The 72,089-nt window shown below is 33.2% G+C and overlaps 3 protein-coding genes across 7 annotated transcripts; all 3 read right to left on the bottom strand.

Moving 5' to 3' along the window:
- Positions 1-35,017: 35,017 nt before the first annotated feature.
- On the bottom strand, positions 35,018-40,761 carry LOC110615627. Of its 2 annotated transcripts, none has more exons than XM_043956842.1 (3): positions 40,605-40,761; positions 38,143-39,105; positions 35,018-35,299 (listed from the first exon to the last, which is right to left on the bottom strand). In XM_043956842.1, exons 2-3 carry the CDS (start codon positions 39,082-39,084, stop codon positions 35,294-35,296), a joined length of 948 nt encoding a protein of 315 aa, XP_043812777.1. In that variant the 5' UTR covers positions 39,085-39,105; positions 40,605-40,761; the 3' UTR covers positions 35,018-35,293. The 2 variants fall into 2 exon arrangements, with proteins under 2 accessions (XP_043812777.1, XP_021613303.1); XM_021757611.2 differs by having other exon boundaries at positions 38,143-39,086; positions 40,605-40,751.
- A 12,076-nt stretch (positions 40,762-52,837) lies between these two features.
- Positions 52,838-53,572, bottom strand: LOC110615463 (agamous-like MADS-box protein AGL62). Its single transcript, XM_021757304.1, has one exon. It carries the CDS (start codon positions 53,570-53,572, stop codon positions 52,838-52,840), a length of 735 nt encoding a protein of 244 aa, XP_021612996.1.
- Positions 53,573-62,074: 8,502 nt separating this feature from the next.
- LOC110616200 (inactive glucose-1-phosphate adenylyltransferase small subunit 2, chloroplastic) lies at positions 62,075-65,964 on the bottom strand. Of its 4 annotated transcripts, none has more exons than XM_043956612.1 (9): positions 65,640-65,964; positions 65,245-65,535; positions 64,872-65,141; positions 64,629-64,796; positions 64,266-64,369; positions 64,019-64,133; positions 63,379-63,474; positions 63,156-63,302; positions 62,075-62,232 (listed from the first exon to the last, which is right to left on the bottom strand). In XM_043956612.1, the coding sequence occupies exons 1-9, from the start codon at positions 65,823-65,825 to the stop codon at positions 62,116-62,118; spliced, it is 1,494 nt and encodes a 497-aa protein (XP_043812547.1). In that variant the 5' UTR covers positions 65,826-65,964; the 3' UTR covers positions 62,075-62,115. The 4 variants fall into 4 exon arrangements, with proteins under 4 accessions (XP_043812547.1, XP_021614238.1, XP_043812548.1 ...); XM_021758546.2 differs by having other exon boundaries at positions 64,019-64,130; XM_043956613.1 differs by having other exon boundaries at positions 64,266-64,363.
- Positions 65,965-72,089: the final 6,125 nt, after the last annotated feature.

Here is a 72,089-nt window from a genome sequence, read left to right as displayed (position 1 = left end):
TAATTTTCCTTTTATTTTAGTATATCAACCCCGTCTTTACGCATTTAACTGTTGAATCATTTTATATATATTATCTTGTATTATTAATTGCTATCACAAGTGACGTCATAAGAAAAATATTTGATGACCGCTGGATTTCCCTACCCCCAATTCTGGGCCTAGATTACGGCCACGGCCCATGAAAGGAAGGCCCGCACGCCCTCTCAAGTAAAACAAGCCCGGATTATTAGACCCCTGAGGCCGGACTCCACCAGATTCTTCCCATTGAGATCGGCCCAGCCCGTATAACCTCCCCACGGATTCCTTCTCCTCCTGGGTTCAGCGTCCAGCCCAGCTCTCGGCCCAGCCCAGAACGAGACTCGTCATACAGCCTGGCAGATCCGCTCGAGTGTACGCACGGGGGAGAATCAGAGGCCGTTACGCATGGAGCAGGCGCCTGATATCCTCGTACGCCCATATCTGTATGGCAGAGACGCGTGGTCCAATCATGGGAAAGCCGTTATACGTCACCAGCTAGCAAGAAGAAAAGGATAAAAGGGATACCCCTCTAGAGAGATGGACCAAGTTTTATTCTTCAATACAAAAACCCTTGTAAAACCCTATTCTATTGGATCTCAGATCATCAATTGGCGCCGTCTGTGGGAAACGACGGAGATCTTTTCATCACCGGAGTTTTCACTCTTAAAGAAACCCACTGAGATCCACGATGGCAAATCACCAAGAAAGTAACCTTAACGTCCCAAATGACCTAAGCTCTGCCCAAGAGGGGCAACAATTCTCCTTTTCTAGTCCTACGACATTCAACAACCAAACGCCTGTTCCCCTTAATCCCTCGCCAAGTTTGGCAGGGAATACTCCCACTGTTACCCTGTCTAACCAGGATCTTCAAAACATGGCTTTCCAGTTACAAAATACCGCCCACTGGTTGGGGCAGATAATGCAACAGAGAGGCCTCAGCACCCCAGTAAATACACTCCCGGTTGTAGAGGAACCTCATACCAATGACCCCCGACCTGCGCCTGATCGTCTTCAAACCAGCAGCCGCGATATTGGAGAAAGAGGGAGAAGAGCCGGGGAAGAGGAAGAACCGGAGGCCCGAATCCATGCGAGGAGAGCGAGAGAGATGATAGAAAATGAGGAGGTGGATAACTATTCAGCCGAAACAACCGGGTGGACGGGAACTGAAGCAGAGGAGGAGGAGTACCACCTGGAGAAAAAACCCAGCCTGGAGGACGAGAAGGTGGACCAAAAGTTGAAGAGATTGAGAGAACAGCTCTTAGCCGAGCTAGGTAAGAAAGACCAAAGCCAAACCTCTTTGCCTACTTCTTCCCCTTTCTCAAAGTGGGTGCAGCAAGAGACTGTCCCTAAGAAGTTCATGATGCCATCAATGGCGGCCTACGACGGAGCTGGTAACCCGAGGGAGCACGTCATGAACTATAAGACCTTCATGGAGTTGCAAACTCTGTCAGATGCCTTAATGTGTAAAGTGTTTCCAACGACGCTCTCGGGACCAGCGCGGGCGTGGTTCAACAGCCTTGAGGCCGGAAGTATCAGAAGCTTCGGAGACCTAGCCATTCGCTTCATCAGTCGATTCATAGCCGGGGTGCCAGCAGAGAGGAAGACGAGCTACTTGGAGACAGTAAGACAGAGAGAGGGCGAATCACTCAGAGAGTATGTCGTTCGTTTCAATACGGAGGCCCTGCAGATTCCCGAACTCGATGAAGGAAGGGCGGTAGAGGCCATGCAAAAGGGAACGACCTCTGCCGAGTTCTTTGGTTCCTTAAGCAGGAAGCCTCCGACCTCCCTGGCCGAGCTGATGAAGAGAGCAGAGAAGTATATAAGGCAGGATGACGCCTTAGTAACCAGCCGATTTGCCAAAGGGATGATAGGAAAAGAAAAAGCCTCAGAAGAAAGGAGGCCGGAGAAACATGAAAAGAAACATGGCAAGAGGCCCGAGCCGTACAAGCAGGCCTGGGAGCGAAGGGATCAAAGGCCTCCCCCTCCACGGGTCCATGAGCCAAGATTGCCTCCCCCTTGGGTCCCTGAGAAGCCGACTCCACTAAATGCTTCCAGAGCCGAGGTGCTCATGGCTGTCCAGGATAAGGAGTTCCTCCAGTGGCCCAAACCTATGAAGTCGGAAGCAGACCAACGGAATCCTGACAAATATTATCAATATCATCGGACGCATAGCCACGATACCAACAACTGCTTCCAGTTGATAGCAGAGATCGAGAGGTTGATAAAAAGGGGGCACCTCAAGAACTTTGTGAAGAAATCAGAGGGACAAAGGTCTCAATCCAGTCCGGCGGTTCAGATGCCGAGGAGAACAGGAACTGGACCAGTGAACGATGGATCCAGTGGGACCATCAACATGATTGTTGGAGGAACGGGAGGTCGGATGGGCCGCCGAGGGAAGAAGAGAAATCGAGAGGGAGAGACCAGCAGTACCGAGGTCATGCAAATCGTTGACCACTCTCCCATGACCATCACCTTCTCTTCAGAAGATGCTCAGGGTATTCAGATGCCCCATGATGACGCACTCGTCATTGAAGCCGTCATTCACAATTATCGGGTAAAGAAGGTCTTAGTGGATGATGGGAGAAAAGTCAACTTGCTACCATACCGGGTCTTTCAGCAGATGGGAATTCCGGAAGAACAGTTGGTCCGAGACCAGGCACCAATCAAGGGGATCGGAGGAGTACCGGTGCTCGTAGAAGGGAAGGTGAAATTGGCTCTCACCTTAGGTGAAACACCCAGGACTCGCACTCACCACGAGGTATTTTTAGTGGTCAAACTTCCGTTGAGCTATAATGTGATACTGGGGAGGCCTGCGCTGTTCAACTTCGAAGTTGTCACCAGTATCAGGTATTTGGCGCTTAAATTTCCAACAGAAGAAGGAGTGGGAATAGTCTGGGGCAGCCAGGAAGAGGCAAGAGCAGTATACTTAGCCACAGTAGCAGAACCGAGCTCCACTGAAAAGGCTCTTGACTCGGAAGTTCTAGAGGTTCGGGATGAGAAAACAGAGGCCAGGACAGAACCAGTGGGGGAGCTGGAGATCTTCCCTTTATCAGAAGCAGAGGCAGACAAGGTCTTCAGTCTCAACGCCGGCCTCAGTGAAGAACAAAAAGCTGAAGTCATGACCCTGATCCGAGGTCATGCGTCTAGTTTCGCCTGGAAGCCCTCCGACATGCCTGGAATTGACCCTAAGGTAATGACACACAAACTAAATGTACTCCCCGAAGCCAAGCCAGTAAAGCAGAAGAAGAGAGTAGTAGGAAGAGAGAAGCAGCAGGCCACCAGGGAGAAGGTGCAGAAACTCGAAGAGGCAGGCTTTATTAGGGAAGTTATGTACCCGCAGTGGTTAGCAAATCCTGTATTAGTCAAAAAAGCCAATGGCAAATATAGGATGTGCATAGATTTTACTGACCTAAATAAGGCCTGCCCTAAAGATTGTTATCCACTTCCTGATATTAATAAAATGGTCGATTCTACGGCCGGTTTTGATTATATGTCTTCTTTGGATGCTATGTCTGGTTATCATCAAATCCCAATGGAAAGGTCGGATGAGGAAAAGACCTCGTTTATAACTGAAGATGGAACTTATTGCTACAGAGCTATGCCATTCGGATTGAGGAATGCCGGGGCAACTTACCAAAGATTGATGAATAAAATCTTCAAAAACCAGATTGGCAGAAATGTAGAAGTTTATGTAGATGATATGGTGGTCAAAAGCCCAAATTTCCAGCAGCACATAACAGACTTGAGGGAGGTATTCGGGGTATTAAACCAGTACAGAATGAAGTTGAACCCATCAAAATGTGCTTTCTTTATTAGAGGAGGAAAATTCTTGGGATTCATGGTGAGCGGAAAAGGCATCGAGCCTAACCCGGAGAAGGTAGAAGCCATATTGAAAATGCCAGAGCCGACCTGTGTAAGGGACGTCCAAAGACTAACCGGAAGAGTAGTAGCACTCAACCGATTCATGTCAAGGTCAGCAGATAAATGCTTACCATTTTTCAAAAAATTGAGGAAGGTGCCAAACTTTGAATGGACAGAAGACTGCCAAAAAGCCTTCACAGAGCTTAAGAGATATCTCAGCTCGCCCCACGTGCTCAGTAGTCCTACGAAAGGAGAAGAACTCCTGATATACTTGGCAGCCTCAGAATAAGCAGTTAGCGCAGTGTTAGTAAGGGTGGAAGAAGGAGAGCAGAAACCCGTTTTTTACGTCAGCAAGGTACTCAGAGATACCGAGGTCAGATATTCGAACATTGAAAAAATGGCTCACGCCCTATTGCTAGCAGTCCGGAAATTCAAAGTTTATTTGGAAGGCCACCAAGGAGTTGTGATGACAGACCAACCCTTAAAGAAGATTCTACGCTGGCCGGAAACTTCAGGTCGGATGTTGGCTTGGTCCGTAGAGATCAGCCCTTACTGTCTAGAGTATCGACCTAGGACAGCTATAAAATCTCAAGCCTTGGCTAACTTCATAGCAGATTGCACATTCAACGAGGAGCAGAGAGGATCATCTTCAGGGATAGCAGGAAAAGAACGTAAGGGGGAGCCTCATCCAGAATTTAACTGGAAGTTGTATGTAGACGGAGCATCAGGCACTGAGGGCAATGGTGCCGGCATAATGCTTAAGGGGCCAGAGGATTTTAAGGTATGTTACGCCTTACGTCTAGAGTTCAAAGCCTCGAATAATGTGGCAGAATATGAAGCCCTAATAAACGGGATGTTGGTGGCACTGGAAGTGGGAGTAACCGATCTCGAGATAAACAACGACTCTCAGCTGGTGATCAACCAAGTAACAGGGATGTATCAGGCTTGAGACCCCATTATGCAGAATTACCTGGCCAAAGTAAAAACTTTAGAAGCCGAGCTCACAAGTCGAGGAGTAACCATCAGATTTCAAAGAATACCCCGAGAGGAAAATGAGGAAGCAGATCTGCTTAGCCGATTATCCAAAGAAGAATTGGAATAGCTTCCCGATGAAGTGTACATACAACATGTCCATATACCTGCTTTTAATAAAACTAACACGATATTGCAGGTGGAACAGAACCCGACTTGGATGACCCCTTACTTAGAATACCTGGAGAAAGGTAAACTCCCCGAGGATAAAGATGAAGCCAGAAAGATAGCAGCTCGTGCTGCTAACTACCAAGCGATAAGGGGGACCTTATACAGAAAAGGAAAGTCCAGTCCATGGCTCCGATGCGTGAGCCAGAAAGAGGCTACGAAGGTGATGGAAGAAATACATAGAGGCATGTGTGGAGCCCACGAGGGAGGAAGGACATTAACTAATAAAATATTCAGGCAAGGGTATTATTGGCCCACTGTTAAAAAAGAAGCAGAAGAGTTCGTCCGAAGATGCGACGTATGTCAGAGATTTGCTAATGCCATCAAAACTCCAGCCACTCCTCAAGCAAGCATATCCAGTCCATGGCCTTTCTCGCAATGGGGAATTGACATCCTGGGACCTTTCCCCAAAACCACGGGGCAAAGGAAATTTGTAGTGGTGGCTGTAGAGTACTTTTCAAAGTGGCCAGAGGCGGAAGCAATAGCCACAATCACAGCTCGAAAGATGATAGATTTTGTGTGGGGACATATCATCTGCAGATTTGGTGTACCCAGAGTGCTTATTTCAGATAATGGCAGACAGTTTGATTGCAGCACCTTCAGAGCTTTCACAACGAACATGGATATCTGGCATAAATTCTCCTCTGTGGCTCATCCTCAAACTAACGGCCAAACAGAGGTCACCAACAGAGCCATCCTACAAGGATTAAAAAAGCGACTAGATGGGGCAAAGAAAAATTGGGCAGAAGAACTCAACAGCATCCTGTGGGCACTCCGAACCACCCCTAGAGCACCCACTAAAGAAACGCCCTTTGCACTTGCCTATGGTACAGAGGCCGTAGTCCCAGTTGAGTTGCAGATTCCTACTCATCGAGTCCAATTTGCTAGTGAAAGCACTAACGATGACAAGCTAAGAAGCAACCTGGATGCCCTTGAGGAAATCAGGGAAGAAACTCAAATCCGAACTGCCGCCTATCAACAACGGGCAGCACGATACTACAACCAAAAGGTCAGAGAAAGAAGCTTGAAAGTGGGAGACCTGGCCTTAAGAAACCTGGAAGCCACAGGAAAAAGGGCGGCAGCTGGTAAGCTAGCACCGACCTGGGAGGGCCCGTTCAAGGTAACAAAAGTAGTCCAGCCAGGAGTATATCGGATTGAAGATATGCAAGGGAATCATGAGCCCCACGCTTGGAATATTCAACACCTAAAGAGGTATTTCCCCTGATATAGTTGTAAAGAAAAATATTGTATTCTGATAAATATGAAGGAAACAAGTTATTTACACAATGAGATTATCTTTATTATCATGAATAATATTCCTCCATGAAAAGAAAGGTAGGTGTATAGGATCCCCTAGATTTCCTGACACCACAAACCAAATTGAGAGCATAAACAGCCGGCGGGGCCCCGAGGTCACCCCGGAACAAAAATGGTCAGGATCCCGTAAGATCTCCTGAAGCAAAAACAGCCGGCGAGGCCCCGAGGTCGTCCCGAAAATACAAAGAAGACCGGGATCCCCTAAGAACTCCCAAAAAAACAAAGCAAAAAAACAATCGGCGAGGCCCCGAGGTCATCCCGGAAACACAAAAATGACCAGGATCCCGTAAGATCTCCTGGAGCAAAAACAATCGGCGAGGCCCCGAGGTCATCTCGGAAATACAAAAATGACCAGGATCCCGTAAGATCTCCTGGAGCAAAAAACAGCCGGCGAGGCCCCGAGGTCATCCCGGAAATACAAAAATGACCAGGATCCCATAAGATCTCCTGGAGCAAAAACAACCGGCGAGGCCCCGAGGTCATCCCGGAAACACAAAAATGACTAGGATCCCGTAAGATCTCCTGGAGCAAAAACAGCCGGCGAGGCCCCGAGGTCGTCCCGGAAATACAAAGAAGACCGGGATCCCTTAAGAACTCCCGGGAAAACAAAGTAAAAAACAGTTGGAGAAGGCTGTAACGACCCGAAAATCGGACCGCTACCGGCGCTAGGATCCAGATCGGCTTAAGGCCGCCGGGACCCGTAGCAAGCCTGACATGCAACCTGTAAACCTGTTTAATCCCATACATGATCAACAATTATACATAAAAATTTAAAACTTTTCTTTCATACATTCTATCATACACCAAACTCAACCTGTGCATGCACTGAACACATACATAATCATAAACTTGACCCCTCTGTGGGGTCCCATCAATGCCCCCAATGGGTGGCATAACAAGAGTTGAGTTGGCTAAACATGGACATCAAAAACATTAAGATCATGTTTCAAAAGGGATTACATTAAACTATGGTCAAGCACACTTCTAACCTCAATATCATTACATTACATATCTATACATCATTATACAATCTGTCATGCCCACTTTCCAACTATTACATACATAAGACTTCATTACTCTTCTTGACTTCTCTGTCTAACCCGTACCTGCAAACCTGGAGAATTTGGGAGAGGTGTAACAGCCCGGAAACCGGTACACCTCTTGTAACGGCCCCAAACTGCTCGGCACTAGGATCCAGATCGGCTTAAGGCCGCCGGGACCCGTAGTAAGCCTCTAGACATCCTGAACTCTAGGTATAATCCCATACATGATCAGCATTTTCATAAAAACTTAAGCTTTTTCAGAAAGCCTTTAAACTTTTTCTTTATTTCAGCTTGACCTATGTATAGAAACATAGAACTTCATACTAGATGAGTCATCAAGCTAGCTGTAAAAACATATCCGCTTTGGGTCAAGGGATTGAGACCCTTTCTTCCCTCACGGCCATACATACTTCAAACCATAAAACATTTCATATAACTTGAAAACATTCTTAAAACATTTCTTTAACTTTCATATTGATCATGCAAACCAAGGGATTTACCAACACTAGGCAAAACACAACTCTATACTATACATCTCACATACTTTTCTTAGTTTGGCTCTATCTCTTATAACATACTCATTACTCTTTCCATTCATCATATTCTTTATATACATAAGGACCATACATCAAGTCCATCTATCATGTCCATTACTAAGCTAAACAAGCATACAAAACATACATAGCATTACATAACATATCATCTCTTTAACAACTTCCTTACATAACATCCACTATAACCATAAACATACACATCAAGCCTTACTCAAACATAAACAAAACACAGCTAAGCTATTACAACCAAACATGGCAACCCATGCTTGAACCTCTTCTTTCCCATAGCTCTATCTGACTTACTCTGGCTTACTTACTCTGGCCCTGCAAAACTGGGGTTAAGGGAATGGGGTGAGCTACAAGAGCCCAGTGAGTAGAAACAGAGAAAACAGTTCATTAATTATGATTTCATTTTTATTATTCATTATTTATTTTATTTTATTTCATTTTATTTTATTTCATTCTTTCTTTTATTTCATGCTTTCATGAAATGCGTCATATCACAACGAATACACATCAAACATTTCTTCCCCGCTTGAGTTCACGCTAGCAATCTCTTCCTCTTGCGGGTGATTTTAGAGGGTTCTCGAAACGTCCTTCCCCTCAGGGTTAGACATGACCCCAACATTCCCTCTGTCAAAACTTGGCCCCGAAGGAGCTCTCATAGGGCTTTCCTACATGTACTTGCCCGACTGACAAAAACTCATTGACAGAATTGTGGGCTATTGAGGTCGCCTTGGTCCACCCATCACATCATATACACAGCAATTTATGCAATGCGTCATATTCGTGAAACTAGTGCAATCATCCTATTACATATAAACATGATGCATGCATATGCTTTAGGCATTTGAATTCCTTAAAATAAAGATGCATTAGACATTTGATTTCTTAAAAATAAAAGATTAGGTTTAGTTCTACTCACCTCCTGGCAGACGCTGACTGACTCTGCAACTGCTAGCACTACTGGCCTCCTCGGTCCCTCGGGTCCGATCCTACACAGGTGGACTCGAATGAGGTGCCAAACATACTCTAAACAACTCATAAACATACCCCCAAAAACCCCTCTAAACATCACTAAAACATGCATAGGAAACACCCAAGAAACGGCTGGACAGGGCACTTTCGGCGGCACCTTCGGCGGCCGAAAGTCCCTTCCAGAGACGAAACTCGGGTAAGTTCGGCGGCAGGTTTGGCGGCCGAAACTCCTGGACAGAAACGAAAGTCCCTCCTTCGGGGGCACGTTCGGCAGCCTAAAGACTGCCTCCCATGCAGGTTCGGCGGCCGAAACTCCTTTCGGCGGCCGAACCTGGTCCCCTCTGGACGACAGGTCCGATTCTGCCAAGCCAAAAACCAAACTCAAATATACCCAAATCCTCACATACTCTCTCCCAATCATGCATACTCACTCCCACAAGCATAAAGGAGCATAAACTAACATAAACTCCTCAACACAAACATCACATAACATACATTGGGTATAAAACCCACATAAACCTTAAACATGCATTTCTACCCAAACTCAACCATCAAACTCTATAAAACTTACTTAAAACTTCATTAAACATAAGGAAAAGCAAGGATCTACACTAACCTCTTGGAGATCGAGGGTTGGTGTGACCCGAACCTTGGAGATGTGGAGGAAACTAGCTCCGGGGTCTCCAAGCTCCAAATCCTTGATCCAAGCTTAAAACTCTTCAAAACCAAGAATGAAACTCATAAAAACCATAGAAGATTGAAGGAAAACGTGAAATCGACCAAGGGAGGACATGAACTCACCTGGGCACGAGAATGGGGAGAAAAACTCGCCCATTTTCGGTCTGAGGCCTTTTATAGGCGACCGGCTGAGCCACATTCGGCGGCCAAACCAGCACCCTAAAGTCCCCCATGTTCGGCGGCCGAACTTGAGGTTCGGCAGCCGAACCTGGTTTCTGCCCAACTCAACTTTCGGAAGCCAAAAGTCCATCCGAAACCATCTCATGTTCGGCGGCCGAACATCACCTTCGGCGGCCGAACCTGGGTTCTTCCTCCTTGGCCTTTTCTCTTCAAAACTCAATTCATTTTCATTTAAAACCATGAAATCATGTGAAAACATTTTAGAAAACACATTCTACCCTTCTAGGGAGATCCAACACCCTAGATTCCGCCGGAAGGCAGGAATCCCGATGCCGGATTCTAGCCGGGTATTACAAGAGGGGTGAGCTACTAGAGCCCAGTGAGCAGAATAGTAAAGCATTTAAAACATATGATAACATGAAATGCATCACATCACAACTAATCATATCAAGGATGAACTTGTCACCATTTAGCCCTCTACAATTTCCAATCATGCCAGGGGCGTAGTGCAGGCCACACCTGGTCTTTCTCTTATACATAACATAACATAACATAATCTATGATGCCGGGGGCGTAGTGCAGGCCACTTCCGGTCTTTCTCTTACATAGTGCCAGGGGCGTAGTGCAGGCCACACCTGGACTTCCATATCATATCATCATGTCATAACATATGAGGGCTAATGGATCATTCAACATTCATCCACATAAACAACATATTATGCAATGCAACATATTCGTGATTTCTAATGCAAGCATCCTAAAATATCACATGGCATCTGTGATGCATGAACATGCTCAAAACTGATTTATTTATTTATTTAAAAGCATAAGAGTCATTCCACTCACCTCTGGCTAGCTCTGACACTGACTGAAGCAGCTGACTCACTGCTGAGGTCCTCGGTTCCTCGGGTCCGAACCTACACAGGTGGACTCAAATGAGGGACCAACATACTAGAACATAACTCTAAAAACATCCCCAAAAACCCCCAAAAACACCTCAAAACAATCATGTAAAAACATGCAAAGGAAGGCAGAACAGGGCAGGTTCGGCGGCACCTTCGGCGGCCGAAAGTCCCTCCAAAGCCGAAACCCAGGCAGGTTCGGCGGCACCTTCGGCGGCCGAAAGTCCCAGACAGAGACGAAAGTCTCTTTTCGGGGGCAACTTCGGCAGCCGAAAGGCCTGCCTCCCCAGCCATGTTCGGCGGCCAAAAGTTCCTTCGGCTGCCGAACCTGGTTTCTGCCAAAGGGCAGAAACTTGGCTCCTTCAAGCACATTTGCCTCCAAAACCTCCAATCATGCATTTAGCTCAACCAAAACATGCAAATATACATACATTGGCTCCTAGGGGCTTCAAACTAACTTAAACCCCAACTACAACACACAACAACAACACAAATCCAACATACATTGTTCAAAACATAACATTAACTCAAAAACCTAACTATGAGCTAAACATGCATTCTACCCCATAGATCTTGCATAAAACTTACTTTAAACATGAAATGGGCTTAAGATCGGCTCTTACCTCTTGAAGATCGAGGGAGAGACGTCCTAAACTCGGAGGTGGGAGATTTTGAGTTCTTGAACCTCAAAGCTCCAAAACTTGCTTTAAACTCGAATATCTTCACAACAACGTAAAAATCTGTGAGAATCTTGAAAGATTTGAAGGAAAGAACTCAAGAATGGTGAGGAATGGCGGAAGGGCTCACCTTGGCCGAAAATGGGGAGAAAGCTCGCCCATTTCGGCTAAGGGGCTCTTTTATAGTGGCTGGCCAGGCCACATTCGGGAGCCGAACGTGCCCCCGCATGTATGCCATGTTCGGCGGCCGAACTTGAGGTTCGGCGGCCGAACCTGGGCTTCCCTCACTTATGCCTTCGGGGGCCTAAGGCTCACCCGAAAAGCATGCATGTTCGGCGGCCGAACCTGAGTTTCCTCCAAGAGTGTTTTTATTCTAAAAACTCATTTTCTCTCTACTTAAAATCATCAAAAACATTAAAACATTTCATGAAAACATGGTTTTACCCTTCTAGAGGTCTCCGACATCCGAAATTCCACCGGACAGTAGGAATTCCGATACCGGAGTCTAGCCGGGTATTACAAAGGCCTTAAGACCATCTTTAAGCAAAAATTCCCCATATCATGTGCAGAGACAATTCATAAAAATACAGTTCCGACCTCACAAGAAAGATGAGTCCAAAGACTACCAAAGAAAGGCCAAATTCCGACCTCCCGAAGGAGTTCGGAACACTATAACCAAGAGGCACTAAAATTGAGAAATGATCGCTGACGCTAAGCTGGCTCATCTAGCCTAGAAAGAGGTCGAGACAGCAAATAGTCCGGGAAACATCCAGGGGTATGAGAAACATCACAGGCCATAGGTATAAAAGCCCAAGTAAAGAGTAAAGAGCCGAGCTCCCAACTCGGATAGACTCGCCACATAAAAACGCTCGAAAACATAGAGGAAGGCAAATGAAGACGGAGGACCATGCTCATAACCAAGAAGAAAGGAAAAGTCATTTAAAAAGCCCACACAAGCATATACAGAGTTTAAGGATTTACCCCCTCACTACCCATATAATGAAAGGTTGAGGAGGTAAAGGGGGCAATTTGGGAAGAAAGGACCTCAGCTTCATTTCCTGACAAGTCAGAACTAAAAGCAAAAAGGCAGCCCTGCTAATCACCATTAGAAGGTATGTGATCTGACTTCTCATGAGTTCAGACAGTTAGCTAAGAATCGAGCTCATGACTAAAGGCTAATCTAGTTCAGAAAAAGCTTATGAATAAAAATATACAGTGTAAGCATTACAGTTACGAGAAGGAGAGATAAATTATAAAGTGAAAAATAGTTCAAGTAAAAAGAAATTAAAATTTCATTAAAAATACAGGGCTGTTACAATCTACTTGTCGGACAAGGTTGAAGGAAAGATAGTCCTTAAAGGACTTACATTTGTAAGAACATCCTCGCCTACATTATGTTTATTTACAACTGTATCTGGAGGAAGCCCGGCATCCTTTGGGTCAGATGTCTCAGTATCAACAACAGGGGCAATCTCCAACCCTGGATTGAGGTCCTCCCCTTCAGATTCGGGGTCGCCTCCTTCAGACTCAAGGGCTCCCATGTCCTCCCCATCCGGCTCGGATTCTTCTTCAGAAGATACAGCTGACGGGCCTTCAACGCGACAGTCCCCTCTAGGCATAGGGAAATCATCTTCTCCATACAACACCGGCTCACCATCAGAGTCCACTTCGGCCATACGAAGCTTTGCCAGAGGAGTATCAGGAGCATGTCTAGCCTCTCTTATACCGCGATTGTAACCAGTCACGTACATGCGGAAGGCTTTCTGAAGAACAGCAGCTTTCATGTCTGCAGAGGCTTTATATTCATCAAGATGAGATTCACAGGCCTCAGCTATAAATGCCTTCAACTCAGGGGAATCCTTGTAGTCTTGAAGGTAAGCTTCACAGGCCTGCTCAATCTTTCTTTTCAACTCCTCCGACTCCTGATATTCCGCTAGACACCTCTCGCATTCTAGCAGGACCTTGCCTTCAGCATGTTTCACCACCTCGAGCAGGGCTGAACATTTACGTTCCAAAGTCCTGACTTCATGGTTAAGCTGTTGATGGCGAAGTTGGGACTCCTCCGCCGATGAAGCCAGGACTCTGATACGTTCAGAGCTCGTGCTCAGCTCCTGCTCAAGGACTTCCATCCGAGCTAGGGCCCTCTCCTTCTGAGAATTTACCTCATTCAGGCGAACTTGAAGTCCTTCAGAATCAGCCTTTAAGGCTTCATATTGGCACTGGACTTCATTCCTCTGACTTACAGCCTCATCTCTTTCCTGAAGAGCCGCTGTCATAGAGGACAGCTGCTTTAAAACTTCCACACAACGAACTTCCACCTCAGTTGTCCTCTCATCAGACTCCTTGAGAACCCCGCGAGTACGAGACAACTCTGCTTCCAGGGATTTGGTGTGCTCTGCTGCCTTAGCCGCTCTGTCTTCAGCTCTTTTAAGGGCCTCCAACGCAGAGTGCAACTCCACCTGGAGGGACTGGGAATGTTCCCGAGAAGCTAGAAGATTGCCTCTGGCGTCATTGGTGGCAGATATATTCTCCTCCAGGCGCGTCTCTTCAATCCGGCGATCCACAGACTCCCGGAGGGAGTGGTCACGAGCGTCCACCTCCATAAAAAGACCCGTCACCTAGTAGGGGAGAACAACCGTCAAAAGAAAGAAATAAAGAAGACCAAAAGAGAGAGAAAAATAATTTACCATCAAAAGCATCTCTCTGATTGTATTCCCGAACTCTTCACGAGATCGGGATCGGAAGGACGCCTGCTCCTTGGTAGAACTGGCTAAAAAACCAGTAAGGGCAAGCAGGCGTGGATCCGAGGCCTCTGTAGCTCCGCCGAACATCCGTTCTCTAAGAAATTCGGCGACGGTATTAGCCGGAGATTGAGAGGTGATGTCCGCTACGTTCAGAGTGTCGTTGTCAGTAGAAGACAATAGAGGTACAACAGGAACATCTTTTCCCTTCCCAATAGGAGGAAGGGCAGGAGAAGATCCTTTGGAAGCCCTGGGCTTCTTCTGGGCACGAGGAGGGGCAGATGTTCCATGAGGCGCTGGACGCTTGTCCCCGGTTTTCCCTACGGGGTCTCCAGACTCAGACTTGACCCCCACAGGGGCAGGGGCATCCTTGGCAGGCGCCTCCAAGACGTCATCCTCCACAAGGACGATCTCTTTTCCCTTCCCAGGGGCCTCCTCATCCTCGGTAATGGGGGACTTAAATTTTCCCCCTGACACCTCTTCAGAAGAATGAGCAAGACCCAACTGTGCTTGTTCAACGACCTCGGTCTGCTCCACAATGGCTAGAGAAATTTCCCTCACACCCTCTGAAGAAGCTTGAGCAGACTTAGGCTCTTCAATAGGCTTAATAGTCAAGGCCGACTTGCCGCGACTGGGTAGCCGAGATGATTTGGTGCCGCGAGAGCTTGGCTTAGGATCTCGAGAGGAAGCCTTGGCAGGAGGTCAGCTAACTTTCTTGGAAGAAGCAACTTAAGCCACCTCTGCAGCGACCTCAGGCACCGAACGCCCAGCCCGAAGGGCATCGAAAATGGCATGCATATTATCCCGAGACAGGACTAAGTTCTTCGGATGCTTGATCTCTTCCATTTTAACGTCAGAAGCTGCAAAAACACGAAACTATAAAGGATTAGCACATTTTATAATATCATTTACAAAGAAGAAACGGAATCGCTGGACGAGGCACTATACCCGTGTCCCGGATATCCCTAAGATTAGACACGAACATACACTTCTCAACGTCATACTTCCTCTCAACAGAAGTCAGTCGAAGCAACCCCACCTGCTCAATAAGGCTCAATCGGGGCAGGTCATTGCAGCCCGGAGGAACATCCTCCCAACTTAGATCCACTTCCCATGATAAGGCGGATTCTAATTTCAGCTCCGCCACAAGGAAACTCTCAACCCATCCCTTTATGGAATCCTTGTAGCCCGTGAAAAGAGACAACCCACTACGGGGGGAAAATAATAGAAATTCTGAACCACCCTAACGAGACGGAAGAAAGTGACGAACAGACAGGCCGTGGGTGTGAAACCCCAGCTTCGGCAGACGGATTCGAAACAACTCATGAACAGAATGGAATTTGGGAATAACATCCGGGGGGTTACTCCAAAGTATCGAAAAACCTCGATAAAAAAAGGAGTAAAAGGGAAAGGTAGACCGAAATCCCTCTGTTTGAGGAAAAAGACTATACAACGCCCCCTCTGGGGATCCATCAAACCGGGGGGGAGGGTTTGGAAGAACGATCCTTTCATTTTGGAAAGGAGCTCGAATAAGATAAAGCGGAGTATCTAAATACCTCCGAGAAATATGTTTATTTATGGTAGAAGAAGTGATATGCGACCTAAGATTAGCGACATCCGGAAGCTTTGGACTCTCCATGGAAGAACAAAGAAGCGTACCTGAAAACGCAATAGGGAGGAAAAAGCAGAAGAAGTTGCAGGAAAACAGAGAGCAGAAGAGAGCGAGTTTCTTCAAAAGACAGGGAGAATTCGAAGTGAATGGCAATAATGAGATGAAACGTTGTTCTGAGCAGTTTTGTCTTGTAGCGGCGCGATCATTAATTACTCTCGAAGTTTACCCTCTCAACGGTCAGACAATAACCGGCGAGAAGGTAAAGGGGCAAAAAGATGACCGCTGGGCTTCTCCACCCCTACAAAGGGCCAGGCCCACAGCAATAGCCCATCAGCCGAAGGCCCACACGCTATCTACATAAAACAAACCCAAATTGTCAAAACCTTGAGGCCGAGCTCCAATCGAATCTCTCGCTCAGGACGACCTGACATGCCAAATGCACATCATCGCCACTCAGACAGCAAAAACTAAGGAAAAAGAGCAAGTCATAGAAAGATCCAAGGAGACAAACAGGGGGAAGCATGATAAAGGTCAGACCAGCCTATCACCTAAGAAGGATCATCATTAAGCAAAGGCCAGGAGCCTAGAACGAAGCGATGAAGATGCCTCGGAATCCTACAAAGTTATGGGTCAGAAGCTCAACCCATTGATTAAAAGCAAAAGCTCACAAGTCGGTTAGTCCAGCTTGGAAAAAGTAAATTAAAAGCTAAGGGAACTTAGAGCTCGGCTCATTGAACGCAGACAGAGCTCATAGGTCGGTTAGTCCAGCTCGGAAAAAGTAAATTGAAAGTTATGGGTCAGAAGCTCAACCCCTTGATTAAAAGCAGAGCTCGCAGGTCGGTTAGTCTCGCTCGGATAAAGTAAACCGAAAGCGAGCTCGCAGGTCGGTTGGTACAGCTCGGAAAGAGTAAACTGAAAACTCAGACTGGCTAAATGGATTCCGGGTCGGATCAATTAAAAGGCAAGAAGGAAAAAATAATATCGTAGACTTCTCAGAGAAAACCACAAAGAAAACAGTCTCAACATCTCATTCATAATAAAGAAGGAACAGTTCGGATATGAACGAAAAAACAAAAGTTTCATTACAGCACGTTACGAATACCCACATTACAGAATAAAAAGCTATCCTCAGAGGATTTACATGACTAGATACATCGTCTACGTTTACATCACTATCACCTATCACACTATCCTAGTTTTCGATACAGAGGAACTCTTGGATACGGAAAACGAGCTCTGTAGGTCGGCCGAGCCCTGCTTCGTTATTATAGGGGAACTGAATAAGTTGATTCCCATAAGTATTTCTCACTGTTCCCTTATAGGCAAACATTCTGTTGCCCAAGTGTGATTCACGGTACATACGAACAAGCTCAGATATTATATGTTGTTCGTATATCACGCATGAAAAACATAAGTCTTTGAGTTACGGCTTCAAGAAGATCACAGAGCATATATTCGAAGGCATCAACGGAAGCTTGACTGAGTGCAGCAGATCTCAGCCTCTCATAATACAGGTATTCCACACCAAAGGGGTCAATAAATTGATCATTTTCGCCACCTCCATTTATATCAAAAGCAGACAACAAGGGCATCGGAGAAATTTCCTTCTCAAAGGAAGGTGAAGTCAAAACAGACCCCTCAACAGCCCATAGCCTCTTTGGAGCTCGAACAACAACCAGAGGAGGAGGCCAGCCAGACGATCTGGGTAAAACAGTTTCAACGACCTGCCAAATGGTCCCACCCATCAACCGCCCTACTAGGAGGACCTCTGAAGCAACCTTCGGACTCCCTCGAGGTAATATCAGATTTTCAAGAGGTTTGGACTGACCCATCTTTATCACAGGTACGGCAAAAAAGTTCCAAACAGAGATAAGTCGGGAAAATCTTTTGTCAAGATAATGAAAGCAAGATTAAAGCAAACATCTGGGGCAACAAAGCAATGAAGCCCCAGGCTCACCTCAATCCGTTTGAAGAAGGCGTCAAACAGATCCTTTGCAGAAAAAACAGGAGAATCTCGCTGGAAGAAGGAAATAGACAGAGGGCTGGAAGGAAAGACTCCCTTTCTCCGACAAAGGGCCTAAGAGTGAAGAGGAGTTAACACTGATATATACTCAAAATCTGAAGTCTGAGCACAAGGTAAAGTAGCTCTAGACTCTAAACCCACGATGTCAGGATCTTTAAAAAATATTCATGGAAAAAGAAAAAAGAGGCATGTCCAGGCGATAGTGACAGGAAACTAAAAAGAGCAGAGTATATGAGGGGTAAGGAAAAGCCAGAAAGGGAAAAAGGCAGATAGGATTCAAGAAATGAGGAATGACAAAAAGATGAAAGGGAGTTATGAAGGCATCTGCACACGAACAGGCGCGGTCATAATGGTTCTCGATATTCACCCCCTCGGCAGTCGGAGCAATAACTGCCAAGAAGGTGAAGGGGCAATTGATGACCGCTGGATTTCCCTACCCCCAATCCTGAGCCTAGATTACGGCCACTGCCCATGAAAGGAAGGCCCGCACGCCCTCTCAAGTAAAACAAGCCCGGATTATTAGACCCCTGAGGCCGGACTCCACCAGATTCTTCCCATTGAGATCGGCCCAGCCCGTATAACCTCCCCACGGATTCCTTCTCCTCCTGGGTTCAGCATCCAGCCCAGCTCTCGGCCCAGCCCAGAACGAGACTCGTCATACAGCCTGGCAGATCCGCTCGAGTGTACGCACGGGGGAGAATCAGAGGCCGTTACGCATGGAGCAGGCGTCTGATATCCTCGTACGCCCATATCTGTATGGCAGAGACGCGTGGTCCAATCATGGAAAAGCCGTTATACGTCACCAGCTAGCAAGAAGAAAAGGATAAAAGGGATACCCCTCTAGAGAGATGGACCAAGTTTTATTCTTCAATACAAAAATCCTTGTAAAACCCTATTCTATTGGATCTCAGATCATTAATACTATATATAATATGCAAGATTCAATATTAGATCATACTTGGCCCTAAATGTATAATTTTGAATTAATGTATTTTTAATTTAATAATATATAATTCTTAATAAAGAAAAATGAAATGAAGGAGCCGTTTACAATAACATAAATTATTGACTAAAAATATACTACCATAAATGTTCAAACTACCTGCAAAAATTTTTACTATTAAAAATATAAAATTTGCTTATAAATTTTCAGCAATATACACTACAATAAATATTAAAATTAATAATAAAATAGTTTTGATGTTATAAAGATCAATATAAAGTAGAAATATAAATATTAAAATATTTATCACTAGTTACATGTAAAAAGGTATAATAATAATAAATATTAATAAAAAAAGATTTTAATAGCAATATTTATTATTGGTCATAACTATTTTCTAAGCAGCAAATAATATTATTATATAAGTTTTATAACCATAATTTTATAGCAGAAATATATAGTATTGCTGCTATAAATTTTTAACGGTAAATTTTATATGTTTTTAAATAAAAATTTTTACTGTTATATTTTAGTAATTTTTTAAAATATATTACTACTACAAAATGATATTTATATATATTTTTTATAATAATATTTGGTTGTAGTCATTGACAATAATAAACATTGATATTAAAAAAAATTATTAATGCATGTAGTTTTTATTGTATTATATCTTTTTATATATAAAAAAACATTATTCATACTGCTTTTTATTAATACATATAGTTTTTATTGTATTATATCTTTACATATATAAAAAAAACAACATTATTCATACTGCTATATATTCTTTGTATAACAGTAAAAGTAAAATTTCCAAAAAAAAAGACAGTAAAAGTAAAATTAATGTTATTGTAAAACTTTTGCTGATAATAATAATAAAAAAGCTGTTTTCATGAGAAGGGAAGAAACAAAAAGGAAGGTGGTAAATAGTCATGAAGAGAAATTGTAGTTGGGGGATGACAATGAGTGGATTCCATCTTCCACCACCAACGTTTGCTAAAGAAAAACATATCCCATGAAATTGCCAAAGCTGAATCCTACCCCTACACCTACACCTACACCTACACATAGACATTATAAAAAAAAAAAAAAGATGTTATGTCCAATTAATTTAGAATAAATAGAAACAATGAAACATATATGGAGGAGTCTCAGGCCATTCTGGCTGGCTTCTGTCTCTGTCTGTGACCGAGTGGGACTTGATTTGCTTAGTAAAAGACCTTCAAGAAATGACATTTTGTCTAATGCCAGACTAGCATTCTCTTATCTCCATATATTTTTATTATAAATTATGAAAGTTTTCTCCGTCACTTGTCAATAAGGAAGCATGCCTATCCATCTATCGGATTTGACGTTCCCTCCTCTAACAACCATCCAATTTTATTTTTATTTACTTTTTGAAATCTGGTGCACTATGCATCTTTTCTATCAGTATTCACCGATTATACCTATTACTACTTCTCATCTACCCCATTGCAATCCCCAACATATTTTATAGCTTTCACGCACTCTGTGGGGCTTCACCTATTGGAGAGATTATTGGGCTCCAACTTATCATTCTGAGCTACTACATCAAAACACTCACGTTATAATGATAAAAAATAATAATAATAATAATAAAAAACAATTACCCATGAGATGAAACCCATATTACTACCAGTTAAAAGCTTAAAATTTATTAAAATTTTTATTTTTTTATCAATATATTGTAAATGTTATACCACCTCAACTCTAAGGATATCTAATAATTTGTCCATCAATAACCTTTCATTTCGGCCAAAAAACAATCAGCTAAAAGTATTAGTCTTTCGCTGCTTTTAAAAATATAGTGCATAGCCCCCATATTCTAAATAGTTCGCCCTTCTTTTATAATAAAAAATTTTATAAATATTTAATTTAATTATTTTTTAATAAATTTTTATTTTAATTAAAATTTTTTAATATAAAAAATTTTCATTTTAAAAGAAGTTAAAATTTTATATTAAATTTTTTTGCCAACAAAAAAGCCAGTGCATTATTAAAATCACTTATGCAATTTTAAGTAGTATAATTTAAAAACAATAAATATTAATTTTTAATAAATTGATAAAGTTATTGGTAAAGGATACCTCATAATTTTTGGCTTATTTTAAGCAATTTAACTTGTAAATCGAATCATGATACGATGCGTTTTAAATAAAGAATGAAGTGGATAAACAGTCAATAAAGAAGGAAGTGGATGAAACATTGGCTAGAAATATGGAGGACTTAGTGACACGATGCATATAAAAAGAATCTGCCAACTGATTAATTACAACAGAATAATAGCTCATGAGAATAACTCATTGGAATCGTTACATTGGGATTGGAAAATCTGTTGAGGAGAAAAATAACCGTATTAACTATATAGTATGCAAAACCTTTCTTGTAATTACGATGATATTGAAAATAGACATTTGAGAGTTATTTTCCTCAATTCTCTTGTTCTTTTCTTTTGTAATTACATTGATATTGAATACAAACATTTCAAAACTATTTTGCTCAATTCTATTTTTCTTTTTTCTTTTTTATCTATTTGTGTGTGTATCGTTAATATCAAAGATGTTCGTTGTTAGCGCCGATAAAAATATCGTTAGTATCAAAGCTGTTCATTCCCGGCGCTGACAGAAGGTACTAGATCACAAGAATGGAGGAAGGAAATGGCTAACTTGGAATTTGAGCGTAGACAAAAGACCAAGCTAGAGACCCGTTTGCAAGAAATGATGGCCGAGCTTAAGAATCTGGTGGTGGAAAACAATAGAAGTGAACCACAATCCAATAGTTCCAAGAATAAGGAACCTATGGAACAAAATGAGAAAAGCAAAGATAGTGAGCATCCTTGGGTAGCAACACCAAATTGGAGTTTCCTAAGTTTGGGGGAGAAGGGCTAGAAGGCTGGCTTTTGAGGTGTGAGTACTTCTTTGAGGTGGGGAAGATTAATAAAGAAAATAGAGTAAAAGTAGCTGCAATCCATCTTGAAAATATAACATCACAATGGCATCAAGAATTTATAGAAACGCATGGTGATGCCACGTTCAGACTGGGAAAATTATGTGAATGCCTTGAGTGCCAAATTTGGAAGTCAAGCTTATCATGTCCCCATTCTTGATCTTAGGAACCTGAAGTAGACAGAGTCTTTGTAGGAGTACATGAACACATTTGATAAGGATCCATCCTAAGGCAAGTATAAATGAAAAATAATCCCTGAGCTTTTTCTTATTTGGGTTGAGAGATGATATTTAGGTAACTGTTAGAATATTCAAACCCAAAACCCTGGTGAAAGCTTATTCCCTTACTAGACTTCAAGAACTATCCCTAGCAACTATGCAACAGAAATCTAAGCCCAACAGACCATTGTTCATTGCAACTTCAAATAACAGCTCTCAAATGTCTATATTCAATATCTGCGTAATTACAGAAAGGTTGTTTTACATACTATATAGCTAATACTGTTACTTCCCTCCCCAACAGATTTTCCAATCCCAATGTAACAGTTTCAATGAGCTGTCCAATGAGTTGTTATTCTGTTGTAACTAACCAGCTGGCAGATTCTTCTTATACACACCATTTCACTAAACCTTCCATACCTCTGCGCACCATTTCATCCACTTCCTTCTTTGTTTACTAAAATGCATCATATGAATACTTCCGCCTTACTCTTACAACTTCTTCTTCCTTTATTAATAGACCAACTACCTTCCCAAAAACTCAAAAATCCTAGTCCATCAAATAACTTCAAAAGCCAACCAAACACTTTCAATAAAATCAATAAACCTTTACTTACTAGCAAAGAGATGGATGAAAAAGAGTAAAGGGATAGTGTTTCTGGTATGATGATAAATTTACATCAGGTCATAAATGCAAAAAGAATCAATTGTTTGTACTGCAAGTAAAGAGATCATTGATGAAGAGAAACTGGAGGAAGCAGTGAAAGAGGTGGAAGGAATATATGAAACCTTGCAAGAAGGGCAATTAGCTTTCAATGTTTTATGGGCTCAGGGACTAATCAAACTATAATGATTAGGGGCCTATGTGGCAAAGTGAGATTACATATATTAGTAGATACAGGGAATACACAATTTCATTAATTAAGAGGTTGTAAAGAAGCTTAACAATTCTATGCAGAAAGTTAGTGGCCTTTAGGTTGAGATTGCCCATGGTCAAAAAATGAAGTATGGTTCTCTTTGTAAGGACTTTGTCTGGAGCATGCAGAGCTGGAATTCAAGACTGATGTGTATCTTTTACCATTAAGAAGCTATGATTTAATCTTGGGAATTCAATGACTGAAAAATCTTAGGAAGATTTTGTGGGACTTTGAAGCACTCACCATGGAATTCTCTTTGAATAGTAAGCCTTATTTCTTACATGGAGAATATTTCCAAATCAAGAAGCATGGGTTGAATGTATTGACCATTAAAGTATGAGTTGGTTATGAGCAAGGCAGTTGGAAGGTACAGGAAAAAGCATCAAGCCAGTTTAATATACTGAGTGAATCTGCTCAGGAATGGCCAGTATTGCAAGAGCTTCTACAGCAGTATACTGACATTTTTCAAGAACCTAAGGGTCTACCTCCTCAACAGGTTTATGATCACAGGATTCCCATTAAAGAGGGTTCTCAGCCTGTGAATTACATGCCATATAAATATGCCTCACGGCAGAAGACTGTCATTGAGAATATGATTCAGGAGATGCTTGAAGCTAGAGTTATTCAACACAATCACAGTCCCTATGCAAGACATGTGATTTTAGTGAAGAAAAAAGATAAATCCTGAAGGATGAGTGTTGATTACAAAGGCCAAAATGCTATCACCATCAAAGACAAGTTTTCCATTCCCTTAATTGAAGAATTGCGAGAAGAATTAGGAGGCTCCACTGTCTTTTCAAAGCTAGATTTAAGGGCTGGCTACTGGCAGGTTAAGATGAAGCCTAACGATGGGCATAAAACAAGATTCAGAACTCATGAGGGTCATTATGAATTTCTGGTAATGCCCTTTGGACTCACTAATGCACTTTCCACCTTTTCATCACTTATGAATGTTATCTTCAAGCCTTACCTCAAGAAATTTGTTCTAGTGTTCTTTGATGATATATTAATATACAGTAGAAGTAGTGAGAAACACTTAATGTACTTGCAAGCAGTTCTAAATATAATGAGAACTAATCAGTTGTATGCCAAGCCAAGCAAATGCCATTTCACTTAACCTTCTGTGGAATACTTGAGACATGTTATTACTGCTGTTGGAGTTCAGACAGATCCTAAGAAGTTATTGGCAGTACAAGCTTGGCCAATTCCTCAGACAGTTAAACAACTTAGAAGTTTTTTGGGCTTACTGGTTATTACAGAAAGTTTGTTAAGCAATATGGACAACTAGCCTGGCCACTTACTAGTCTCCTTAAAAAGTGTAATTTCTTAAGGGATGCTAATGCTGAGGATGCATTCCAATCCTTGAACGAAGCATTGGTATTGTTAACAATTGCAGCAATGGAGAGCAAGGGAAGAAAATGAAAAATTGAGGAAGAAGACTTCTCTATTGATCTGGTATTCTCTTACTTGAGAAGTTACAAAAGGAAGCTTTTATAGAAAGCTTTTACAAGTCAAAAGTGTCCATCTTAGCATCTAACCTTTCTAACATTAAAAAACATAATCCCATCAAATCTGGGATTCTGATTTCAGAAACAGAGTTTCTGATAAAGCAGGTTTAACAGAACCAGAGTGCAATAACCAAAGGATAAAACTTAACAAAAATACAAAATATTTCTAACTAGTTTCCAACTACAATCTCAACTAGACTAACACTCCTCCTTGAGATTGTTTTTGGAAACACCAAGCAAGGATTTCATGAACTCAAGTTTTGCTCTTGGTAATGCTTTTGTAAAAATATCAGCCTGCTGCAAATTTGAAGTGCAATGGACCAGCTTGATTTCTCCATTCTTCTCAGCTTCTCTCAAAGCATGAAACTTCACATTAATGTGCTTGGTCCTACCATGCTGAACTGGATTTTCAGCTATGGAAATAGCTGATTTGTTGTCCACAAAAATAGTTGTAGGTTCCTCTTCAGGTTGTTGCAAATCAAATAAAATTTTTCTTAACCAAATGGCTTGATTGGCAGTAGATGCAGCTGCAACATACTCTGCTTCTGCTGTGGATTGAGCAACAATGTCTTGTTTCCTTGAATTCCAAGTGAAGGCTCCAGACCCAAAGGAAAAAACATAACCAGAGGTGCTTTTATAATCATCCAAGCAACCAGCCCAATCACTATCTGAATAGCCAATCAAAGTAGCATCCTCAACATTGGTATAATAAATACCATAGTTTGCAGTACCTTTCAAATACCTGAGGACCCTTTTAGCAACACCAAAATGCTTCTGACTTGGAGATTGCATGAATCTAGATAAAAGACTAGCTGAAAACATCAAATCAGGCCTTGTAGCAGTCAAATACAACAAGCTGCCAATTAGACTTCTGAAAGTAGAACCTTCTACTTTTGGTTCCCCATCATCTTTATGAAGCTTCTCATTCAGCACCAATGGAGTTGCAACTGATTTGCAATTCTCCATACTGAATTTCTTCAACATATCAAGGGCATATTTGTGCTGAGAGATGAATATTCCACTTTCAGATTGGTCGACTTCAATGCCAAGAAAATACTTCATCAAACCAAGATCTGACATTTCAAATTCATGCATAACCCTTTCTTTGAATCTTTGAATTTCCTCTAAGTTGTCTCCTGTTACCAATAAATCATCAACATACAAAGAAACAATAAGCAAACTCTTGCCTTTGGTGTGCTTCACATATAAAGTGGGCTCATTAGGACTTCTTTGAAAGCCTTGATCAAGTAAATGAGAATCCATTCTGCTGTACCAAGCTCTTGGAGCTTGTTTTAACCCATACAAGGCTTTATTAAGCTTGTAGACATGATCTTTACAACCAGCAATTTCAAATCCTTCAGGCTGTTCAACAAAGATTTCTTCCTCCAAGTTGCCATTGAGGAATGCAGACTTGATATCCAAGTGAAAAATCTTCCATTTGTTTTGAGCAGCAAGTGCAATCAGCAATCTCAAAGTATCATGCCTTGCAACAGGAGCAAATGTGTCTCCATAGTCAATACCAGGGACTTGAGCATATCCCTTAACAACTAGCCTTGCTTTGTACTTGAACACACTTCTATCAGGATTTAATTTAACTCTGTATACCCATTTAACTCCAATGACCCTCCTATTCTGAGGTCTAGGGGTAAGAATCCAAGTTTCATTCTTGTTAATCATCCCAATCTCCTCCTGCATTGCAGCTATCCATGCATCATTGGTTGAGGCTTCAACATAGTTTGAAGGTTCTGAAATAGCCAGGTTACAACTCTCATAAATCTCAGCAAGAGATTTGGTTCTTAGTGGAGGTGAATCAAAATCAGAATCTGTATCGAAATTAGAATCTGATTCTGGAACTGCACGAACGGTTCTAGTTTGCTGCTGATCTGAACAACAATACTCAACTTGATTTGTTTTCCAATTCCAATAAGCATCTTCATCAATCTTCACATCCCTACACACAACCACCTTCTTGGCTTCAACTTTGTACACTCTATAACCCTTCGATTGAGCTGCATAACCCAAAAAGATACCAATTTCTGCCTTATCATCAAGCTTGCCTCTCTTTACTGCAGGAACATGGATGTAACAAGCGGAACCAAACACTTTCACGTGTTTTGCTGATGGTTTTGAACCAAACCAAGCCTCCACAGGTGTCATTCCTTGCACTGACCTTGTAGGAAGCCTGTTGAGAAGATATACAGCTGTATGTACAGCTTCTGCCCAGAAATTCTTTGGTAATTTCTTCTCAATCATCATGCATCTAGCCATCTCCATTACTGTTCTATTCTTCCTCTCTGAGACACCATTTTGTTCAGGAGAATAACTAACTGAAAATTGATGCTTGATTCCCAAATCTTCACAGAATTTGTTAAACTCACCAGAAGTATACTCAGTACCGTTATCTGATCTCAAAGTTTTTAATTTGCAGCTACTTTGCCTTTCAACAAGAGCTTTAAATTTTTTAAATACTGAAAAAACTTGAGATTTGTTGGTGAGAAAATAAACCCAAGTCATCCTTGTCAAATCATCAATAAAGAGGATGAAATACAAGTTGTTACTCATGGAAGCTGTCCTCATTGGCCCATAAACATCAGTATGAACCAATTCCAGCTTTTCCTTGGCCCTCCATGTTGCATTATCGAGAAAAGATTGTCTATGAGACTTGCCAAGTTGGCAATTTCCACACACACTACCATCAACAAAAATTTCAGGCATATCTCTAACCATTTCTTTACTTTGCATGTATTTGAGAGAATTCAAGTTGTAATGGCCAAATCTTTTATGCCACAAATCAGATTCAGCATTTCTAGCAATATATGAGGTGTGTTGTTGAACTGAATTCCAATTTAAAGGAAAGCTATTACCCACCATATTAACTTTAACAATTTCAGCACCATGAGAGTCAAAAATGGAGCACACATTGTCTTTGAATGACAAGGAATAACCCTTCTTCATCATTTGAGCAACACTAAGCAAGTTTTGATCTAAACTAGGAATGAAAAGAACATCAGGAACTAGTTTGATACCTTGCTTAGTCTGAATATATACTGAACCCTTGCCTTGAGACTCCACAATTTCTCCATTTCCAAGCTTTACTTTGACCCTCACTGATTTATTAATGGAAGAAAACAAGCTTTCATCTCTTGCCATGTGACAAGTGCAACCACTATCCACAAGCCAAGTGTGTCTGCAACCGGTATTTGAGGAGTGTGTAACAGCAAAAATATGATCATCACATTGAGCTTGATCATCATGGTAATTAAGTTGTTGTGCAGGTTGCTGGTTATGATTCTGGTTTTGCCTATATTGCTTGAGTCTGCAATTTTTATCAACATGACCCAACTTCTTGCAATAACCACATTGTGGTGGCTTAACTCCACTCTTTTGCCAGCAATCTTTCTCAAGATGGTTGGTTTTGTTGCAAGTAGGACAAGGTGGGAAATTTGCTCTTCTACCTCCCTTCCTTCTATTTGCATGTTGCTTGCCCTTGTTAAAAGAATTACTTGCAGCTTTCTTTACTTCTTCAACTAGCTTGCCCTTTTGCTTCACAAGAAAAGCTTCCTCTGAGGACTCCTCCATTCTGAATGTCCTCCTTTGCTCAAGAGCTTGTAGAGCATTAACCAACTCTGAAAGAGAAATGGTGCTCAAGTTTTTAGAATCTTCCAAAGAAGAGATCTTTGGCTCAAATCTCTCGGGTAGGCTTACAAGAACTTTCTGCACAACTCTTTTATCACTAAGCTCCTCTCCTAAAAGTCTAATTTTGTTGACAACAGAGAGTAATCTATCAGAATACTCCTTGACAGATTCAGAATCCTTCATTTTAAGGACTTCAAACTCTCTTCTCAAATTTAGAATCTGCATGCTTCTAGTTTTGTCACTTCCTTGGAACTCTTCCTTCAGCTTATCCCAAGCTTCTTTTGCTGATTCACAAGCCATGATTCTTGTGAAAATAACATCAGAAACAGCAGAATGAAGACAAGAGAGTGCCTTGAACTTCTTTGCACACTCTTCACTATGTTGCTTCATTTGAGCAACCGTAGCATTGTCTCTCAAAGGAGGTGGGTCTCTACCCGTTTCCACAACTTCCCATAGATCATAGGCCTTCAAATAAGCCTTCATCTTCACTGACCAGATGGGATAGTTTTCTCCAGAGAAAACAGGTGGTGGAGGAGCTGAATAGCTACTTGAAGCCATATTTTCACTCACAAGAATTTGATTTTGACCGCAACCTGGATTCAGGTTTCTAATGTAAATAAGTAGGAATGTTTCCTTGCTAGTTTTCTCTCTTTTACAGGTCACACAAAGACCATAAAATGCTCTGATACCACTGTTAACAATTGCAGCAATGGAGAGCAAGGGAAGAAAATGAAAAATTGAGGAAGGAGACTTCTCTATTGATCTGGTATTCTCTTACTTGAGAAGTTACAAAAGGAAGCTTTTATAGAAAGCTTTTACAAGTCAAAAGTGTTCATCTTAGCATCTAACCTTTCTAACATTAAAAAACATAATCCCATCAAATCTGGGATTCTGATTTCAGAAATAGAGTTTCTGATAAAGCAGGTTTAACAGAACCAGAGTGCAATAACCAAAGGATAAAACTTAACAAAAATACAAAATATTTCTAACTAGTTTCCAACTACAATCTCAACTAGACTAACAGGTATCAACTCCTGTTCTTGCATTACTTGATTTTTCAAAGAGCTTTGAAGGAGAGACAGATTCCTCTAGAGAAGGAATGGGAGCAGTGTTAATGCAAGGGGGACGTCCAATTGCTTATATCAGCAAGGCCTTTTCTGCTAGAAACAAGAACCTGTCTACTTATGAAAGAGAAATATTTGCTATCAAACAGTGAGAGCATTACATCCTACCCAGACATTTCATCATCAGAATTAATCATAGAAGCCTTAAGTACCTACTGGAGCAAAAGGTGAGTACGTCAATATAATATGTGTGGCTATCAAAGTTACAACCGTTCAACTATGAATTCCAATATAAGTAGGGAAATGAGAACAGTGCTGCAGATGCATTATCAAGGTTATGTGCAGGAACTGCTATGTCAATTACAGTGCAAGTATTACCAGACCAGCTGATGGTAGCCATTAGAAGCAGTTGGCAATCTGATTCACATTTGTCAAAATTAATTAGTGAGCTGCAAGCCAATCTAGAGAAGCACCCTAAATATACTTAGAGACAGGAGCAATTAAGGAGGAAGGGTAAGTTGGTGATTGGTAACTCACAAGAGCTGAGGAAGAAGTTACTAGAACTGTATCATGATTCTGGAGTTGGAGGACACTTTGGAGTATCAGTAACAGGCAAAAGATTAACAACTATTATATACGGGAAGGCATATGGAAGAGGGTCATAGAATATGTCAGAAATTGCAATGTTTGTCGGTAGAATAAACATCAAAATATTGCTTCACCAGGCACTTTACAGCCTCTGCTAGAATTATTTACTGATATTACCACGGACTTAATTGAAGGTTTAACAAAATCTCAAGGCAAATCTATCATACTAGTAGTAGTGAATAGACTCACCAAGTATGCTCACTTTATGGCTTTAGCACAACCATATATTGGTAAGTAGGTAGCTCAAGTTTTTCTGGATAATGTATATAAATTGCATGGGTTGCCTGAGACTATCACAAGTGATAGAGATCCTGTTTTTACTGGTAAGTTCTAGCAAGAACTCTTTAAGCTCCAATGAGTTTCCCTCAACTATCCACAACATACCATCCATAAACAGTTGGTCAATCTGAGGTGATTAAAAGTGCTTAGAATGTTATTTAAGATGCATGTGTGGAGATTTACCTCATGATTGTATGCAATAGTTCTTTAGTAGAATTCTGGTACAATACTTCCTATCGGTCTATTGTCCAAATGACCCTTTTTGAGGCATTATATGGGATACTTCCTCCCATTTATATTCCTTATATTTTCAATGATTTTAATGTGGCTGCTATAGGCATTTTTATGCGAGATAGGAAAACTACTGCTGCTTTATTGAAACAACATTTGAACAAGGCTGCACACAGAATGAAACAGTTTGCAGATAGAAAGGGGACTGAAAGATCTTTTCAAGTAGGGGATAAAGTGTTCTTAAAACTCAAACCTTATAATGTAATTCCTTATCCTCAAGGAATACTTGAAAGGAGGATGGTGAAACGCAAAAATAAGCGACTACACCCGTTTCCCTGCTTTTGTTCCTTGAGGAAAAGAAACATTTTAAAAGGGAAGTATTGATATGGTGCATTTTAGTAAATAAAGAAGGAAGTGGATGAAATGGTGCCTAGAGATATAAAGGGTAAAATGGGGAGTTTCTTCTAATTTGGTGTCTGAGCAATAAAATTTGGACAATTTAGGTTTAAGAAAAACTTAATTGCCAATTTAGGGTTTGGCCGCCTACGTGGCAGTCAGACTCCAAGCTCGCTAAGGCCTAACACTTTTAATATATTGTTGTAATAATACTGTAATTAAATAATATTAGCTATAAATTTATTTATACATGATTATTATATTTTATTTATTTTATTATTTTTAATATATAAAAATACTATAAAAATTGATAACAAAGAAACTGTATAAAAAAAAGTATTAGAATTATGATATTACATGTTATTAAACATGTATAAGATCACTAAATTAAATAATTTATTAAAGAGAAATACATAAATTAATTAATTATATAAATGTTTAAAATTATGAGAATTAAATTTACATTTTATTGGGTTGCTCATGTACAACACAGTTGTACATGTCTAATTGTAGAATAATATTAATTTTATGATACTGAAATTATATAGTGTAATTAATATTTTTAATGTTAATTTTAATATTAATAATAAAATATATTAAATGTATTAATATTTAAAATTATAAAATAAATTATGTTGCAATTATACGTTTGCAAAATACGAAATCATAATATGAATGTTTAAAATTATAAAAATTAAGTTTACATTTTATTGGACTCTTTCGTGCAACTATAGAGGTCTAATTGTAGAATAGTATTAATTTTATAATACTAAAATTATATAGTCAGTAATATTTTTAATTTAAATATTAATAGTAAAATATATTAAATATTAATATATGAAATATATTAATATTTAGAGTTATGAAATAAAATTATATCATATAAAATCACTCAGTTATTTATAATTAATTTATTCTGTAATTAAATTTATTTATTTCTTAATTCTAAATATTTTTTTGAGCAGTTCCTTTGTTATCATTTTTTTATAGTACTTTTATATATTAAAAATAATAAAATATAATAACTATGTATTAATAAATTTATAACTGACACTATTTAATTTATTTAATTATAATGTTACTATAATAACATATAAAAATAGTACTCTTATAATTGATACTATTTAAATTGATAAGTATTTTTAATTGGTACAATTTAATAAATTTAAATTTTTTTAAAAAATAATTGTTATATATATTTTTTTAAATCAAGAGATGCATGCAGAACAAGAGATAGATTCAATCTTAACATTTGTCATTCACATGCTTGTGGAGGACAGTTTGGCCCATACAAGACAGTCTAAAAAAATCCTTGAGTGTAGTTTGTTTTAACCTAACATATTTCGCTATATTTATTTGTTTTGCAGGGCATGTACCAGATGCTAACAATATGGAAATGTGAGCAGCAGAAACCAAATGCCACAAACACCTATTATAGTCTGTGAAATTTTTGACATATAAGGAATAGATTTCTTGAGAACATTTCCATCATCTTTTAGATATACTTATATAATTATTACAGTAGATTATGTGTCCAAAAGGATAGAAGCTAAATCAATCAGAATAAATGATTGCCAAAGTAGTAGTGGAGTTTGTCAAGACTTGCAAAAGTGTGGCATATCTAAAGCAATTATTAGTGATCGAAGAACACACTTCTGCAATAAAGTGGTAGAACACACTTCTGCAATAAAGTGGTGGATATCCTATCAAACAGAGAAATCAAAGCCATTATGAAAAAAACAGTCTGACGATGCTTTATGGACATACCGAACAACATACAAGACACCCATAGAATGTTCCCGTACCAGTTGGTTTATGGAAAAGCATGTCACCTACCTGTTGAGCTAAAACACAAGGCCTATAGGGCCATTAAAAGCTGCAATCTTAGCATTGATGAAGCATATTCATACAGGAAGTTGCAATTTCAAGAATTGAAAGAGTTAAGACGTTATGTATATGATGCATCCTGAAATTACAAGACCAGAACTAAAGCCTTACATGACAACCATAATTTTAGGAAGCGATTTAATATTAGTGACAAGGTTTACTTTTTGATTTACGTTTAAAACTATTTCCAGACAAACTATGGTCCCATTGGATCAAACCCTTTATAGTTGAACCTATTTTTTCCCATGGAGCTGTAGAAAAGCCTAAGTACAAATACGGAAAAAATTTTCAAAGTCAACGGACATCCCCTGAAACCGTTCCCTTGAAATCATATTATAAAGGGTTTGTTGTTCAAGTTTTTTTTCCATGGAGCTGTAGGAAAGCCTAAGTACAAATACGGAAAAAATTTTCAAAGTCAACCGACTTCCCCTGAAACCATATTATAAAGGGTTTGTTGTTCAAGTTGTTGAGGACATCCTCTCCAGTGACCTATCTTCCTTGGTTTGATCAAATCAGGACAGTCTCAGTCCGCGATCTTAAACCAGGGCGCTTACTGGAAGGTAAACCAGGGCTCTTACTGGAAGGTAAACCAGTGGGGACAATTTGCCCAAGAAATTTGCCGAAATCACATGCAAAATCGCCAAACCAGATGACTGTGACTATATTTAATTATTCCAGGCAAACCTATTTTCCTTGTTACTTTAAATTGTTTTGTTTTATTTACTTACTTTTGTTTCTGCTCCCTTACCTTCTACACCAAGTTTTCTCTCCTCCAGAAGAAATATGGTGTGAATCAAGATGGTGGCTGCTACTGGACCAAACCAATAGCGTCACCTAGGCCTCTCCAAATCGGCGTGCAAACCCACAAACAGTGACAATGAGCCAATCGTCATCCCCGAATCGATTGCAGACATCCGCGCCGAAAATTGAGTCAATTGTTGAACCATCACTAAACACTAAACACTTCATCGCTGCCGCCACCTATCACCACCACCTATCGAAGCCGGCCACTGGCATCGTCCACGGTGCCACATTCTGCATCATAAGCCGATTGCACAGAATCACACAGGAAAATGCCGTCATCATCGCTTCCTCCCTTAGCCAAGCATGGACAGAAGCGGACAGAAGCGTCCTGCGCCAACGCTCTCATCCCGATACTCCAGCACTAGGCACCGTGTCGATTCTTCCACTAGTGGGCAAATCAAAGAAATGGTCGGTAAAGTAAATTACTGACCAGTTACCGGCTATTCGAAATATGGAAGATGAAATTACCAACGGTTATATTGTTACTTTCCTATAGTTTTTTGAGTAAAAAGAAAGCTTAAATATGTCAAAGTGTAAAAAGAGGAAGCAAATCTCTCCCTATTTTTATTTTTATTATATTTATTTTTTAATTTTATAACTTTTATTTTATTAATATAATTTAATTATTTTTATTTAATTTTATATTTTTATTTTATATTTTTAATATTTTTTCATGACATAAAACATCTCTACAAAACATCTATATAGTTCTTATTAATTTTAAGCATACCGAAACCATAATATGATTCTCATTATTAAGCCCTCACTACTTTTAGATATACATGTATATGTGGCACAAAATTAAAGGTTTACATACACAACAAAAAATTCAAATAAACTGTAAATTGAATTTTGCCGATCCTTTTAAAGAATTTTAAAAACATACAATTTCATACCTTCACAATTAGATTTGATCTAAAAATAGATTTGATCTAAAAATAGTTCCCACTAAAGGTATATGAGATCTACATTAGCTGAAAGCATATCTTATAGGATTAGATTGGACAAGTTGAAATTAAATCCTTATAAGGATTAGTTTGTTATAATGTATTCTAAATGAGATTTATGATAAGGTGAGATAAGATGAAGTAAGCTGAGGAGTTATCTCGCTAATGAATAAAATGGACATTAAATCCTTCCCGTTTTAGCTTGATCCTATAGGTTAATGTCTCTAAGGTAGTATCTCAAAGTTTGTTTCTAAATCTTTTAGAAATATATAGAAATCTTTTAGAAATATATATGTGCATGTGTAGGCCATGAAGATAATCTTGGGACGGTTCCAAAGTGTGTAGGCTTTAGAGATCCTTTATAGTCTTAAGCAAAAGTTTAAGAAACTAAACTAGTCATTTGGTTCGAAGCCATAGAGGGTAGTTTTATAGATTTAACATGTATTAACATGTAGCGATTCCAATAAGGGACCGCAACCAGCACTATAGTTCAGATGGATTTAAACAACTTGTGTACCTAATAGAATTTCAAATGCCAACTACCTCGTATTAATAATATAAACGGGAGAGAATTTTAAAGAGTAGAAGACAGCTGGTTACATAATTAACAAAATATGCTTTTCCAATTCCACAATTGGCCTATGGCAGATCTCATAGTGCGGGCTCTTCTCTAAACTGTTCACTCATTATTCATTTTTCTTCAAGCAAGAAATCGTTCTTTTTTTATATTATTTTTTTGCTGAAAAAGTTAGAACTCAAGCGCATACATGGATTCAGAGCAATGGTTTAGTACTAAAAAATATCATAAACTAAACAGATGCACAACAATAACTGAAATCTGAACAATAAAATACACAGCCAATCAAAACATAGATATCAGAGTTGGATGGCTGGCTAAAAATCTCTGGGAAAAACAGGCCATGTCACTGAAAACAATAACCACACTGCAATGTAAACCACAACTGAACACATGCAAATGCAAAAGGGCTATACCGACTTCCTTACTCGACAGATTTTTAACAGCAGCTACTTGGACGGAGAACTCTTCAAGACGCTGTTTTCTAATCCTGCATGTTAAGCAATTGAAGTCATAAAACAGGTAAATAACACAGAAAAATTTTTTAAAAAAAAGTTGTGAAGGGATTTTCACATCGCATAAAGCATAAAGAATTGGGTTATCTACAATAGGTGGAGTGCTCATCTGCATGCATGTACGTAATTATAAACCAGTATTAAAGATAAAAATAGAAATCGACAAATACTGCAGCAACCTAAGAGCAGAAAAGAATTGCAGGCGCACTTCATTGAAATTTGTAGTAAGAGAGTATTTTTGCGAAGTGGGTCAACATAAAGCTGCCATGTATTCACTTAGAGCCTGTTTGATGTCCATGCTGTTTTGGTTTCTAGCGATAGTTGACAAATAGTTTTTTTTTTTTCCTAAACAAAAAACAAACAGACTATTTTGAAAATGAATTAACGAATAAAAACCACTTTTTGAAGGTTTTCCATTCTGTGACAACATGTTTTTCTGTTTTTAAGGCACCATCAGAACAAAAAAAACATGTTCTGGTAATGCTCCTGTTTTAAAAAAAAATGGTGACAGTTGAAAACTGACAATGGATGCCAAAGCGTCCTTAATTTATATACACAAAAATACACACATACATGTTCTACTCATAGAAACCCCTTTTCCATTTCAAACATTGCAATTCCTACAACATTATCAAGGTCTTAAAGGAAGACTCGCTGTGTAATTCATTACCTAATCTGTTATATGAGTCCAGCTAAATGCCCAGATGAGGTTATTTCAGGTCTAGGAAAACTCAAGGTGCATTACAGAAAAAAATATATAAAAAGAACAGAAGGTTCTGGAGCTGTTCTATTGGCTGATGAAAGAAACAAATTCTGTTGGAGAAATCCTCAGATGAAAGGACACCTGGAAATGCCAACAGATATGCAACAGGAGAAGAACCAGTAGCAGATGGAGAAAAAACTTACATAGTCAATAAGAGGAGAAAAGAATATTCTGAGATTTTGGCATTATTGCAGGGGCAACCTTGTTGCTGGGGAGAGTTGTGTCCGGAGTATTTTTCTTAATTTCTTCCTTCTTTATTTTGAACTGAGTATGTAATTCAGTAGGGTGGACTATTACAAAGAAGAGAGTTACTGGGGAAGTCTGTGTTTGCAGAACTAAACATGTAGGTGGAGTTGCTATTTCAGTACAAGTGATTTGCTATTTTCCTGGATCGTTTCCCTATATCTACATTACATTGATCTTGTGTTCCTAGCTTTATCAGTATTCCAATCATGGAAAACTCATTAGAGGACATCTTCTCATAACAGCTAAGTGCTTGTGTCACTTTAAAGAGGTTCAATGCCTAGCAATAGTATTATACTATTATTAGCTTTGAAAGTTCTCTGGCTCTGGATTTTACTTGGTGATACTACAAGAACAGATAAAATAAATTATTTCTCAACGATAAAAAATTTAACCTAATATTTGATCCGATATTTCATGACCAACTTTTTAACAGTAGTGAATTCACTGCAATCGCATTAAGGTTTAACCCTATTTGTATTGATGTATATGAAATGATACAAGTGTTGCACACACACAGGCTTAGTTACGCTGAAGTAAAAGTGTACTGACAGTAGTTTCTGGGTGGACATTGACAACATCAGATATATTTTGGCAGGCCAACAAGCCATGGAGAACAAAATCAGTATCGGAAAATGGATTGGCAATAGAATGAAGAAAACCAGCTAAGGACTTGATGTGCTGAAGATAAATCAGCATAGTTTTCGTAACACTTGAAATGCCTGATTAAAATTTAACTTCAATTGTGTATACATCGCATTAAAATGATCATTGAACAGTTTCTCTGTTTCAGACCAAGTTCAACGAGCTGTTAAAGGTGCACTGGGTCATAAAAACATGTTTGAGTAGATCAGGAGATAGTGGCAGTGTACTCAAGAAATTACATCACCATCAATTTTTTTCCAACCTGAAAATGAAGGATTCAGTGTAGTATCATCATGAATATATTGAGGACAATGAGGATTTGAACCATCATAACTGGAGAATATTGTAGCAGCGAAGGAATTAAATGCCTTTGTATTAGGGCTTAACCCTATTTATATTGTTGAAATAAGAGCCACAAAAAAAGTCCAAGTTAAAGATGAATAAAAATTGTAGCTATGCTATTACAACAACATGGACAAAAATACCACTACAAATGAGCAATTTGACAAGGTTCAATTCCATAGCATGGGGAACACTAACTTTCCTATAAAGTACTTCTTCTCTTGACATTTTAGGTGGAAAGTGGAAACCATTTACAAAATCAGTACACAAATGAGCCATAGCACTGATGCAATCTATTATGCAATACAAAGTAAATGCATCTAACTTAATTATGCCAATTGGATTGCAAAAGGCCCAACATTCACGAGTTTTTATATTTTAATTCAAATGTTGTAATGTTAGACAATAAAAGCCCAACCTTTTTCATTTGGGTTTAATAGCCAAATTCTAAAATCAACATATGAATTCAATTTTTGTACATATGCTATGCCATATGTAATAAGTAGATATTACACATGGCATGTTATGTGCACAAATAATGAATTCCAAACATTAAATTTAGTTGATCTTAGAATTTGGCTTAAATTGCACACAAATGAAATGGAAGATAACTATCTACATAATGCAACTAGATTGCATAAAGACCTACTAAGAACATGCATTTTTTAAATAAAAGTGCATGGAAGGTAAGCAAGATTTTACACCTTGCCCATCAATCGAATTAATGCCTATATGAACAGTTATATCATGTAATTAAGACATGAACATGAGAAGATTAAAGACTAATCAATGAAACTGACCACAAAATGGACATAGTTAAAGTACCTCATCATCATCATCATCACCACCATCTTCCTTGTTCTTCTTAAGGCGGGTTGTACCACCCTCCTTACTAATAGGTAATTTCATTGCTCCAAAAGGCGTATCCACATTAATGTGTCCTTTCATAGTGTAACCAGTGCCTTTTCCTCTCATCATGTCCCAAAGTGCAGAGCCAAAGTCCTTAGGCCTGAAGGTGATAGGAATGTCAATATAACTAATTCCCTTTTTCTCAATTTTCGTTGATTTGGCTAGTTCTGCACCCCCAATACTCACATCAGATAGCCAAACCTCATAGTCTAATCCATTAAGGCCCAAGTCAAAATCATTCATGTTCTCCAACTTCAAATGAAGTATAGCAACAGTTTCTTCAAAGGAAAAACTCTCAAAGTGTATTTTCTCAAGATCAATATCAGGCTTGTAAGGTATTGGAATCTCTCCAGTTTTCTCAAGGGGTAATGTTAGCCTTCCGATGACAGGAACATCAACAATGAGATCAACCTTAATCCGGTAAGGAATAATACTTCCAGGCTTAATATCATTATATGTGTTTCTTATATCATCATAAATCAAAGTAACTGGTATTTTGACAGTTTCCTCACCGTGCGCATGAATAGTTCCAGCGTCTGGTATTAAGCCTGAAATAAGTTTCCGTCCATCACTCTCAATTAAGTAGTTGATGTCAACGAGGGGGATTGGAACAGGATTGGGATTCTTAACGAGCACATCAACAACAAGATCTGCCTTCTCTAGATTGATTGAAGGGATATGAATCCCAGTAACATCTGCAGTTGGCTTCCCAAAACCAATAGCTCCCTCAATCTTTTCACCAATGTCATGAATGAAGTCCTTTACCTTGTCAATAAATCCACCCTTATCATCATCCTCATTATGATCTTTCTCCTTGACATCTCTATCAATGACTTCTGGCTTATCAGAAGATGCCATACCTTATAGAGACAGATTCAACTGTTAAAAAAATAATCAAACACTCAGGAAATCTAATAACCAAAAAAGGCAACTAGAAGTCTGAAATGCAAACAGGCACTGAACAAGTAACGAATACACTGCAGGAAATGTTCTCATGATTAGTCATATAGAGAAAAACATATACCATCTTCATTTTTCACATATAAAAAGTTTTTGAGGTTACCTAAGCACTTGAAAGGAAAAAAGCAAAGCTAGAAGCTGTTCATTCACCACCACTTTTTCTGCCTAAGCAGAAAGTAGAAGGACACATTCATCCCATGTCATAGCATCGCATCAAGTGAAGTTAAACAACCAAATAATTGGGAAGGTAAGTTATCATCATTTGTTAGAACAGACACAGATCTAAGACACAGAATCACACAACCACATTATAGATAGGGGAAAAAATGCACACAAGATTTATGTTGTTTAATTGTAAATCTATATCAATGGGCAAGACATGAAGTTATCATCATTTATTAGAACAGACACACAGATCTAAGACACAATCACACAACCACATTATAGATAGGGGGGGGGGGGGGAATGCACACAAGATTTATGTGGTTTCATTGTAAATCTACATCAATGCGCAAGACATGTATAAAAGTTTCATCATGATGAAAAATAGCAAGATATAATCTTCAAGCACTCCTAAACTCACAATGCTGCCTTAATAGGCAGAAGAACAATATCCTTCAGAACCACCACAAACCTCATAAATATTCAATTTGAAAACTTTCACACTGGATTGCAATTCAGGTCTATAAAATATATATATATATATATATATATATATATATATATATATATATATATATATCCAAGTTCAAGCTACAAAATAACAACATCAACATAATAATGTAAGATATCCATGTTTGTATAAATGAAAATTGAAGTACTAAAAATAAAAATGTAAATTTCTAAAACATATTGTAAATTTTGAAAATGCAGAAATGAGAGAATCCTCCCAACCTGAATGGAACGGCGGTTTGTTAAAACCCAGAATTATAACACTTCTACCACAGCAAAAAAAAAATGACGACACAATAGATCCACTTCTAAAGCTTTTATTTTTTTTTTTTAAAAGTACTCCTACATCTTCATTTGGATCTCAGAAAGAACAAGGGAAAGAAGGTAAAAACATATTAAAGATTTCCTTTCCTTTCCTTCCCTCTAGTTTCTCTCGTACTACCAGAAATCCAAATGAAGACCAAGCAATCCAACCATACATATACAAGTAAACCAAATGACGATCGCATCATAACTGATAGATACACAGATCTCGTATCAGATCAAGATCTCAGAATCAGAGTTCTTAAATGAAAGAAGAAATTACAAATCAAAATAGAAACAAGACAAGAAAATTTAAAATAAGCAGGCGATCCATAGATAACATGAGAACGCGTAAAATACACAAATTAATCCAGCAAAATAGACATCAAACTGAAGAAAGAAAACATGAATATCATCACAGATATAGGATTATCGGAAAATACCAGAGGAGCTTGAGCGATGAAACAGCTGATCGGTGTAGAGAGTGTAGAGTGTGAAGAGGAGCAGAGACGAACAAAAAGAAGGGTAAGCGACAACGAGATGGCGGGCTTTTATAGTTGGGAATTAATTAATTAAAATAATAATTGGCCTGCGCGTTTGACACGTCAGATTGCCGACTAAAAAATCAGATCGCTTGATTTTACGAGGCTGGACCACGCGGCTTGTCCCAACCATTTCTTTTTTCAAGTATAATTAGCAACCCCTATCTCTTCACGGCTTATGAGTGTGAAGACATTATCAAATGTCAACTGATCTCAGTCGTACATGTTCCGCGAAATTTAAATAAGCGGTTGTGATGCGACCAGCGCGTTCTAATTGAAAGCTGATGTACGTTACCAGAGACGAGGTTACTGTTCTTTTTTAATGATAGGATTAATTTATATCAGAGTAATTGAGTCAAACTGAATTTTATTAAATTCAGTTTTATTTATTAAAAATTTTTAAATTTAAGTTCGACTTTAATTTTAATATTTACTTAAATTTGATTTGAAATTTAAATATTAATTGAGTTGGATTTAAATTATTAATTGAGTTCAATTTAAATTTAATTCGTAAATAATTCATTTAATAAAATAATGAGTATAATTCAAATTTAATATTTAAAAACTCATTAAAAAACTTATTATCAAAACTTTTTGAAAAGTTCTGAAATTGAATTTAAAATGAAAAATTCGAATTAATAATTATGAATTATTCTCAATACACCTTAATCAATTATTAATATTATTAATATAAATAATATGAAAAAAGAATAAACACGTTTAAAAAAATTAGAGAATTATGTAATTCTAATGAAAGATGTATTTTTTATATAATTACATAATTTAATTAATGAGTTATAAAAATATTTTTTATATAATTAGAAGATTTCATTTAAAATTATATTATTTTAATTAAAATTATAAAATTTAACCAATAAATTTTATGTGAATAATTATATAAATATATTAATAATGTTTAATTAAATATTTATAACAATATCTAGTTTAAAACAATTTTTATAATTATATTTTAATTTTAAAAAACTCAATTTATCATATAATAATATTTAAATAATGATATTAAAGAATATTTATTATAATATTTTATATTAGTTATTTATGATTTTTAAGAATGTGATTTTTAATTATTTATAGTATTTTATATTTTATAATTTTATAGTTATTTTTATTTTAATTATTTAATAATATTAATTTTTTAGAATAATTTATTGGATATTTACACATAAATATTAATTTAATTTTATATTTTATATTACTTATTTATATTATTTTATTTTTTATAAATATATACACCATCTAAAATTAAACTATAATTATAAAACTCTTTATAAATATAATATACATTATCTATCTAATTAATTATTACTAATATACTTTCATAATTATTATGATCTTTTATATTATATGCTTAATTATAATAATTATATAAAAAAAAATTTATAATTATACTTTAATTTTAAAGTATTTAGTTACACAATTCAATTTATCAAATAATATTATTTGAATAATGATATTAAAGAATACGTAGTATTATAATAGTTCATAGTAGTTATTTGTGATTTGTGTGATTTTCGGTATTTATATTTATAGTAGTTTAAATTTTATAGTTATTTTTATTTTAATTTTTTAATAATATATGAATTTATTCATGAATTTACTTAATTAGTTTGTTAATAAAATAATTGTACATAAGTTTACTTAATAAATATAGTGATGAGCTTACTTAATAAATTAATTCACGAATTTATTTAAACGAGCCTATTTAACTAACTTACTCAAAGAGCTAGCTCGCGAACCTATTTCTGAGTTTACTCACAAATTTGAAAACGAGATAGTTCACGATACTTAACGAACCGAATACTATTGAGTTTAACCTCAACTCGTTTAGGTGATAAAACTTTAAAATTGAGTTTGAGTTCAGCTCATTTAGAAAATGAACAGAGTTTAATCGAGTTTTTATCAAGCTGAACTTCGAGTAACTCACGAATAGTTTGATTCATTCACACTTATACTATATTTCCCTCATAGTTCTGGTTAATCTTTTTTATCCTAAAATTATTCATCATTTTCTTTTATAAACTATATTAACATATAAATTAATTAACTATTATAATTCTATTTAATTTTATATTAATTTTAAGAATTCTATTAAAATATTTTTTAGTATTTAATAAAATTTAATATATTTAAAATAATATAATTAAAAAATTAATAAAAAGAATTATATTTTTTAATATATATAAAAAATAAAATGAATAAAACGAAGTGAATATTTTTTATTTTTATTAAATTTAAATATATATTATTAAATATAAATATATTTAATAAATATATCAAATAGAAATTAGATAAATATAAAAATTAAATATATATTAACATAATATAATCAAAATATTATATATTAAATTAATATGTAATTTATTTATATAATTTATTTATTTATATATTAATTTTAATATGTTAATCTGTTAAGTGTACTTAATAGATGATAAGTGATAGTTACTGGTGATAGTTGAAATTGAAAGCATATGACTAGTTGAAATTGAAAGCATATGTTAATCTGTCTTCATGCGCTTTGCAACGATCATATGGTAGAGCAGCTGGAAGAGAGTTTCGAGATATTTGCTTTTGTTGTCATAGCTGTTATATAGAGTATGAAATGAATTTTGTAAAGGATACCTTTATCTCTGTTGAGACTATTTGGTGAGAATTTTTCTTTATTATTTTTTATTGTTTGTATTAATTGGTATTAGAGCTCACAATCCTTGGCAATGGCGGAAAATGTTCGTTCACAAAAATGGATGAAGGAGCTCACCAACCTGGTTCTGGAGTCAGAGAAAAGGCAAGATGCTAAACTGGAATCCAGGCTATACGACATGGTGAATGAATTGAAGGCCCTTATAATTAATATGGGAGCGATTGAAGTAAGAGTTTAGGAGTCTAAAAGAAATGAGAAGGATCTTGTGGCTAAAGAGAAAGAGCAAAGTGATAGTAATAATAACAATCTAGGGGAAGCATGACCAAGCTTGAGTTTCCTGGATTTAAGAGAGATGGGTTGTTGCAGTGTGAATATTTCTTTGAAATTGGAAAAATCACTCTTAAGAATAGAATTAAGGTGGTTGCGATTCACCTGGAGGGCAGGGCTCTACTGTGGCTTCAAGGGTATGTTAGGGCAAAAGGAGCAGTTAATGCTTATTATAGTTGGGATACATATAAGAAAATTCTGGGAGTTCATTTTGGCAACAGTGTTTTTGATGACCTAATTGTTGAATTGCGAAATTTAAGACAAATAGGTAGTTTACAAGAATATCTTAGTACTTTTGATCAATTATACCCCAAAGCAAGTATCTCTAAGGACAAGTCCCTCAATTTCTTTTTATCATGGCTCAGTGAGAAAATTACAAATGACCGTTAGAATGTTTAAACCTAAAACTATGACAAAAGTATATTCCTTTGCTAAGCTACAGGAGCTGCTAGTAGTAGCAATATAAAGACCCGTAAACCAAACAAATTCCTACCCTTAACCAGTAACTAAAATTAATATCAAATACCTTTCACTGTAACTATTATAATCATAAGTTGCTCCAAGCCAACCATACCCAATAAATCCAATAAAACACTACCACAAACATAACCAAAGTACCTAACACCCAAAATCCCAATTAACTAATATAGAGATGGATGAAAAAAAGGGCTAAGAACCTATGTTTTTAGCATGATGAGAAATTTATGCCAGGGCACAAGTCCAAAAAGAGACAGTTGTATGTATTTCAAGTGAAAAAGGTGATTGATGAGGAAGAATTGGAAGTTGTGGTGGAAGATATAAGGAAAGAGCGAAGAAAGTATGTAGCAAGAGTAACTGTCCCTGAATGCAATTAATGTGGGGTTCGGGTACAAATCAAATTGTGGCGATTAAGGGAGATTGTGGAAAGGTGAGGCTCCACGTGCTGATAGATACTGGGAGTACTCACAATTTAATTAATGAGAACATTATTCGGGTGGTCATTGCAAGAAATGAATGGGATTTAGGTGGAAGTACCTAATGGGCAAGAATTGAAGTGTGAACAAATGTTCAGGGACTTCAAATGGAATATGCAGTAACAAGAATTTCATGTAGATATTTACTTACTACCATTGGGAAGCTATGACCTCATTCTAGGAATGCAATGGCTAAAGACATCGGGGAACATAACCTGGAATTTGAACCGTTAATCATAGAATTTAAGTTAGGTGAGCAAAAGTTTTTCTTGAGGGGAGAATGCTTACTAAAAGGTGATGGGCAATTAAATGCTTTAAAACTTAAGCAGGAAGAAGGGTTGGCATATTTGTTAAGGTTGGGTCACCTATGGAACCAATGCCTGACAAATGACAGTGGCTGAAGAGAAATGGCCAGAGTTGCAAAACCTACTGGAGGAATTTAAAGATGTCTTTCGGGAGCCTAAGGGACTTGCACCTCAAAGGCTTTATGGCCACAGGATTCCAATCAAAGAGGGAGTTGTACCCATAAACTCAAGGCCTTACAAGTATGGTCCTGAGCAAAAATCTGTTATAGAAGGTATGGTTAAAGAAATGTTGGATGCTGAAATTATTCAACATAGTAACAACCTATATACTAGCTCTATGTTGTTAGTTAAGAATAAAGACAAAATATGGAGGAGGTACATAGATTACAGATTGCTTAACAACATTACAACTAAGATAAGTTTTCTATTCCTTTGATTCAAGAACTATTAAAGTAATTGGGGGGAGCAAACATTTTTTTTTTAAATAGACCTAAGGTCTGGCTATTGGCAAGTGAAGATGTGGCTAGTTGATATACCTAAAACTGTTTTCAAAACACATGAGAGCATTATGAATTTTTAGTGATGCCTTTTAGACTTACCAATGCCTTTTTACCTTCCAATCCATTATGAATGCATCTTTAAGCTATCGTTTAGGAAGATTGTTTTAATTTTTTTTTTAACGATATTTTGATATATGGTAAAAATAAAGAAGAGCATATGGCACACTTGTTGTTGGTCTTGAAGTTATGAGAGCTAACCAGTTATTTTCGAAGGCAAGCAAGTGTAGGTTATTTTGTGGAGTGCTTGGGACATATAAGGGTAAATTTTACTGGTTGTCCCTGAACTTAGAGTGTTTTGTTCCAAAAATTCAATTTGTAACATAAAACTCCCTCAATTTTAACTTAATTAACATAAAAGTCCATTTTACCTATTATTATAACCAATTTACTAGTTAAAAAATAATTTATAATATTTTAAATTAATTAAAAAAATAAAAAAACTTGTATACCCTTTTCCTTTATATATAATGGATCCATCAGCCTGACTTTATTGAATATCCACCGCGCTATTTTCAAAATCGTTTCTGTGGAAATCTTAACAATCAAACCTCTAGACTGGTGGTTAAAGACTAACAAAAGTAGTTCCCAAATACATTTCTTATAAGGAGAGATTAGAAAGAGAAAATACCTTCTGTCCATTGTTAACCAAGCTTATGTATATCCAAGAAAAGTTGGGTGTCTTTGTGAGTTCAATTGGAATCCATAGTCAGATTGAAATCGTCTCTTCATTTTTCTGTGAAATTCTTGCCCTATTGTGAAATAGGAATTTGGTTGTTTGGAAGGTAATTGAAAACTTCAAGACTCCATATCAGTTTTGCATGGTTGCCTCCTGATTGAAGCATGGTATAGCGATTGATAAAAAAATACAAATAGTAACCATGCTGAATCTGGGAATAGGCTTAAGGGTATTCATTGAAATTGGATTGTGGCTACTATAGTATTATTGCAAATTCCTTAATAACTTTCTACTTGCATGTAAGTTATTTTGATAATTGAGCAACTGAGGTACTATTTTGTAGAACTTTATGTTGAACATACGTAATTATAGGTTCTGACATTAAAATTAATAAAAAAGCTATTAGCTCTTGTTGAAGGTAATAGACGTAATTGTAGGTTCTGACATTAAAATTAATAAAAAGGCTATTAGCTCTTGTTGAAGGTAATAGAAGGGTGTAGAAGCAAGGATTGATAGTGTTGTCAGTTTGGATTTGTCATTGAAGCGGAAATATAACCATGATTATGCTAGCATGGCTACTACCTATAGCAAGTGGCAAGACGGCTTGTCTTTCACTCAAGGAAGGCAATCCTCATAGTGTTTAGGATATATTATGGGTGGCAAGTTCGGGAAGTTAATATCAAGAGAGATTATCAATTTTTCTTTAACCAAAAATATCTTCTATTGATTTTAGAGATTTATTTTCTCATGCCATAAAAATAAAATGTTAAGATTTTAGACCATTATGAAGCTTATGGATAGTCATAATTATTATAGGGATAGAATATACATAAGTCAATTTATTTGTCTATTTTATCTCTATCAACTGTAGAGTGAGGAGAGAGAGTGTAGAGAGAGATAATTGAATGAAGAAAGAAAGTTATTATGTAGAGACCTTTCAATTTTATGAGGGGGTATTTAAGTCATTTTAGATGTTATAAAGCGAAAGGTTATAGTAGGTAATAAGGAGTTTTAAATTAATTAAGTTTAACTTCAGGGAGTTTTATGTTATAAACTAAAGTTTAAGAACGCACTGTTAGAACCTCCAAATTCAGGTATATAATAAATTCTGCAAGGTACACATAGATCCAAAGAAAATTGCAGCTATGGAGGCTTGGCCAGTATCTCAAACTGTCAAACAACTCAAAAGTTTTATGGATTTAACTAGTTATTACAGGAGATATGTGAATAATTATAGGGTGATTACCAAGCCCTTAAATGAATTACTCAAGAAGGATAAGTTCAGTTGCTCAGAGAAGGCACAACATGCATTTGAAGTGTTAAAGAATGTAATGATCCAGTTTTTCTAAAACATTTGTGGTGGAGTCTGATGCCTTTGGCGATGGAATTGGGGCAATACTTATGCAAGAGGATACCCAATTACTTATATAAGCAAAACATTATCTGCTAAGATCATAAATCTATCAATCTATGAAAAATAAATGAATACAATCTTGTTTTGCTATCAAACATTGGAAGCACTACTTGCTTCCTAAGCACTTCATTATCAAGACAGATCACAAAAGCCTCAAGCATTTGTTGGAAAAGAAGCTACATACACAGGCTCAATTGGTGTGGGTGACCAAATTGCAGTCTTTTGACTATGAAATCCCATGCAAGAGGGGATCTGAGAACTTGGTTGCTGATGCTCTATCCAGAAATCTAATGAAATGTTAGCTACTATAATTGTTCAGTTATTGTCTGAGCAATTATTTGGAGCTATTCATGAAACTTGTTAATAGGATAAGGCACTAACTAAGATTATTGTATATCTGTAATTAATTCCAAAATCACATTCCAAGTATACTTGGAGCAATGGGCAATTGAGAAGAAAGGGAAAGTTGGTGATTGGATCTAATACAGATGTTCAAAAGAGATTGATTGAATTGTACCATAGTACTTCACTTGGAGGGCATTCAAGTGTTACAGTCATTGATAACATATTGTCAGCTATGGTGTATTAGAAGGACTTATGAAAATCAGTAAGGGAATTTGTTAAGCAGTGTTCAATGTATCAACAGAACAAGTATGACAATGTAACTTCTCCATGCACTTTACAACCATTGCCTCCTTCATAAGGAACTTTTAGTGATGTGACTATGGATTTCATTAAAGGTTTGCCTAAGTTCTAAGGCAAGACTATAATTCTGGTGGTAGCAAACAGACTCACAAAATATGTTCACTTCATTAGTCTATCTCATCCTTATACTGTCTACCAAAACTGTAGTTCAGGCCTTCTTGGACAATGGATACAAGTTGCATGGATTGCCCAACACTATTATAACTGATAGAGATACAATATTCACTAGTGATTCATGGCAAGAATTCTTCAAGTTGTAAGGGGCATCACTTCACTTTTCTACTGCATACCATCCCCAAACAGATGGCCAATTTGAGGTGGTTAATAGGTGTGTGAAACTTACTTAAGATGCATGTGTGGAGATATTCTGTACCCACAAGCTTAGTGGCTTTCATTAGCTGAGTATTGGTATAATACTTCATATACTCTTCAACCATTAAAATGTCACCCTTTGAAGCTTTATATGGTGTTTGTCCTCCATTACATATTTCTTACATACCTGAAGATTCTTATGTGGTAGCAGTAGATATTAACTTGAGGGACAGGGAAGCAGCTACTGAGATCCTCAAGCACCATTTGAGTAGAGCATCAATAAGGATGAAGAATATAGTAGATAGAAAAAGGTCAGAAAGGTAATTTCAGGTAGGATACAATGTATATCTCAAGCTACAACCTTTTATTCAACACTCTATCCGTCATTCTCATCATAAACTCAGTCACAATTATTATAACCCTTTCGTTATTATTAATAAGGTTGGTCCAATGGCTTATAAATTGTAGTGTCCTTCTAATGCAAAAAAATACATAATGTGTCATTTATCTCTTCTCAAATATGCTCATCCTTCCATTGAAGCTTCTTCAGTGTTGCCAAAATTTATTGTACCTCTACTCCCAACTCCAGTAGCTATGTTATAGACAGGAAGATGGTGAAGCATGGAAAGCAAGCTGCTACGTAGTGGTTGATCCACTAGGCAAGGAAATCTCCGACATATACTACTTAGAAGTATGCAAATGATATCAAGCTGCATTTTCCTACATTTGATCCTTGAGGACAAGGATTCTGTTAAGGGAGGAGTAATTGATATGATAAAGAATAAATAATAGTTGAATTTGATTAGTTGATGGGTTGGTGGTATATATTATATTATTAACTTTTGTTTAGATACCAAAATTTAAAAAAATTTAAAAGAAATAATTTTTTTTTATTTAACAAAATTAATAGCATAAGAATTTAATTCTTGAAAATTGATTTTGAATTAAAAATAAATTTTGTCAAAATCGTGAGAATTTTATCAGAAATTATTTTATTACTTATGATTATTTATATTAAAATTACTTAATTAGTTCTTAAATTTTTTATCCTTTATTTTTTGTTTGATTTCATTTTAAATTTATTTTTATTTTTAATTAATAATTGCTCTTTATAATAATTATTTTAATTTAATAGTGACTATTAATATTTAATATATTTATAATTAATATTAAATTTTTATTATATTATTTTATTAATTTAAAAAAATAATTTATATATTTTTAATGATAAAAAATATGTAAATTTTAAATTTTAAATTTTATAAAAATATTTTTTTCAATGAATGTGATAATGATTGTTATTTATAAAAATAAATATTTATGTTGAATTTAACACTACAAAAAAACAGGGTATCAGTGACGGATTTTTCCGTCGCTGAAAGTAAAAAATCCGTCGCTGAAACTTTCAGCGACGGATATGCGACGGACTCAAGTCCGTCGCTTAAAGTCATGTCGCTAATTTTTTCCGACGGATTGGGCGTCCGTCGGAAATATTAGCGACGGATTTCCGACGGATCTTAACTCCGTCGGAAAAATTTGCGACGGATTCTCCGACGGATAATTCCGTCGGAAAGTTTTAGCGACGAGATTTTTCGTCGCTAAATCCGTCGGAATATCTAAATTCATCCTATAATAATCCGTCACTAATCTGTCAGAAATCATTAGCGACGAAAATTTTCCGTCGGAAATCCGTCGGAAATTTTAAAACATTTTAATAAATATTCTTTTGAATCCGTCGCTAGTCCGTTAAAATTCGATCATAAAAAAAAAATTCTTGCATTTATTTAGATATTTCCTGTATAATTAAATAATTTATAATTAAGAATCACATTGAATATAAATCAAATATTTCATAATACTTAACAATGTTCATAAAATTTAAAATAAATCTATAATATTTAACAATATTCATAAAATTTAAAATAAATTCATAATACTTTACGATGTTCATAAAATTAAAAAGAAATCTATAATACTTAACAATATTTATAAAATTTAAAACTAATCTATGAATTTGTTGAACCATCTGAATCTGCAGTTGTGTTCGGACCTCTAGTTCGAACTGATGATGATGAGGATGCGTTTGTTTGCCCCCCTAATGCTTGTGGAGTGTGCTCCAGTGTTTCCTCCTGCACCTGTACTGCCTCATCTGTTTCATTCATTGAGAGTTGCTGGCTATGTCCTCTACCTCTAGATGATACTGCTATTCGAGGCATCTAAAAAAATAATTGTCCATTAGTTTCAATTAACAATAAAGACAAACAATATATAAAACCTTAATCAATATACAAATTCAACTCTAATTATATACTAATTTAAAAAATCAAACACACTAATCAATTTAACAATACATATCAAAGTAGAGTTGAATAAAGGCATGTAAAGTACACCGACAAAGCCAAACTATACATATCAAAAGTTATGAAAATGAGTTATAAAAAAAATTGAATAATTTTTCATACAAATGTTTACAATAATTAAAAAAAAACATTAGAAAAGGAATATGTAAAACAAACAATACCTTTTCTTTTAAAGACCTATTAAGTTTTTTTCATGATTATAGTATTTTTTAAATTAAGCTATATTATTGTGTTGATTTAGTATTTTTTAGAAAATTTAAAATATTATTTTAGAAAAGGACCATTACTATTTATTTTATCTATTTGATTAAGACTTTAAGTATTTTATGTATTTGATTAAGACTTTATTTTATTTATTTGATTAAGACATTATTATTTAAAATTTCCAATTAAATTATAAATAATAATTAATTAAATAATTTACTAATTATCTGAAAAATTAATTATTAAATTACTGTCTATTTATCTATAAAATTTCATGGTTATTTTTTTTTATTTTTTTGAGTATTTAACATGTTACCTTAAACTATTTTATCCTATATTTATCACAATTATATACTAATTGTTTTAATATTTTTTATAATTATTTTAAAATTTCATAATATAATTTTATAAAAAATAAGATTTTGAATCAAAGAAATAAAATTTCCAATACATATAGTTTTTTCAACTTCTAATTATAAAAATTAAAGCAAATCAATTTAATAATAAGTTTTAATTTAATATATTAAAATAAAATAAATTAAAAAATTAAATTTAAGCTTTCTGCAGCAGCAAGCGGCAGCATGCTGCTGCAGCAAGCGGCAGCATGCTGCTGCAGCAAGCATGCTGCTGCGGCAGCCAGCTGCTGCGGCAGCGTGCTGCTGCGGCAGCCTGCTGCTGCTGCAGCAAGCAGCATATTGAAGTAAGTACCTGGCAGCGCCGAGCGCCGAGCGTCCAGCAGCGGCGGCGGCGATTGCGGCAAAGAGAAAGGTGTCGGAGAGAGGAGAAAAGAGCAGAGGAGTGAAAGAGGGGCTGCTAAAATCAAAAGAGATATAAGGAAATTATTAGGGTTTTTTTCTTTTATATTTGCGTTTTTTCTGACGGATTAGCGACGGATAAAATTACGTCGCTAATATTTTAAAAATCGTCGCTAATCTGTCACTAATCCGTCAGAAATATAAATATATATTATTCGTCGCTGATCCGTCGCTAAATCCGTCGCTAATTTTATTTTTTCCGACGGAAGTGTTTTCCGTCACTAAATCCGTCGCTGATAGTCAATTTTTTTGTAGTGTAAAAAAATAAAAATATGAATAAATTAAATCAATTTAAATTTTATTATTAATTTGTCTAATATAAAAGATTTCAATTCAATTCTATAACATTTCAATTAATGAATTCTTTCATAAATAAAAAAGAGTTGAATTCTATTAATAGAATTCAATTTTTTTCTTAGAAGAATTGCATACTGAATAAGGATTTAAATGTTTTTATAATGTGGCCACTAATATCTAATCGCACATAAATACTTTAGAACACTTCATTTCCAATACCTAATTGCACGTAAATGTTTTAGAATGAAGTTAAATAAGCAAGAGAAAATCACATGCAATTAATTATAAAAAGAAAGCCTAATTGATTAACTACTCCATTGATGATCTGAAATAGATGACCAGCAAGCTAAACCCATATTGGAAAACTTGGAAGAGAGAAATCCTAGAAAAGGAGAAGGGGTTGAATACCTTAAATATATATGAAATGATTTTTATCAAATATGCAACACCAACAAACACACATATATGCAACGTTATATCAAATTTCCATGATCTAGAGGAAGACCATTTTATTATTGTTGTTGTTGAATATGGGATTCTGTTAGAACTAATCAAAATCAGGAGGAAACACAGGCAGATTGGTGTTATTAACACCCACAGGAGAAAAAGGATTCAGCATTTGGGCTTGATGATAAGCTGGAGAAGAAGAAGCTCCACCATCAGTCTTAAACTTAAGCTTGTTTATCAATTTAGTTTGAATCTCCTTACAAGCGGCTTCAACTTCTAACATTTGTTCCACATTCATCTCTTCAATTGGAGTATCCCACCATCCCTTTATCTCCTTTCCTGTCATTCTCTGCTTGAGTTGTTTACCTTTCTTTTTTAGTGAATCCAATTGACAGAGAAGTTCATGGTTCTGTCGGTTTAGTTCCTCAATTTTTACCTGGCAATGAGCTTCAACAAGGGGATGAGTACTGCTTTGTGTGTTAGCCTGTGGTTGCTTGCTAAGAAATCTATTAGCAATTGCGTCAACAGAAGGATGAGCAAAAGAAAATGGCTTACCAGCTGGTGAGAACACCGTGAAAGCCAGTTTTACGCCTGTTAGAGTGATGAGTTCACTCGCTTTCTTGTAGATCCCTGACCTACGCTTTGAGAAAGTGATAAACATGACATCTTGATTTTCAATTTTCTTCATCTCTATCCTTTGCCTCCCTTTTGTTTTCTTTTCTTGAATTTCAGTTGTGGTTGCCATTGCCAACAGCAAAAGCAAAGAAGAATAAGGGAAGAAAGAAAGCATTTGTGGATAATGTTCCCTATGGATGATATTGAGGTTTGCATCCATTATATAGAGAAAGAAAAGAGCAAGGATGATGAGAGATATCATTTTAGGTTGTGCCCTTTCTATATTTTATAATATTTAACAAATGCATGAAGTTGGCACCTTCAATTTTAGTTCACGTTAGATTTTGTCTTAATTCACCAATTCACTCATATCCCATTATCTTAGATTTTGTATTATTAGTTTTAGCTAATTAGATTTTAGCTCTCTAAAAATAATCTATTATATACCAATAAGTTAAACTTTTTAAATATTAAACTCCGATATTAAAATAAATAAACTCTTTGAAAAAATATATCATCATTGGTTTGCTCTTATTATCACTCTTTCACAGTGGATCGTTTAAATTATTTCTACCTGCAGTGATTCTAAACAACAGATGAAATGAAGTGTAAATTTGCTGGCAAAAAGGCGCTTTGAGAATTTAATCTATGTTAGAAGTTATGCATTAATTTGTTTATGAATACAAATTGAATTTTCATTTTCTCTATAAATTTTTATTATTTTTTTTAACTTTTAGTAAGTAAATTTGTATTTCCTAATTTGCAATTTGGAAACAGTAGATATGGTAAAAAAAATATACATTTTATTTTTAGTATACAAAAACTTACCTAAATACTTTTTTTTAATTGTCATCCCCTTGGATTTAAAAACATCAAATAGAAAAGTATGTTTCAACTACCTACTAGTTATGTAATCTTCTACACAAGCAAATTGGTTTTCTTTCTCACTTAATTTAATTAATTATGAAGCTAATTTATTATAAAATTTCACATTTGAAAAAGAAAATTTGATCTTAAACTTAAAAATTTATGTATTTTGATGATTTTATCTAGACATTTTCATTTTAGCAATTTAATTAAAAATTAAAAAGTTTTATATAAAATGTAAAGAAAATAGGTTCTTAATGATGTGACACTAGATATCACTTTTTTCATTTTGACAAATGGATAAAAGATAAAGCTAATTGACAAAATTTTATGCATTTTAGTGATTTTATATAATTTTTTTTAATTTTCATAATTTAATTTAAAGTTAAAAGAGTTACACAAATTTTATTATAAAATTAAAGGGCTTAGTTATTATAGTGAAAAGATCATTGGTCAATTTTTCTAGTCTTATAAAAATTATTAATATATATATATATATATATATATATATATTTAAAATTATATTAATAAAATAATACATATAATTAAAATTATAAAAATTAAATAATATAAATATTTAAACACTAATAGTTTTTTTAACAAAGACAAATCAAAAGGTTAACTTTACAATTATTGAATACTCTAATTAAGTGATGTTTAAATAAGGACAGATAATTTTTAAAAAAATTTAAGGATCTATTAGTAAATTTTTTTCAATTTAAGACAGATAAAGAAGCAAGAAATGTCAAAAAGGTCTCACATGGAATCTCCCCTGGTTGATGGACATCCCCCGATGACTTACCCATCAGACAAAACACTCGAATCTCCTTATTAATTGTAACTATATTAATATTACTACTTATTTTATTTTTATATCATTTAAATTTAAATATGTAAATTATTTATAAATCTGTCAATGTCAATGTCAATGGGGACAATCATATCAATAAAATATGAAAGGGATTACTCCTAAATATCTCTTACTTATAATAATTACAATATCAAATATTAGATAATGGTGTTTATTTAAGAAACAATAACTTTTCTGAATAATGGTAAAAAAATTAATGAGTAAGGCTGGTAAAAGAGTTTATGAACAACTTTTATATAATTATTTTATTTTTTTTATATTTTTTAATATATAAATATGTAGCATTCTATTAATTTATTCTGTTTAAAAATTTTATAGAAAAATTAAAAAAATTTAGTCATTATAAACATAGCTAAATTTGTGAATTAAGTAAAATCTGTGTAAATTATTCTCCACCAAATAAATAGAGTTAATAATTCAATTAAATTGTTTTTCTTAGAAATAATTCATTTAAATGAGAAACTTAACAATTAATATAATTTTTTAAATTAATTTACTATTTTCTATCTATAATTCTATAATATTTATAAATGTGGAATGAATGAAATAATGGAATTTTCAATAATAGATTTTAATACAATTAACTATTTTTTTATTGGTTGAAAAAAAAATGAAAATTTATTATTATTTAAATTGGTTAGATTTATTTCCTATTTAAAATATTATTTTATGAACAAATATATTTTATTAATTTAAATATACTCTTATTATAAATCAAACTCTAAAGCTATGCATATATAATTTTTCCATAAGAAACAAATTTTCCTTTTTAAAATTAAAAACATTCATTTTTTATTGTTTATCTTATTATATAAATTTAAATAATATAAAATTAACATTATTAACAAGTTACAATTAGAATTTTTTTTTTTAAATAAGTTTGTATTAGTATTATTTTATAGTATAGGATATTGCTTAGATTTCTTTCCTATTTGAAATATTATTTTATGAAAAAAATATAATTTTATTAATTTAAATATACTCTTATAAATCAAACTCTAAAGATATGCATATATATATATATATATATATATATATATATATATATATATATTTTCCAAAAAAAATGTATTTTCCTTTTAAAAATTAAAAAAATAATTTTTTATTATTTACCTTATTACATAAAGTTAAATAATATAAAATTAGCATTATTAACAAGCTACATTTAGAATTTTTATAAATAAGCTTTTATAGTATAGGATAGGTAATAATTGCAAAATTAATTTATTTAATATTTATTTTCATTATGTTTATACTTTATTATATTTATTTCGAGTAAAAAAATCAATAATGTAGATAAAAGTGAAATAAATATCTAACATTATTATTTTCAAAAATTTGTGAGAATTTAATTATTTATTATAATAGTAATTTATTAAATTTGAATAGATAAATATTTAATAATTTTAATTAAATTTATAATTTATAATATATATAAAAATGAAAAGTGGGAGAAAAATAAGATTATCATAGATACTATTATTAAGTTGACAACATCTAATGCTATTTTCTTCTTTATTTCAAAAAAAAAAAAACTTGCTCTTAATTTTAATCTAAAAATTAAATAATTTATTATTATTTAAATATAGAATATCCAACATTATTTACATCATTTATAGTAACCATAAAAAATTAAGTGAATAAATTGAAAAAATTGTTTCTTGACATTTTAAAATTGGAAAATAAATTAATAAAATGCTTAGATTTCATTTTCTATTTTATATTATATTTGAGCAATTTAAAATTATATATGGATCTCTGATTTATTATATTTCTATGATATTTTAATTAATTAATTGGTGTGGTGCATAATTGAAATATTGAAATTCATGTAATCGTTCTATTTAAATATCATATAAAATAAAATATATCTTAAAGTTTTAATTAAATATATTTAAAATATTACATATAAATATTATATATTTTATCAAAAGTGTATACTCATAATTATTATGTAACTTATAAAAAATTATTATTTATATTAATAATATTAAATAAAATAAAATATTACATGTTTTTAGTATTTAAAGCTATTTTTTTATAATTTTTATAAACATTAAAATATATTAACTACGTCTTTTATAAATTATTTAAAATATTTAATATTTTTATTTTACACACTTATATAAAAAATAAATTTGTGGTATATATTAATTTATTGGTTAGTTAGTTCGATAAAAAATTATATTTTATATTAATAATATTAAATAAAATAAAATATTAAATATTTTATACTATAATTATTTATATATTAAATTTTTATTAAATTATAATATGTTTATAAAAATAACAAAGAGAAATAAATAATGGAATTTAAAAAAGATATTATTGAAATAAAAATATATTTTTTAAAAATAATTTTATTAGTCAAATAAAATTTAAAGTATTATATTGTAATTTTTTTTATAACTTTTCAAGATCTATTTAATACTCTTTATTATAATTGTAATGAATTGAAAAAACAAATTAATTTTATTATTTAAAATTTAAAATTTTGAATATAAATATGAATCCAATTTTTTATTCAATAGGTCCTTTGAAGAACAATCTTCCATGTCCTGTGCACTATAAATTTTTTGATTAAAATTGATTAAAATAAAAAACTAAAATTGAGATAAATATAAAAAAAATAAGCTTTTTTTTTAAGTAAAAAAAAAAGCTTTATTATTTAAAATTTTAATTTTAAGATATAGATATAAAAAATGTTAAACGTTTGAATAACGTGTCCATTATATTATATATAAAATAATAGATATAATTATAATAATGAGTATAAAAAATATGTATTACAGGTTTTAAATCTAGGACTATCTATACTATATAAAAGAGTGGAATGAGAGAAAAATAATAGAATTATCAATTTACTCTTATATTATTTAATTATTTACAATTAATTTTAAATTTTAAAATAATAATTATTTTATTATTTAAATAATTTTTTAAAAATAATTTTAAATATTAAATATTTAAAATTAATGTATGTCTAAATTTTCTATTTATGAATTTAATTAATTTTATTTGATAATTATGTAGGATAATTATAAAATATTAATAATTAAATTAATTTTTTTAGATAAAATTATTAAAATTATAAGTTTAAATATTAATTAAAAGTATTAAAATAATTATCATATAACATATTATTAAATTTATATTTAAATATTAAATAATTATAAAAAATAATATAAAACAAAAATTTTATTAGTATTAAATTATTCAATAATAAATAATTTTTCTAATTATTAATATTTATACCAAAATTATAATTAAATATTAATTAATAATAAAAATATAAAATAATAGTTTTGATAATATAAAATTATTAGGTAATGTGTTCATCTTTTAATTATAACAGTTATATTTTATTCTTAAAGTAAAAATAATTTTTATTATCAAAATTAATTTAAAATTAGTAAATAAATATGTAAATTGGGATAAATATAAATAGTAAAAAAATTTAAAATTTGATATTAGAAACTATAGGATAATAAATAATAATATAATTCAGATAATAATAAATTAATTTGTAATTAAAAATATTAAAATATTAAAATAATTATAGTAATATTAAATTATGAGATAATAAGTCTAAATTTATAAAATTAAAATTATAAGATAATAATTAAACTGATTATAATAATTTTAATATAAAAAAATCTAACAATTTTGATATAATCTAAAACTTTCTTTATCTAATTATAAAAGAATAATAATTTTAATTATATAAAATTATCATATAATAAATTTTTACTTTAATTATTTATAATTATATTTAAATTTTAAAGTAAATAATAATTTTTATTATCTCAATTTATTTAAATTAATTAAATAAATATGTAAATTATGAGATATATATATATATATATATATTAAAATTAAAATTTTGATATAAAATTATCAAAACAATATATTTAACTATTGATGAATTCTGAAAAATAATAAAAAAATTAACTTAAAATTAAAAAAAAACTATTACAGTAATAAGTTTATAGTTTTAAGAATCAATCTAATTTTAAATGTTAACATTTTAAAGTTTTCTAAAAATTAATTATAAAATATTAATAAATTTAGTAATATTGTGCTATAAGATAATGTGTTGTTGCTTATATTATTAATTATTATATTGAAAATTTAAAGTGAATAATAATTTTATTATTTAAATTAATTTAAAATTAATAAATAATTATTTTAATTTTAAAATATATATAAATAGTAAAATAGATATTTTGAGATAAGATTTTTAAAATAAATTTTAATTTTGATAATATTAAATTGATAAATAAGTGTTTTAATTTGAAATATTGATTATAAGGATAATAAAGTGATAATATAACTTATTTAAATGATAATAGGAATTTTATATTTATTTAAAAATATTAAAATAATAGTTATAATATTAAATTATAAAATAAAAATTTTAAATTTATAAGAATATAATTATAAAATAATAAATTTTAATTTTAATATATATATATATATATATTAAATAATTATATAATTAATTTTTATATATTTAAACGAGTTATAAAAAAGATAATTTATATCAATATAAATTATTTTTAATGTGTTAAATTAAGTTTTAAAATAATAAAGATAATTTATTTATTATTTTTATTAGTTTCTATCCATCTCTCAGAATAATTTTTAACATAATATTTTAATTTGTAAATTTTAATTATTTTCAACATGATATCACTTTATTTATATTTTATAGTTAATTTTTTTATGATATTATTAATATAGAAAAAAATAATAATAATTAATGCATAAATTATTTTTATCGATAATTTATAATTTAAAAAAATTAAAATTATTAAATTTTATTGTTAGTTCAGTTACATAATTTAAAAATAAATTTAATTAATTAAAAAATTAATATTAATTAATTTTAAAATAAATATTATATTTTATCATAAATTATATTTTTATATATTTTATTATTATAAATTTTATAATAATTTATTTTTATAAAAAATAAAAAATTAAAACTATTATATTTAAAGTCGATTTATTTAAATATTCATTTATTGAGAATAATCCCAGCGTTTATTTTAACGTTTATAAAAAGTTTAAATTAATTAAAATTTTATATTAATATTAATATTTTATTAATTATATATTTTTATTATTTATAATATTAATAATTATTTAAAAATATTTTATATAAAAAATATAAGAAATATAAATATATAGAAAATTATATATATATATAACAAGTATTAATAATATATAATACATGCTAATTAATACTAATATATATAAAAATAGAAGGGTAATGGAGTTTTTAAAATACTTGTAAATTTTTTAATTATTTACTATTTTATTTGAATTTTAAAATTAATGATAATTTTATCATATAGTTGATTTTGATTAGTTATATTGCTTTGTATATGAATTCAACTTATATTATAGTTTTATTTATACTTTAATAATATAAAAAATTCTTTATAATATAATACATTATATAATAAGATAGAATTTCAGACAATATTATTTGAAAATATATATTTTATTGAAACTCAATTAAAGTCATTTTGATATATTACTAAAATAAATGTAATAAAATTAAAATTGTATTAAATTAAATTGAGTATTTATAAATGTTATTATATTTTCTGTATTAAAATTTAATGTATAAATTTTATTTATAAATGTTACATTTGTAATTTTGGGTCGCCACTCATGAGTTTCTCATCGCTGGCTCTTTTTTTTTTTTTCATTTTTTTTTCCTCTTTCCAGTTAAATTCTAAATCTGTTAGGAACTAGATATGATTTTCTGTCCTCAATATTGAGATTCTTTTTTTTTTTTTTTCTGACTTCAAAGACATTGGAAATAGTCAAGTATTTGTAATTAGAAGCTATAGATTTGCAAGCACGAAAGATGATTTTTCATCAATAAAAAGTCTGGTACTATTAATACTTGATCACATAAGCTTCACTCTAAATTAAATTTATTAAGAATTTATCAATTGTTTACATTTTTATTATTTTTCCACTGAAAAAATATATAATTGTAACTTATTTTTTAGCAGTTATGAATGAATTATCACATATTAAAGAAGAAAATTTGTTTTAGATAAGTAAATTAATCAAAGTAGATAAAGAAAATTAAAACTAACCTATTTAAAAAAGGTATTATCTATGCATAAATAGAGTTTGAATACCATAAAATAAAGTAAAATAGTATATCATCTGTATTTCTTAAATTAAAATGAAGTTAACAGAATTAAAATAAATTGGATGCCAATTCATTAGATATTAGTCCATAACACTAGTATAATTACATAATTTTAATAAAATAAAGTACATAATTAACTATAAATATTTATGAAAATATTACACTTTTTTTAAATTAAACATTAGACTATTTTAAAAGGAATAAAAGTTCATTAAATCTCATTTTTTTTCAACGGTTAATATAATATTATTTTTTAATAATAAAAAAAATTATTTAACTCTTAGTAAAAAAAACAAGGTTTAATTAACTAAAAAGATTAAATTGAACTTATTTGATCATTGAACAAAAATATACAAGTTTAATTAGACTTATTTTTATTTTAAAATTGTGAAATTTATTACCAGAATTTGAAAGAAAAATGTTGTAATCATAGTTTATGGTTTATTATAAAAAAAATAAAATAAAATAAAATTGAAGTTTAGAACTTTTTGTAATATAAATTGAAGTTAATGAACAAGTTTGATAGATTTATGTAAGTGGAGAAAGAGCGAAATTTAGTTATAAGTTAATCTGTAGGCCGATAATAACATAGCATAACAATTTTAATAATATTGAAATTGAAGTTAAAGAGTTGTATGATACAAATTGGACTTAGGGACAATGCTGATAAAACTACCTAAACTGAAGGACTATTAGCGAATATTGTTTTTGGAGTTGACTAACAGCAAGAAATGGAAAATTTGCAAAAGAAAAAGAATTATTATTCTTTAAAAAAAAATACATAAATAAGATGATCTTTTTTTAGATAATTATTAAAGAATCAATGGTAAAAAAATAATTAATAGAATCATAAAATGCTGCCATCTGGGATCACTGCATTCTGCAGAACAACCACTATTCCTTCACTGATTATGAACCCATTAGCTTCCCTGTTGCCTTCTCGCACTTTCTCCTTATTAATAATCTGCATTAACACAAAGACTTTTTATTATTATTATTATTTTATTTTTATTAATACTTGGACTTGAGCAAGAGCCGAAATCGGGGATTTAATTCAATTTGTTGATCAAATCCGAATCGACCTAATTTTTACTAGTTTAAAATTAATTTTAATCCAATTTCACTTTGATTTCAAAGCGTTTACGGTTTATTATGATTTTTTAGGGTTTTATTCTAATTTCAATTATTTTAAATTAAAAAAATTAAATAAAAAATTTAAATAAAACTAAGAAAGCAAATATAAATATTAAATATAGTTAAATTAATAATGAAATAATATTAGTAAATTGTATAAAATTGTTCATTTACATGGTATAAAAAATAAAATATATTATGTGTAAATTGAAATAATAACTTTTTTACAAATAAAAAAACAAATTCAACTTAATTATTTTGATTTAACTTGCCTTTGTATCATATTTAAGTGACACAATCTTGTTACATTATTTATTTTAAAAATTCAAAGTCAAATTAAAATCAAAACTGAGCAGTCATTTCGAATTAATCAGTTATTCAATTCTAGTTCTAATTTAGAGGAAAGGCTCATAAGTTTTTAATACAAGATTTTAATTTGATTTAAAAATTAGAATCATATAATTTCAGTTTGATTTACGGTCCAAACTGAACCATGATTAGGTCTAATAATAAACATAAATAATAACAATTATACAAAATTTAGAAAATTTTTAGGTAAATTTGATTTATCGAAAATTCAAAAGATATTAAAATAAATTTTTATGTATTTTTTAATATTAAAATTTATTTATTTATATATTTAAAATCTCTTAATTTATAATAAATCGAATTTAAATAAGTATTTCCTATAAAACTAACACACGTTGCTGGCTAAACTGAGTCCTGGACAGAAGTGATCATGATTCTACATACCATTACATTTCTGCCAATTCTTGCATTCTTGTCTATTAGAGCTCTCCTTATCTGAGTATCATCACCAATCCCTGTTGAAATATCCGTGCCTTTCCCATCCATTCCACTCTTCTGAATGTGCTCTTTCTTGTGAATGCACTCACCTATCTGTTGAAACATTGTCCTCTTTGAAACAATAAAGAATCACAGATAATAGAAAAAATATTTTAGATGTGCCTCTTACTTGATAATCGGAGCCCATGATCACCGAATCTTCAATTATGGCCCCAGCTCCAATTCTTGTCCCAATTCCAACTACTGTTCCTTTGATCTTGCACCTCTATTCTTAGAACGGTCAAAACCATATTTCCAGGAATCCAGAACCAGATCAAAATAAAAATTCAGAGAAAATATTTCAATTTCTAGTAGTTTTTCATGTGCTTGTGATCATAATTTCACAGTGGAAAGATAGAAAGAAAATTACTATTTGATGCCTATAATATAAGAAAACTCATTAATATTCTTTTTATTTTGAAAAATATATTAAAACATTTTGAAATTTTAAAAAATCCAACAATTAATCTTTTCATTAATTTTAATCATTAATTGCTATAAAAAAGTTTAAAATACTCTCAATATGAAATAACTAATTAGTATATATTTTTATAAAACTTAGAAGTCCAACTAATAAATTTTCTCATAAATATAAAGATTAATTAAGTAGTAAAACAATGGATAAAATTATGAGAAGAACTAATGAGTATAATTTTTTAAATTTCAAGCATATTTTAATGTAGTTTTCAAAATCAGAAGACAGTTTTCCAAAACATAGAAATTAAATGGTAAATTTTATGGGTTTATGGATATTTCCTTTTCATTCTTACATTGATAATGCAACCATCTCCAATAACACTATCTGTTATGTCTGCATCTCTTATGGTAGTTGGAGGGAGATAGCGCCGCATGGTGTAGAGAGGAGATTCTCTATCACAGAAGCTGCTATGAAAGGATCAAGTTTTTTTCTTTTTGTTAGTTGAAGAGAGGGGAAAAAAAATTAAGGATGGAAAATTTTGGTAAAGCTCATTGTACTGGTATTGTACTTTCACCCTTCCTGGTATTAAGATTACTGACTTATATCCCATGTTTGATCTCTTTATGCATTCCATGTTTGCTTCATAAAATGCTGAAATGCTCCTCATGTCCTCCCAGTATCCATTGAACCGATAAGCCTGCACCTGCAGAAAAGGAGAAATTCTTAACCTCTAGTTTGGTATCAAACATTTCACAAGAATTGAATTGAATTCAATTCAATTCTTTTTTACCGATTTTCTTTTTACTTTACAAAATTTTTATTTAAAAAAAATGAAATCATGTCGTTAGAATTTATTTATAATTTAAAAAAAAAAAAAAAATCATGCAAAACAGAGGAACAGGTTTAAACATTGGACAGAAGAAAGGAATCTGAGATGTCCACAAAAAAAGAAATCTATATACCTTCATTCCAGAGGATATTGCACCAGGTATCACTTCAGCTCCAAAGTCATTTGCTTTAGGAAAATATGTCTCTAGAAGCTTTGTCATAACTTGTCTATTAACCAGGTAGATCCCCATGCTGGAAATCTTGCAATTTGCATAATCAATGAGCTTTCTGGAGCTTTTTACCTGCAATTAGGAGGTAAAGATTCTCATAGATGATCCCTGGAATTAGAGGAAGATATATTGATGAAAGTAACTTACTGAGGTTACAATTCTCGGATCCTTCTCTGATCTCAAAATAAACTCTGCAACTTCATTTTCTGAATTCACTTTCAATAGCCCAAAACCTGGATCTGGCTCTTTGATATAATCCAGAGCTGCAATGGTTATATCTGCCTGGCTACTCCTGTGAGCTTCTATTAGTTTCTGGTAGTCCATTTTGTAGAGGTGGTGGCCTGGAAGTATCAAAAACTCTGATACCGGAAACTCTTCCAGTACCCACAAGCATCTTCTCATAGCATCAGCAGTTCCCTGATAGAAGGAGGAAGAAAAAGAAAAGAAAGGAAAGAAAATATGATTTTGCAGCTGCAAAGCATCAGGGAGAAATGTAGTATGGAATAAGGCATTACTAGACCTGAAACCAGCCCTGGTCTTCAGGACTCTGATAAGCTGCAATAACTTCAACAAAGCCATCTCTGCCAAGGCCTTGTCCATTGTAAGCTCTTGAGAGATGAGAATTGAGAGAAGTAGAGTTGTATTGAGTAATGGCATAGATTTTGTTTATGTTACTATTAATGCAGTTGCTCACAACTGCATCAATAATCCTGTAATTTGCTGCTATAGGAATTGCTCCTTCTGATCTTCTCTTTGTCAATGGATAGAGTCTTGATTCTGATCCGTCTCCAAACACAATGGCTGCAACACTCTGCCATAGAATGAATGGTCAAACATGGTTCAGACAAAAACCATTTTGAAAATCTAGATCAAAAGCTAAATGCAAGATGAAGTTGGAAGAAATTAAAAATGAACCTGATTTGCTGGAGGGGATAATGAGATGGGATATTGAGGTTGATGGGAATTGGATATGAAGAAGCTTGGTGAAGAGTAAGATAGATTTGATAAACATTTTCGACGAATATGAGTGGATTCAAGAATGGAAAGCTTTGCCTGGATATGGAGATTTACAGGGTTTGAACTAGGAAGCTGCAATATCATCACTATGACAATGAAGAGCAAGAGTAATCTAATATGGTGATGATATGCAACTTACACTTGGAATATTGTTTTTCCCCTCTAAGTTCTGATTTAATAGAGAGAAATGGGAGAGAATATTTTGGTTTCTTCCACTTCATGGCTAGTTCAATAGATCTTCCTTTCTTGGCTGGTACTTGTCAGCTATGTACTAAAGGCTTTTTTGGCATTGAGAATGAGACCTATTTTTTTTGTTATTATTATTTTAAAAAAGCCCCCTTAGAAACTATTAAAAAAAGGAGTTAAAGAAGTTACTAAAGTTTTTGTGATTAAAATATACCATTTTTAATATAAAAATAGTTTTTAGTGGCATCTAACTAATATATTTAAAGTCAAATATATATTTGCACCCTCAATTTTATTAAAATAGTCTTGTAACTGAATTATTCAAAAGTATAATTAAGATTGTAATTCTAGTACAAGATACCATAAATTATTCAAAGTTTAGAGCTTTAAAAGATATTTTTGTAAAATTTATATATATATGTATATTCAATATGAATTCAAACGGGAGTTTAAGATGATAAGTAAATACTTGCTAGATTTATGACATTGTTTAATGATAAATACATAATTAGAAGTAAAGTTTCCACATGTTTTATTTGGAAAAGATATTTGTTTTCTGATACTATATGTTTAACTTTGATTCTAAGCTTCTTGTTGCTTTATTTTGTTTTCTTTATGTGTGAAAGATCTTTGCTTGATTTTGTAAGCTTTTGTTTATTACACTAAAGTTTCCATGCTGGAAGTCTTCTTCCTCGACAGTGAATTAAGACCGAGCTCATCAACTTGTTATCCATTGTAAAAAGAAAATAGATTAATTTATGTATTTTTTTATTAGATTATTGAATTTTAATCCATCAATACACTAATTTTAGAATTTCCTTCTTTAATCATTATAAGATATCCCAACTCTAAAAATTTTGAGATCTCTATCGAGAAATATGAATATTACCTTTGGAAAAAAAAATGAGCTCTCCCTGTAAATCCTTAACATATAATAAAATGTTAACATATTTACAAGAATTAATGTCAAACATAAAGTGTAGGTTTATTTCTTTTAGTTTATTTTAAATGAAATTTAAATTTAATATAATTTTAGAGATAATTTCAATATCTTTTAAGTTATAATTCATTGACATAGGAGTTATAAATTAATGGAATTCATTTTAATTTACTACATGCCTAAATTTTACCATTTAATACTTTTATCAATCTACTTTTTAAAAAATATAATAAAGCATGCTTCTTTTGCAAAGGAATTTGATATTTTCCTTAAGTTTTTAGCAAAAATAGATAAAGGGACAAAACTGTTTTACAGATTCAAATCTTAAAAGATACTTTGATGAATTTTAATTTAAAAATGCATCAAGCACCTTATTATTAAATTTATTACTAATGGCATTAATTTTGAATGTTTTTATAATTTTTTTAAATATTATTTTTTATTTAATTTTATAATATAAAAATTAATTAATTCATCTCTCAATTTTATAAAAATATATATTAATTAGTTTTTTTATTAAATTTATTTTAAATTCTTTTATAATATTTAAAGATTAAAATTTTAAAAATATTTTAATATCCTTTTCAAAATCAAAGAATGAATTTTTCTCTACTATATACAAACTAAATAATAATTTTTTTTTAATTTTTTAAATTTTAAAAAAAATAAAAGCAATATTTTATGTGTTTTAATAAATTTTTAAAAATATGTGAATTAATTTATTAATAAAGAAATTAATTTAAAATATTTTTATAATTCACCATAAATATTGATTTAAAAATAGAAAAATAGAAAAATTTAATCATATATATTTTAAATAAAGTTTGAAGGGGGTGAGAGCAATATCATTTTGGAATGAAGTATCCATTAAGGTAGGCATCGTCTCAGCTTTTGTGCCTTGAGATCCTCTTGCCAATTCATTTATCCGTCACTTCTAATCCAAAAAATTTTTCATAAACTACCGCTTTATACTTAAAATATATTTATAATATTCGATGAATTACCAATTTTTTTTAAAAAAAATTCGATGAATTACATATCAAAAATTAATATATTTACATTACATAATATTAATCGAGCGTGATATATACCTAACAATTATATTATCTATTATTATTTCATTGATAAAAATATCATATTATTAATTTTTTATTTAATATATTATATTACAATTTTTATTTTTAAAATTACTAATTTATATCCCCACATAGATTATCGATCCAAAAAATTGATGTTGTGGACAAGAAAAGCAATTATTTTCAATAATTTGAAGCATAAGAGAGCTCAATCATTCTTCAAGAACACAAGCTCCAAAATACTTCTGAATCATGAAAAATTAAATTACCATCGATTGATTCAAAATTTACTAAATAAGAACTATATTTGAAAAGTATGGCATGATGAGCGCAACACAATTTCAAATCGCGTAATGCATGTATAGCGGAATTGCACTTAGGTCCATTTTGTTATTTTAGTATTTAATATTTTGATTAGACTTGTTTTAAATTAATTTGACCAACTTTAGAAGTCAAATTCGTACAACCCATTTAGGAAGAAGATTTTTTCAAGATAATTTAGAAAAATAATCTTTAATGTAATTTAGGTTTGACTCTTTGATTAGATACTCGTCCTATATTAGAATTAAACATTCCTGCACTAAAATTAAGGTTTTCAAGCTATAAAACCATCCTTAAGGTGACAGCCATTGTAATACCCGGCTAAGTTCCGGCATTGGAATTCCCAACTTTTTGATGGAATCTCCGTTGGAATCTAGAATCTCAAAACTGAAATCTTTAAAAGGGTAAAATAGGCTTTTATAAAAATTAATTTGAAGCATTTTAAACGTGTTTAAAAAAAAAGAGTTTTATAAAAGTTTTAAGGTTCGGCCGCTAAACCTTCAAGTTTTGACGCCGAAAGTGGCTCCTCCAGCCACCTATATAAAGGGCTCTACCCGAAATGGAGAGAACTTTCTCTCCATTTTGAGTAGAGGTGAGTTTTCCTGGCCTTCTCCTTCATAATGCTTCTGTTAACCAATTTTTCATGAGTTTCTACTTTTGTTTTGAAGATTTGAGTCAAGTTTCAAAGTTCTAGCTCTTAGAATCTTCTAAGTTCATCCCTTTTCCTTCCCCGAAAACTCCTCTTTGCTGCTGTGGTTGCATCCCTTCAAAGAGTTAAGTTTGGCTTCTCTAAACCCTTTTGTTTATGGACTCAATGTGTGTTATGTGTAATTAGATCTACTGATATGGGAACACATGCAAATTTCTCCTTTTATGATTGAACCTAGAATGTCTATATGATGAGTGCTTTTATTTAATGCATGTGGAAGTTTAGGTTAGTATTAAGTGTTTCTTGTGCTATAGGATGTGTAAGGTTGTTTTGAGGCTTCTACATGTGAGTTTCATTGTGTTTTGGTGGCTCAGGTTTAAGGCAAAATCGGGTTCTGCCTTGTTAGAGAATCCAAGTTTGGTCGCCAAACTTGCCTGTGAAGGCAGCCTTTTGGCCGCTTAACCTGCTCCAAATGTTTGACTTTTGAATCTGTGAAAGGACTTTAGGCTGCTGAACCTACCGCCAAAAATACCCTGTCTAGTCTTTTTCAGACTGTTTTCTACGTGTGTTCTTATATATTTTTATGAGTTTCTTGTGGTAGTTTTTAGAGTTATAAAAGTTATATTTGGTCCCTCATTTAAATCCATCTGTGTAGGATTAGACTTGGGAGACTATAGAGGCTTGCAGTGAGATAATTGTTTCAGAGTTAGGCGTACGTCAGGCAAAGGCGAGTAGAACTAAACTTAACTATTATTTTAAAGAAATCAAATGTTTTAAGCATGTTCATATATCACGAAAGCCATGTATTTATGATTAGATTGTTTGCATTATGATTCACGAATATGATGCATTGTATAATTTATTATTGTTGTGGATGGATGTTAGATGACCTACTAGCCCTCGAATATGTTATGATGAATATGAAAATATCAGGACTTGCCCATTCTATGCCCCTGACACAATGTAAATGAAAGAATAGGGTTGCCCATTCTACGCCCCTGACATTTTAGATATGCTATATTATGTTTAAGAGGAAAGTCCTGAGGAGCACCTATCGTAGGCCGGACACTATTGAAAAGTGTAAAGGGTTACTGATGACAAGTCTATCTTGATGTGAATCGTCTATGTTATGACACATTCATATGATCATATATTTTCTTAAACTGCTTTTATTTATATTTATGCTCACTAGGATCTTATAGCTTATCCCTTTCTCCAAACCCTAGGTTTGCATGATCAGAGTTAGCTCAGGAGGTCAACAGAGTTGTTGGTATAGTTCATTGTAATAGTATAACTGTGGATATGTATTCATTGTAATAGTTTATATTTGTGTGATCATATATGGAATTATATCAGGTGTAACAAGATGTATAGTTAGCTTGCTATAGGCTCCAACGACTTTAAATCGATCTAAATCTTAGTGCCGGTGGTGGTCTGATTGCCAGGTTGTTACAATCATGAATTGATTAATTGATTGATATTTTTCTCCATGAGAATTTACTCTTAGAATTTTGGTTCTTCTTCTTTGTTTATAAACTTATAAAAGTTCAACCTTGTGACGCTCTAATATGAATTTTATCTCTCCATGCTTAGTTAATTTATCAATAATTTCTTGTTGCATTTTTTAGTTAAAATCGCTTGATTATCTATGTCTCTAATCATATTAGCTGGTTAGGATTGTGGTATAACAATCTTTAGAAGATATATTTATCTCATTTTTTTTTAAGTGTGTGTCCGAGATTTTTCATCACAAGTTGATCATGGATTTTACATCAATTTGTATTAGAGCTTGATAGTAGGTAAATTTCTATTTATCTATGTTTCCTTGTTTATTTTCAATTTCGTTATTTTTATTTACCTATTCAATAGGTTATTCAGTTGTTTGAGATTTTATCTCATTTGTTTCAGAAAAAAGAAAAAGAAGAAAAAAATTTTCAATTTCAATTGTGTGAAATTTTTTTTAAAAGACATATTAGCCAAAAAATTTAAATATTTACCACTTCACATTTATATTCTAACATTAAAATTTTGGATAATAAAACCAATTCTTTCATATTTATCTCAATTTTAGCCATTTGGCTTAATCAACTTTGACAAAAAAATTTATAATTCACATGTATAAAATTATTTTTCAAAGGACTTATTGGATAAAAAAATCCAAACATTTACTATAATTCATATTTATATCCAAAATTTTAAAATTTGGATAGTAAAACTAAATATTTTTCAATTTGTCACAATTATAATCAAGAATACTAAATTAAATTTGAAAAGTTATACAAAAATTATAATATAATCCTTAAAGTTTTATTTGACTAATAAAATAGTCCTTAAAGTACATATTTTTATTTCCACAATATCCTTTTTTATTAATCTCATTATTTACTTCTCCTTCTTATTTTTATAAGTTCAAAAAATAAATAATTATAATATAAAAAATTTAATATTTTATTTTATTTAATATTATTGATATGAAATACAGTTTTTGTCAGATCAGCAAATAAATTAATATACATCACAAGTTTACTTTTTATATAGGTGAGCAAAACAAAAATATTAAATATCTCAAATAACTTACAGGAGATGTGATTAACATATTTAAATTTTTATAAAATTTATAAAGAAGATAGCTTCACATACTAAAACATATAATATTTTATTTTAATTAATATTTATTTAATATTATGTACAATAAATATAAAATAAATATACTTTCGATATAAAATTAAATTAAAGGACTATATGTTTATTAATATAAAATTTTAGAAACTATATTATAATTTGTCATTAACATTTTCATATTCAATTTTGTATTATTGGTTATAATTGTGAGAAATTGAAAAAAATATAGTTTTATTATCCAAAATTTAAAGTTTTAGATATAAGTATTAATCAACATAAACGTTGGATTTTTTTCATCCAAAAGAAATAATTTACGTGGCATGACATGTAGACTATAGATTTTTTTATCAAAATTGATTAAGGCAAATGGTTAAAATTAAGACAAATGTGAAAAGATTAACTTTATTGTCCAAGATTTTAAGGTTAGGATATAAATGTAATGTAATACCCGGCTAGACTCCGGTATCGGAATTCCTACCGTCCGGTGGAATCTCGGATGTCGGAGACCTCTAGAAGGGTAAAATCATGTTTTCATGAGATGTTTTAATGTTTTT

The sequence above is a fragment of the Manihot esculenta genome, chromosome 5 (assembly GCF_001659605.2).
Source record: "Manihot esculenta cultivar AM560-2 chromosome 5, M.esculenta_v8, whole genome shotgun sequence".
In the NCBI taxonomy this organism is placed as follows: domain Eukaryota; kingdom Viridiplantae; phylum Streptophyta; class Magnoliopsida; order Malpighiales; family Euphorbiaceae; genus Manihot; species Manihot esculenta.
This window is presented reverse-complemented; position numbering and strand designations above follow the sequence as displayed.

Coding starts and splice junctions, on each gene's coding strand:
- LOC110615463 (XM_021757304.1), bottom strand. CDS start 53,572: ATGGATGCAAACCTCAATATCATCCATAGGGAACATTATCCACAAATG.
- LOC110616200 (XM_043956612.1), bottom strand. CDS start 65,825: ATGATATTGCAGCTTCCTAGTTCAAACCCTGTAAATCTCCATATCCAG. Junction 64,797..64,871: donor ATCCGAGAATTGTAACCTCA/GTAAGTTACTTT, acceptor TCCTAATTGCAG/GTAAAAAGCTCCAGAAAGCT. Junction 62,233..63,155: donor GAATTGGCAGAAATGTAATG/GTATGTAGAATC, acceptor GTGTTAATGCAG/ATTATTAATAAGGAGAAAGT.
- LOC110615627 (XM_043956842.1), bottom strand. CDS start 39,084: ATGGCATCTTCTGATAAGCCAGAAGTCATTGATAGAGATGTCAAGGAG.